General features: G+C 32.3%; 6 protein-coding genes across 7 annotated transcripts in view; 1 reads left to right on the plus strand and 5 right to left on the minus strand.

Annotated features, from left to right (window-relative positions):
• LOC122604186 overlaps nucleotides 1–241 on the minus strand; it is a 788-nt gene extending 547 nt beyond the window's left edge. Inside the window, exons 1-2 of the mRNA XM_043777083.1 lie at nucleotides 127–241; nucleotides 1–34 (exon numbers count right to left, since the gene is read on the minus strand). The exon at nucleotides 1–34 is cut by the window's left edge and continues 547 nt beyond it. Coding sequence (XP_043633018.1) covers nucleotides 1–34; nucleotides 127–241 — 149 coding nt within the window. The remainder of the gene's footprint in view (nucleotides 35–126) is intronic.
• Nucleotides 242–7459: 7218 nt separating this feature from the next.
• On the minus strand, nucleotides 7460–13779 carry LOC122604187 (disease resistance protein Roq1-like). Its single transcript, XM_043777084.1, has 4 exons — nucleotides 13370–13779; nucleotides 12035–13121; nucleotides 10681–11937; nucleotides 7460–8008 (listed from the first exon to the last, which is right to left on the minus strand). The coding sequence occupies exons 1-4, from the start codon at nucleotides 13777–13779 to the stop codon at nucleotides 7460–7462; spliced, it is 3303 nt and encodes a 1100-aa protein (XP_043633019.1).
• Nucleotides 13780–18138: 4359 nt separating this feature from the next.
• On the plus strand, nucleotides 18139–26460 carry LOC122603578. Of its 2 annotated transcripts, none has more exons than XM_043776316.1 (12): nucleotides 18139–18271; nucleotides 18391–18472; nucleotides 19735–19822; nucleotides 19952–20101; nucleotides 20494–20625; nucleotides 22333–22465; nucleotides 22834–22872; nucleotides 22954–23028; nucleotides 23578–23637; nucleotides 24969–25033; nucleotides 25360–25450; nucleotides 26258–26460. In XM_043776316.1, exons 1-12 carry the CDS (start codon nucleotides 18170–18172, stop codon nucleotides 26300–26302), a joined length of 1062 nt encoding a protein of 353 aa, XP_043632251.1. In that variant the 5' UTR covers nucleotides 18139–18169; the 3' UTR covers nucleotides 26303–26460. The 2 variants fall into 2 exon arrangements, with proteins under 2 accessions (XP_043632251.1, XP_043632252.1); XM_043776317.1 differs by having other exon boundaries at nucleotides 26281–26460.
• Nucleotides 26461–26934: 474 nt separating this feature from the next.
• On the minus strand, nucleotides 26935–28756 carry LOC122605456 (protein C2-DOMAIN ABA-RELATED 4-like). The gene is made up of 3 exons (XM_043778408.1): nucleotides 28526–28756; nucleotides 28142–28237; nucleotides 26935–27394 (listed from the first exon to the last, which is right to left on the minus strand). Exons 1-3 carry the CDS (start codon nucleotides 28634–28636, stop codon nucleotides 27107–27109), a joined length of 495 nt encoding a protein of 164 aa, XP_043634343.1. The 5' UTR covers nucleotides 28637–28756; the 3' UTR covers nucleotides 26935–27106.
• Nucleotides 28757–38953: 10197 nt separating this feature from the next.
• LOC122605819 (DNA polymerase epsilon subunit B) lies at nucleotides 38954–45284 on the minus strand. The gene is made up of 13 exons (XM_043778777.1): nucleotides 45095–45284; nucleotides 44446–44620; nucleotides 44087–44240; nucleotides 43500–43631; nucleotides 42510–42587; nucleotides 41630–41734; nucleotides 41441–41521; nucleotides 40986–41116; nucleotides 40790–40884; nucleotides 40616–40715; nucleotides 40322–40436; nucleotides 39756–39866; nucleotides 38954–39275 (listed from the first exon to the last, which is right to left on the minus strand). The coding sequence occupies exons 1-13, from the start codon at nucleotides 45246–45248 to the stop codon at nucleotides 39123–39125; spliced, it is 1584 nt and encodes a 527-aa protein (XP_043634712.1). The 5' UTR covers nucleotides 45249–45284; the 3' UTR covers nucleotides 38954–39122.
• Nucleotides 45285–48529: 3245 nt separating this feature from the next.
• Nucleotides 48530–59312, minus strand: LOC122605190 (glutamate decarboxylase 5-like). Its single transcript, XM_043778090.1, has 6 exons — nucleotides 59227–59312; nucleotides 51712–51916; nucleotides 51046–51246; nucleotides 49884–50352; nucleotides 49729–49781; nucleotides 48530–49164 (listed from the first exon to the last, which is right to left on the minus strand). Exons 1-6 carry the CDS (start codon nucleotides 59310–59312, stop codon nucleotides 48706–48708), a joined length of 1473 nt encoding a protein of 490 aa, XP_043634025.1. The 3' UTR covers nucleotides 48530–48705.
• Nucleotides 59313–62053: the final 2741 nt, after the last annotated feature.

A 62053-nucleotide genomic window follows, 5' to 3' on the forward strand; every position in this document is an offset into this window, starting at 1 on the left:
CCACAGTTACCGTCTCCTTTGACATTTTGTGCGCCTACAACGTATGGCCTTAAGTACGATGGTATCTCACCTAGTACCCAATCGTAATTTTTGGAAAGACTGGCGTTATACGGTTCCGCAACATACCCAACCCAACTGGCCGATGACTGTGCCTCTGACTCCAGATCTGAAACCTGTGCCTGCCTTGATTCATATATGGGTGCATTTCAAGATTTTGTAGGTGGTGGCCCGAAGATGTCATCTACTAAATTGGAATATGGTTGGTCATAGTTGACCCAATGGTCTTGGGACATATCGCCGAATCCATATAATTTTTGTGTCACATATGGTGTATCCCCGACCCCGTAAGATTGGGACGGGTCCCCAAAAGTATATATATCATCAAGACCTGGATACGGGTGCAGGTTTCCGAAAATGTCAGGATTATCTTTGACCCATTCTGATTCAGGGTGGGATTGATCGTCAAACAATCCTCGGTTCTCGGGATAACGACAGGACTGGGACGGCTCGTACGTACTGTGTCTGGCGGGCTGCGCAGGTGGGGGTTTGTTCAAATCTGGCACCTTGTATTCCCTCGGTCAACTGGACTTGGATTTTCGTAGCCCAGGTGGGTTGGTGTTGAGATCCGGCACCTGGACCATTAGTAAGAATCAATTTCCTTAACTGAGGTAGTTATATGTACTGTATTTATTGAATAAGACAAATATTTAATTAGATGTATTATGTATACCTTTGGCGGCTTTTGTTTCGAGCCGACTGGTCTTCCGCGTGTGGTCTTTTGAACAAGAGGGTCATTCACTTGTGTCTTACCAGGCTTAAACATGTCTTTAATTTTTAACAACCAATGCTTCTTTTGGGCCTTGGGTTGCTGTTCCAAGAAATTCGTAAGACCATCAACGACTTTATGGACATCGTCTTCTTCGTCTTTGTCTTCTACGCATGTCCACGGTATTAAGTCAAGCTTTTTCCAAAACGGGTCTATGACATGAGGCTGTATACGAGTCCCTGCATTTTTTTGATATAAATAATTGTACGAAATTATGTGCTTTTGATGAAAAAATACAAGTAATAAATCGTACTAACCGCGCTGCATGTACTCGGCAATCTTGCAGGCACATGGTAGCCTGCAACTGGACTGAACCTTGCACCCACATTTGTTAACATGTCTTTTAAGGACTTTGTCTAAGCGTACAATTTCATCAGCCATGATGTCCAAAGCTTTAAGTGAAACCTTTCCCAGCAGGTCCTTCATACAGTTGTAATTATGTTTCCCCTTCCGGGTCCCGTTGCTATACCCCAGTTGGCCCCTTATTTCTGCATCTTGACTGATCAGGACAGAATCAACACATTGGAGGATTCTAGTAAATGTGCATTTCCCCCTCAATTCTTCCTTCAGTAAATGGTGCTCGGCCTCCACTCTATTTGTGGTGTGGTTTTGGTAGTTGAGGTGTTCATCGACCCAACAGGACACAAACTGCTTTCGGTATGGGGACAACCAATTATCGGTCAAGTACTTGTAGACGCCTGGAAAACCCGCAATTTTTTCCTTTAACTCCTTCTCATTTGACTTAAACTCGTCAAAAGTCCGAGACTGATAGACTTTTTTCCACCATACGTTAAGCCTGTCAATGTTAACATCTTTCTTAATCCGCAATGTCGGTTCGCAGTGCTTGATTATGTTTTGCCATATATGGTACCTACACAGCAGTTGTTTCGCTTCCGGCATAATAACCTTCAAAGCTCTCATCAGGGCCAGCTCCCTATCAGTAAGAACGACACGAACGGCAAAGCTATCAGCAAGGGTGGACCGAAGACATCGTAAAACCCATTGATAATTTGCCTCCCGCTCGTTTACGATAAAAGCATACGCTAAACTGAAGGTCTTCCCCGTTGAAGTCACGCCGACGATCTCAACTAGCGGCATGTTGTAGATGTTAGTTTTGTACGTGGAGTCTATTTCAATAACCCAGGGAAATGCGCGCCATAGGGTCATTGATGTTGGATGAATGAAAAACAGGTTCTCCAAGCGTCCATTTTTGTTATTTGTGGTGAACTGGTAAAAGTACATTTTCTCTTGCAACAGTGAAAACATAACCTGCGTTTAGTGACCAAGATATAGTAATTAAGTCAATTCCAACAACGTAGTACAATAGAATATTTAATGTTTTTACCTGCATTGGAGTACGCCCTGCTTGGCCCGACCTTCTTCTCGCTTTTAGGAAGTTGGTAATGTCTCCTTTCCGAGTCAAGTTTCCTGGAAATTCAAGTTTGAGGTTTATCAGGATCTGATGTGGGTACAAACCGCGATCCGATTGGGTCCCCACAAATTCCTTTTCTTCATCCGTCATCCGTCTGGCGTATGCATTCCCGTGCAGATTAGTAGTTGGATCATGATTGTGTCTCCAATCCTTAACAGTTAACCTCCAACCACCATCACGCCCAGAGCGGCCTATTAAAGTGAAAGGACAACCTATCTTACTTGACCGTTTAGGTGGGCCAATTAACCTTGCATCGCGCGCTCCACCGTGGTGACATATAAGTGTCACTTTATTGACCACCTCTTTTGAGTTTTTGTTCGTCCGCCGTATAACTAGAACATAACCCAAATCCATTGTTGTTCTTTGAGCCCACTCCGTTAATTCTTCAAAGGAACCGAACACCTCATCAGTTTCAAAGTCCCCAGCTTTGCATTCATATTCACCGTCTGCATCAGGTTGCTCAAACACATTATCCGGCACTTCAATGCGTACGTTTTCTTGGTCTGCCCAAATATCCTCCAAACTATCCATCTGAAACAATTCAAGTAAACATCAACCTCATTAACTATTAATGATGTCCATACTATATATATATATATATATATATGTATCTATATTCATAATACATATATATATATATATAAACAATAAGCTTGAAAAGAAAAAGATACACAAAACCAGCAACTACAAATATGTAATGAAAATGATGACTCCTATATATGTATATATATATATTTACACATACGTATAATATGTATATCTATATTCATAATACATATATATATATAAACAATAAGATTGAAAAGGAAAAGATACACAATACCAGCAACTACAAATATGTAATGAAAACGATGATTCCTATGTACCCAAATTTTTTTTCGAAATAGACAAAGATTGAGTATGAAAACCACGACTTAATGGTATTATGTATCTTATTACATGAATATTGGTTTTCAAGTGTACGATAGATAATTAGACATTCCATATATATATATATATAGTCTAAAAGTATCGCATCGATAATTCCTATGCGCTACATCTGTTGATCTTATTGAAACAAATGTTGATCTTATTGAAACAAATACAATGAACCATTCCCGATATGTGAATTCCCGACATACACATACTGAACAGCGTTGCAGTCTAACGTGACCGCCTGACGTGGCAGTGCCACGTCAGCACCATTTGCGGCGACGTCGCCGCTGGCGACGTCGCCGCTAATACCCTGGTGGGTTTGACCGTTGACCTGGTGGTGTTACCCAACGCCTTGTTTAATGGCATATGACAGAAAGCCAAGATTTGGAAATCACAAAACTCTCTCAGAAATGTTTAGTTGTAAGTTCCTACCAACAGTAACATCAACAACCACTTTCAATCCTATGTCCTGATTCTATACCCTCCAGCATACCTTCCCCTATTTCCACCAATTTCCCGTTAAAAGTTCTCTTAATTCCTGACTATATATAATACATATATGTATCTATAAATTTGATTGTTATTTCAGGTTTATTTTAATTCTCATTTGAGGTATAATGGTGCAAAACGGCTGGGTTTTGTTCCGCGTGCTATTATCTCGCAAGACCAAGGTACATTCTAAAATTTTGGGCCTTTGTATGTATAATATTGTTTGATATTATTAGTTCTTTAATTAGGGTTCAAAGTTTATAGCTTTATACAATATTTAGTTAACCTTGTAGTTAGCAATTGTTTATACAATGTAGTAGTTAATTCTAGTCAATTCCTAAGATATATCCCAACAACAAAAATATTAAGGCACCGAATATGCAAATATGTACTATTCAACCGGCATGATGCCCGCAATGAGGCAGCCGTGAATAATTTCAGAGACTTTTTTTTGACTGTTTCAGGGGTTAATGGTTTGAAAAAATTTACATTAATAGGTTGACATTTTTGGTCTGCCTATACAGCGTATTACCCCCCTAGTTTGACTATACATCCGCCTCTCTTTGTATCTTTGTTACATTGTTGGATTAACAATCAGATGATCAACTATCAAGGGGAAACAAACGGAAGTTATTGATGAGCTTTATGTTGGGATTTTCATAATGTTTAGCTTAATTTTACGTATTTTTGTGTTTTAAACACGAACTTAATAGTAGCCTAGCTGTTACATTGTAAATGAGTTTAGTAGTGTATTAGCAAATAGATGATAGTTGAGGAGCGTAAAGTGTAAATGTAGTCCGTTTGTTACATAAACGTTACACAAGTGACTATAGCTGTTTGAACTAGTGCGTGTGCGTATGTAGATGTAATCCTTATCAAAGAGAAGCTGAGACAGCTTGATTTGATAAGTACTATCTTCTTCTTCTCTCAAATACATTTTCTCTCTTATTGATTGGTATTAGAGCCACCAATTCTCCAGTCAGCCTGATTTTCGATCAAATTTCCGCCGACACACTGAAGCAACGATGACAACCGATCTAATGGATGTTTATTTCTTTCAATTCAGGAGGAATTACAGAGTTAAAAGATAACATTCGAACACTAAGAGGCAAATCATGCAAGACTGGGAACACGACTTTTGAAGATGCAAGAATCTGTAGATGCAATTGAAGCGAATCAGAAACCAGAGTTTGGTTAAGAAGATCAAGAGTGAATCTCTAATAGCTACTAAGAACAAGGATCCTTCTGATTAATGGGTGGCCAAGGCAATGTGGAACAAATGATAAAAATGCGAGTAAAGTGGTCCTCTATGAAGATGCAGCCACGAAACGACTTCAAGAGTTCATAATGGTTCTTAGTGGCTGTAATTTAGTTATAAATGTGTATTCACCACATGCCATTCTGGAAAATACCGATTCTTGGTTGCTGCATCACATACTAACACCTGGTAAAGATCTTCCAGATGTTTCTGCAATTTTTATGCAGTTGAAGGATACTAACACCAAGAAGATATTTTCGATTAAAAGTTGGATTTATCACTTCATTCAAGGAAGTTTTTGGTTTTTCACATACTAGCTAGTGGGATGGTGGTGCATCGGGGTGTAATCTTGGTACTTAATCGGATCTTGACAAAACCGATGAGATCAAAAATCTTTGAAAAGGTTATGGCCCTTGAGATCGAATAGTTTGATCAAGAATACTACAACATTGGAACCCACCCTATGTTCAAGTTTTATTACTGAGAAACTAATGGTTTTGGTCAAAGATGTGAAAGCTTCTGAACTAATGCTTGATTTGAATCTTCACAGTACATGTTCTTAGTCATATTAGACAAGGTAGTAAACTGTTTTTGCTGCATTGAACACTATTGACCAGCAGTCTTTGTGTGTCGACACCGTTTGTCTCTGCACAATAGCATGAGCTTTCACTTGTTTTGGCCGCACACCCAAATGTTGATAGATTTGGGTATGGAGCTTGCTGTTAAACTGGACAATTAAGTTTTTCAAGTAAAGTTATCGGTTCAATACACTTGTATTGGCATGCAGACTAATCTTTCTGAAGTCAAGCGTCTCTACCAACAATGTGAGGCTTCTCTACAGTTTCTTCAAACACTTTGCCAACAAAGGTTCTTTCGGAGGTGCCTCATTCGGAATAGGGATCTATGTGAAGAAGGTGGCATTCCTTGGTTGGCTCATGATCTCATGAAATTGCCATTCTGTAAAGATTCTTATCTTATGGCTGTGGGTTCTAGGCTGAATTTAAAAGTTTTATCTATATTGTTGCATCTTTGTGAAGTAGAAAGCATCTCTTTCTTGGATGTGGTTGCCGGCACTACTAAAAGTTTTGAATTTAGCGAAGACTACAAAGGAGAAGAGTAGCTTTATTGAGAAGCTGCTGTTTTATGTACCTGCAACCGAATGAAGATTTATGTTGGAACTTTGTCTAAGCATAGTGGCTCAACAGTTGCTAGACTTGCTACAAATCCATGTAAGAAAGCTGTGCAGGAGCCATCTGATGCATGGAATGTTGGAGAAGAGTTGGGGAAACTTTTAAAAACTGATGTTACATTGTGATGATAATAATGTAATTTCCCACATTTCTATCCGAGGACAAAAACTCTTTAAAGAGGAGGATATTGTTACATTGTAATTGAGTTTAGTAGTGTACTGTATTAGCAAATAGGTGATTGTTGAAGAGTTTAAAGTGTAAATGAGTCAGTTTATTACATAGCCGTTGCACAAGTAGTTATAGCTGTTAGTAAGTAGTGAGCGGGAATATATAGATGTAATCCTAATCAATGAGAAGTTTAGAGTTGAGTTCATAACAATTATCTTCTTCTTCTTCTTCTCATATACATTTTCTTATCACTAGGTGACATGATGCTTCTTGGTACTTGGTAGATAGGATGTGGCAATAACAGCCCATTTAGTAATGAACCGGTTGATTTGGCTTGTGAAAAATATGAATTAAGACAAATAAAGGAATAAGCTAATTAGTGGTGGTCAATTAATTATGCTTAGAACCTGTTAAATCGTATTGTTCAAAGATTTTAGTATCACCGTAATATATAGAGTAATTGACAACGACTTGGATCTGATTGTGTAATTGACAACTTTAGTTACACACTGCTAACTTGGATCTGATTAGCGGATTGAGTCCTGTCATGTATATCAAACGGCAGTATGAGAAAGGCTTCAGGAAGTTGGAGTAGTTAGGCTCTAAACCTACATCACTCATAAGAACATCAACCAAAGTAATTTGTGAGAATATTTCAATCTTGCCTAATGAAATTTGACTTTTGAAGGAAAGAACTTGTCTACACTTGCTGTCACGAGTGTGGTAAATAGAGTTATTTCACAAAGAGTATAAGTCCCAATTTCTAGTAATAGTTAATTAGTACTGTGTGGGCCGCCATGCTCGAGTATTTTCAAGGTTATGTATTTTGTTTACTATTTTTCAAACTGTATTTGTTAATAATTAGGTACAGATCTTCATACTCATGATCATACCCTTTGAAACCTGTTCTGGTGATAAATTTAAAAGTAAAGGATAACTACAAGGAGGCTGGGGTTGGTGCTTGACAAACTTTGGCATTGTGTCAAGAGGTCTGTCCCATCTTGATTTTTAAATATCCATTCGGATTCCGAACTTAGAGGTCGCAATTTAACCATTATCATCAAGTGTACCCCGTGAGTTAAACAGCCATTGTTATTCAGTGTACCGGACTGGATAACTATTTACAAGTATATACTTAATTAAAGTGATACATAAAACTTGAATAAAAGAGAACTTAAACATTAAACCCAAGAACAATTGAATGAATTGGTGAACCCATCTTTGGTAAGCTTCCAGCTCCAATAAAAAGAAGAAATAGAGGGAATGGTTTGTTGGATGGATGTCACCTCTTCTTTGTACACAACTTTTGCCCCACACCTTACAATTTCCCCCGAATAATACTGTGATATTCTAAAGACAAGATTACCTTGGGTCATATGAAACCAATCTTCACCTTCAAAATCATTATCATTGTCACCATGGAACTGTTCGAACAAACTATATGGTATATAACCGGTCCACAAATACTTACCAGCTTGTACGGTTTCATTTATATTGTTAGCCTCTGACTTTGAAAACAACGCTTCATCATTTTCGAATCTCAAATTTATGCTAAGTTCTTGTATATTTATTGTTGAAACACAACACAAAGCAAACCCAATGATTTCAGTTTGCCATTTGGGAGGTAACTTCAGTCCTATCTTGCACCCATCCCGCTGTTCTATGAACCAACTTGGAATATGCCTCCCAGGAACCATGATACTCAAACAACCATCAACTGCAGCACACTTCTGTATCCAACAACCATAAGAACTTAGTAAGCTTGTAATTAAACTTCTGTATCCGACAACCTTAGGAACTTAGTAAGCTTTTAACATAATTAGAACAAAAACTTCTATGTTATTTTAGTTATAACAAATTTATTTTTTTTCATTATTAAAAGTGTTCAAAAAAATAATTACATATGTTCTTAAAGCGTGCTTCATTACACCAACCTGAAATCATCATCAAAGTTTACATTAAACTCATCCTATTTAGAATCATTTATTTACCAATAAACTAAAACAGGATTGTAGTATTTGTTGAACACACGCAGTGTATTCCTTAATCGACACGTGTATATTTTGATATATTAAATATATTTTAAGTTAATCTATAAATATCAAGTTTCCTATTTCGTATCGAATTCAACACGCGCATGACGTATTCCTTAATCGACACGTGTCTCTTTTTATTTATAAAATATTTTACTATTTTGAGTTAATCTATGTCTATCAAGTTTCTTACTTCATATCAAATACAACTTATTATATGCATTATCAATAAGCTAAAACAAGGTTAAGGTAATCTATATCTATCATAATGCGGTCGACGAGACAATCACATATGGATTGTTTATTTACTTTCCCCTTTAATTTTTGTGATTAACAATAAAGGTACTTTTCATCTCATATCTGTTTTTAATTACTTATTATTGTTCATATAATACATATGGATCCATTATGGTGATGTTTAGTTTATATCCTTACGTCTTATGTTTTACTTGATCTTATATTACATACATGTTTATATCTTATTATTGTCAATAATATATGTTTTTTTTTTAAATTTATAATCATTAACGGTTAGTCCACTTGGTCTCTTAGGATGTAAGTTAAAATATGAATCTAACTATGACATATGCTTATTGAAGATTATTTTGAGTAATATAGGTATTGGTATAAGTTCATTGTATACGTTATATATCTAATGTCAATCCGTACATCGTACGAGTATTAATACTAAATATATTATATACCAGTAACGCATCACTATATTTTATTTTATCAATTGCCAGTCGGATGCTAGCGTCATGCGATGACAATGGTGGCAACGACTGGTGGTGGGGTAGTGTAGGTAATTGATGTGAAGGTATAAAATAGATATTTTAAGAATTAAGGGATTATTGTTTAAATAATTAAGTGTATTTATAAATACATCAAGTGAATATTAGTAAATAAAGTTGCAGGTAAAGTCTAGTAAGAAAAATCTAGTAAATATACCTTTATTACTCTCTTTTCGACTTGGCTCCGTCTTGCCGTCGAGAATTTTTACAAGGGTTAAAACCCTAGGCCGGAGGTCCTTCGGAACCAGCCTCTCTACCTTTGTGTAGGTGTAAGGCTGTCTACATCTTACCATTCTCAAACCCGGCTGCTTTGCCGGATTGAGTACCGTTGTTGTTGTTGTATGTATAGACAAAAGTCACAAAACTAAAATCTAGTAAAATTAAAATCTTTTCTAAACACGTGAACTCATGTAAATGGGGTTTATATCTCTATATTTAATTTCTTTGGAAAAAATTCTAGTGAGAACCATTTGAATCAAAAGAACCATGAGAACTTGGTATTCATATATAAATGGTCGAATATGGATATATTCGTTCACATATGAACTATCAAGTTACATTTAAGATTACATATGTTCATATATGCATAGTTCTTACATGAACCTTACCTTAATTTCTTTACTTATTCAATATGTATGAAGTTTTGTTATGTGCAATTATTAACTTGGACAAAGTAGTAGTTTTATTATAAAAGTATGAGTTGAGTTTTATATGCAATTTATAATTTCTTAAAGGCTTTCATTGTTGTTGTTGAAGGTGAGATAATTTGGACATGCGTACCTATTTATACTATATATCTTTTATTACTAAATTATGTACACTACTCCCACCCATACATTAACTACCTACATTGTTTGGTGTCGCCGCCAACATGCCACCACTATGAGTCACTGGTGTCACCAAAGTATATTGCTACACCGCGCGGTTACTTTTTTTTTTTAATCTATAAATCTATAAACCCTTATAAAGGGTATTGGGATTAAGTTTTAAGCATTTTTTTTATTTCCATAATACCCTCCTTAATTACTTTATATTTTACATCTCCTCCTCATGCCGAAATGACCCCTAAGTTTAAACCCACAAAAAAAGAAACCGATATCAAAAAAAAAAAAAACCATATCACTTTTTCCAGCCGATCTCCCTATCAAAGAAAAGATACTTTTTGTTTTCTCTATAAACTTTTAAGTCGTTCAAAAACCTATTATACCCCTATATTTTCAAAAGTTTTATTTTATAATTAACCTATATACCTAAAATACTATTAATGCAATAATTTACTAAATCAATCCCTGAACTCTTAAAAACACTACACTACTATTTTATACATAGTTATTAGGATGTATGCAAGAGGTGCTGAGCAGCCTGGTAGCATTTCCGTCTCATATGAGCTGCCTACATGGTTGTATGAAAAAATAAAAGTTTTTATAATTATAGAAGTAGCAACATGCGCTAAATCACCCCTTTAAAATTAATTGATTTTATGAATTTTGATATTTTATGTCTATGCTATTAGAATTAAATTTATATGAAACAATTAATTCGATAAGTTTGAGATATAAGAGAATGAGAAATAGTAACCTTTAGGAAAGATTGATCAAACATTTTATCCAAGTTTCTTCCATCTTCTAGCAGTTGCGGGCAATATGAGATATGTATCTTGTTCAAATACTTAATCTCCTTTAACAGATCTTCAATTTCCAGTGCTGTGCAATAATTTAATGTCAATACTTGTATTCCTGGTGGGAGGCCATGTAAAGTTTGAAGTTCGCTAAACACTATCACGAGGTGTTTAAGACTAGAAAGATGGGAGATGCTTTCGGGTAACTGGATTAATTTATTGTTGCTCCATATATGTAGTTCTTCCAACAAGGAAAGTCCATGCAGATTTTTGGGGAAGTCCTTGTCTCCCAAATCACCACGAAGTTCTAACTTTCTCAAGTAACAAGAGTTTATCAAAGAATGAATGTGAATGGAGTCTATGTGAAGCTCTTTCGGACTTTGAAAATCATGTGGCAATTTCCCTACTATTTTACAATAAGAAAGGCCAAGGGTGTTGAGACACTTTAACTCCCAAATTGAGTTTGGAATGTTCTTAATTCCACAGAGATCTAGATTCAAGTAGCTTAGGTTGGCAAGATATGTTATGGACGATGGCACTTCTTCTACTTCCCGACAATTATAAATATTCAATTTAGATAGGTTGGTCATACTTGGCGAGAATTCTGGGATTCTTTTAAGAGACCAGCAGCTATGGAGAATGAGGGTCTCCAAGGATTCCATGTGGAGCATGGATGGGAGACACTTGAGTTCATAGCAATCAGTCATGTCCCAGTAAAGAAGCTTTTTCAAACTCCCAACAGACTCATCAACCTCCACCAGATTCCCACACTTTGACAAATCCAATCTCTCGATATTTGGTGCCCCTGATACATCTGGAAACCTTTTTAGGGATTCACACCATTGAAGGTTAATGAATTTCAAGTTTTGGTTTTTATACAAAGAAACTTCTGATGCTAGATAGTAGTTTGGTTTCAATGTACTATATACCTTTTCCCCCTTCCATAAATGCTTAATTTTGCCCTTCACCATTTCAAGCCCAACAAGCTTACTCATGTGTGTGACAGGCACAGAAGAGAATGGGTATTCTCTCCAACGAAACCATCGTAACTTATCAGGAAGAAAGGTAGGTTTACGAAAAGTGAATTTTCTGTAACAATCGAGTACCCGAAGATTCTTCATACTCTTAAAAGCATTAGCACTCAGACTCTGCTTCAAGTCAACATCACAGTTCCAATAACTCCATGGTATCACTATGCCCTCAACTAATTCTAGTTCCTGCGAGAAATGAACAGTGAAACTTAAATCAAGGTGTACTCATTTTGAAACTAAATTATTATATACATTAGCTAGTAAACGAAGAGAGGTTTGTTACCTTAGAGTTGATTAGATCGTGGATCTTTTTGAGTTCCCATAGCCTGCTATTCGGAGCACTTGTTTGAACTATTTTCCGACCCATTTCTTGTATGAGATCATGCATATTTAGTTTATTGTTTGATGAGACAGTTATAAGAGATTTTTCAACAAGAACGCTAATCCCTATAACCGGGTCAAAACCGAAGCTATCTAGTATTCTAGTAACATCATCTACATATTCCCCCTTGTAGAAACATGCAATGTCTAGGAATATTTGTTTCTCAAAAACTTTTAGATAATCAAAACTTAACTTCAGTGTGTCCAAAACCTCGCCACTTGGTGTTTTTGCTAGTGTATCCAAAGCACTTCCCCACACACTTGCCTCTCTTCCACATAAAAATGAGCCTAAAACTTTCAAGGCAAGAGGAAGACCATGTGTATAATTTATTGCACAATTTGTGAGTTCTATATAACCATCTGGAGGGCTACTCATCCTAAAAGCATGCCTGCTGAAGAGCTCAAGAGCTTGATCTCTATGTAAAAGAGGAGGTATGTACTTCTCGTCAGCATTAACATATGATAATAAATGCTGATCCCTGGTGGTTATAATGATTCTACTTCCCGGACCAAACCACTCACTGGTTGCAGCTAGGAACTCTAACTGCTTTACATCGTTAACGTCATCAAGAACAAGAAGGACCTTCTTTCTGCAACATCTTTCTTGGATTATTTGTGCTCCTTGATCATAATCGTCTATCTTGTATCCATGACCCTCCCCTAGAATATTACTTAATATCCTCTCTTGTAAGGTGCACATATCTTTTTTACTAGAGCTATTCTCTCTAACGTCAGTAACAAAACTACTACCCTGAAACTTATGAGCAATTCTGTTAAATAAGGCTCGGGCAATAGTTGTCTTCCCAAGCCCTCCCATTCCCCATATCCCCACAATGCGGACCTCTTCGGTTGCCTCCATTTTCAATAATGAAATTAAGGCATCAATACGAGGCCGTATATCAATTAGATGGTTTTCCCTACTACCAACTCGAGGTTGTCTATCGGCTAATATCTCTTCAACAATTTTGGTTATAAATGCTGATTCACCCCTGTATGTACATATATACATATAATAAGAGCATTAATTAATTGATTTATATTAGCAACATGATTGAAGAATATTAGAATACCTACTCAGTAGACCGTAGTATTTAAAAGAGATTTGTAAGTTTTAAATAAATAATAATGAAAAAGAGAGATTTACCCATTTTGCGGCAAGATATGTTGGCCAGATAATTTGGCAACTGCAATTAAAGCGTCCCTCCACTTGTTCACTTTATCCATCTCTCCTACATACCTGTCTTGATGCGTCTCAAATGCAGTTGCGAAATCTCTTTTTTGTCCCCGAACGTCGGAGGGATCGACATGGTAGAACACAGGTAACACCTTCTGGCCCAACTGATCCTGGCAATCCATGATGTTGGAAAGCTCTTCCAAACACCATGAAGAGTTGGCATAGTTTTTAGAGAAAACAACAATAGCCCACCTTGATTCTTTTATGGCTTTCACTAGCTCTTCGGAGATGGGTTGGCCTCCACCGAGCATCTTGTCGTCTTTGAAGGTGTGTATTCCTTTCTGATCTAGAGCAGCAAAAAGATGATCAACAAAGTTATAGCGAGTGTCTTCACCCCTGAAACTTAGAAAAACGTCATACGTCCATCCTCCTTTTCTTCCTATTACACTTGAAGACGACATTGAAGAAGACATTGAATTGAATTGAGTTGACATCTCCAAGGCTGGATCGATCTGTTGTTATTCTAATTTGTCAACGTTTAAGAAGTTTCACATGGGTTTCGTATAATGATATTTTAATGCCATGGTTATCAAAATTTACCTAATATTCTTTTTTATGAATATATTTGTAGCTTTCTTATACTTTTATACTAGATTATTGTCCCGCGTAATACGCGAGAAAACATATTTAATTAATAACAAATTTTTGTTTCATAATATCGTAAATTGACAAACATAATTAAAAGACTTTGAAAATGGATTAATTAGTATCATGATGCAAAAGATGTAATTAGTATCTTGCTAAAATAAGTGAATTTACAGATAAACAAAGTTTCATTGATGACTATTGCATTTACAATCAAAGTTAAATATGTCTTTATATAGAGAAAAAAACATAAAATTTAATGATTTTATGTTTTTATAAACAATTAGTAAACTTAAAATTAATAAATCAAGTGATATATTGAAATTCAAGATAATCAGTTTGGTTTAGCTGACTACTATAGTTAAGTCGTGTAACTATATTAATCATATATTACAATCTTTCACATAGTTAATTTAATGTTGGGTTTAGTGTGTCGGAATGAAACAAACTATGCCTAAAAAGTTATAGTGTACATGAACTAACATTTTTATTTATTGTATGCATAAACTTAGTAAAAAAGTTTAAATCATGCAATGTGTATACGTGGCAGCCCATATGAGCTGCCACGTGTAAAAAAAAAATTTGAACAAGCCACGTGTAAGGTTTTGATTGATCGGTTACAAAAAGTTACATGATATAAACATTTTTACTAAGTTTATGCATACAATAAACAAAAATGTTAGTTGGTGCACACTATAACTTTTTGGGCATAGTTAGTTGCATTCCGTCGCACTAAACCCTTTAATGTTTATATATATACACACATAAAGAAAAAATTAACAAAATAAAAAATAATCTTATAAAAAATATCAAAGCATCATAACAATATCTAAGCACTACACCTATATCTAATATTCATTTGATTACCACTCAAGCGAGCTTATAAATACTGTTTTTTTAACATATAAATGTCATTTTTTAAAGAGGTATTACACGTATATCAATTTGCCAATTAGAATTATAGATATTTTTCAACACAATTTAAGAATATAATTTTAAATTTCTTTTCTTAAGGTTAGCCGACATTCTCGCTTCTGCTTTGTCCACTACCACTCGCGCGGGTTAGCCTCAAAAAGTCTACTATTTGTGTTTATAGTATTATTTTTAAAATTTTATAAAAGAATTGTACATCAATATATTTAAACTTCTAGAAAAATTATTTATAGTTAACTTCTAAGAATTTTTGAATTGAAATAATATAAAAAACTATGTTGTTATCTTCTTTTAACATATCACATAATTATTAAAGATTTTATTTTGAGTTATACTAATAAATTTTTAAATGCATAAATATCAATAATTAAATACTGAATTTTTCTCAGACTATATTATTTTAATATCCATGAAGATGATATCTAATTATAATAGTAGGGATTATTACCTACGGATGTAACTAACTATGACAAAATGTCTATGTTATGTAAGGATCTTGTAAAATTTTATGTCATGTAATGAACTTTCAAATTCCGATTATTGGATGTATCTGACAAATCAAAAACTTATACGTGGCAGATTATATGATTGCCACATATACTCGAGTACATCTAATAACCAGGATTTGAAAGTTCATTACATTACATAGACATTTGACGAGATTTTTACATAACATAAACATTTTGTCATAGTTAGTTATATTATAAAAAGTTACATTTGGTAAACTAAAAGATGTTTAGGATTGCATTTTGTGAAAAGATTGTCTAATTATTGTGGTTGCGTAACACAAATAATGAATAAAAGTGTCTGGGGAAAAAAATTGATCATATGAATTTTTATATAGACAAAACATAATTAATTATATTATTATAAAATGTTACATTTGATGAATTAAAACAATGTTTAGGATTGCATATTTAAAAGATTATATGATTATTTTGTTTGCATGATACAAATAATGCAAAACAATGTTTGAAAAATTGTAGTTTTAGAAAAGCAAATTGGGGTATGCTTTTTCAAAACGTCGATACCAAACAGCCAGTAAATAACTATTACATATGTTATAACGAAAACTTAAGTTTATATCATGTATTAGGCTAGAAAGTTATTTTATAGTTAAAAAATAAAGCATTTTTATCATCTATATTTATTGAGATGATCCTATAATATAAAGAAGCAAGATTGTTATCAAATTGCAATGTATTAGAACGCCATAAGACAATTGTATATAATTTAGACAAATAAGGTTACATTTTGTCTAAATATATTAAGTAAGTATTGGAAAAGCATGTTGAGACATATTTTTTCAAAACACAATTTTTATTCACAAAATCATCAAGGCGAGCAAAGGAGCCTTGAGAGTGTGCAAGGAAAATGGCGGAAGATGCGCCACTCTATTCACGAGTTCGAGCACATCTATGCTCATTTGCACAATGTAGAAAACCCGAGGCGTGCCGAAGTTGCTTTAGAGGAGTATCGTATGACGTATCCTGATTTTCTCTACCTCCCGAAGTGGCGCTTGCTACGAGCAAGTGCAACATTTATGATGTGATTTTATCGAATATGTCTTAGTTTCATATCTATCTATGTTATTTGGTTTTATGTTTTATGTGTCTTTAAAAATAAATGTATGTTTTATGTGTGTTTAATCTATGTTTTATGTTTAATGTTTAAAATAAAATAAATGTGTGTTTAATGTATGTTTAATGTTTTATTTGTTTTTATTTGATTAAGTATGTCACCAATTAAACACCAAAAAAATTAAAACATTACATTTATTTTAAAAACACAACACACGAAATTAAAACATTACTTAACACAAATACATTAAATAAAAATTAAACATCAGGAGAGAGTGGCGGGTAACGCCAGCCATAAAGGGAATTGGTCGAGGAAATGTCACTGTCACCGTCATTACGGCGCTGGTATTCGTAGTGATAATCTTCCTCTTCCAAGGGAAAGTCATTGACGTATTTTTCACCAGGGTCGGTTTCGTATCCTTCAGGTCTCCCGTCATCGTGAATTCGGTTATGAGCACCATTTGGTCGTAGTTCTCCCCTTTCAAATCTAGCCATGGTATCAACATAAATCTCGTTGAATTCTTCATCAGTCATGTCGTTCGTTGGTTGCAAGTTTGGTCGGACAGAAATTTCCGCCGTCAGGGTGAATTGAAGGTGTCGTGGGTGTAACCCACGAGGTTCATGTTGAGACTGAATGGGTGTTTGAATGGGAACACGAATGGGTGATTGAACGGGCACACAACTTGATTTGCCTCGTGCTCTTCCCCTTCCTCTGCCTCGTGCTCTGCCCCTTCCTCTGCCTCGTGTAGGTTGCGGTTGTCCGACAGGACGAGTTGGTTCATTTCGCCCAAAGTTCATGGTTATAGGTGTGTGTGTGGTATCTGTTTTTTTTTGAAATTTTTAGTTGTGGTTTTGGAATGAGAATGTGGAAGTATTTATAGGTGAAAAACTAGCCGTTACTGTTCAATCTATCCGTTAATATTCAAATTTTGTATTTATTTTTATATTTATTATCATTATTTCAAAAAAGTTAGTAAAAAAAAAATTTTTTAAAAAGGGAATGCCCTTGGAGGGAATGCCTCCACTCCAAGGGAATGCCCCAAAAATATGGGAATGCCTCTAATGATTGTAAAAGGCCACATGTCATCTTGTGAGTGGTGGAAAGGCATTCCCAAAAATAAGAGAATGCCTCCGGTCCTAGTAGTCTTAGAAGCCAAAGAAACTTATATCCAAAATATCAAATTAAATGGACCAAACTTGCAAGTTATTTAGAAGCAAAGGAACAAAAATATCAAACTAAATGGACTAAACTTACAAGTTATTTAGAAGCCAAAAGAACTTATGTCCAATATACCAAACTAGAGGTTAGGGTTTATGTGGCTGTTAGACACTAAAGTTTGGGTGTAGAACCCCTTACATCTTGTTTTTTTAATCCATAAAACGCATGGGGGGCCAAACATTTATAGATTTATTACAAAATTAGTATGTGAGGGGTTCTATACCCAAGTTTGGATGTCTAACAGCCACTTACTACATTTTCTCATCAAACTAAATGGACCAAATTTGCAAATTATTTAGAAGCAAAGGAACCAAAATATCAAAGTAAATGGACTAAACTTACAAGTTATTTAGAAACCAAAGGAGCTTATATCCAAAATATCAAACTAAATGGACGAAACTTGCAAGTTTTTATAGAAGCAAAGGAACCAAAATATCAAACTAAATGGACTCAAAGCAAGGACTTGGACTTGACAAACTGTGAGAAATGTCTGTAACAGTAACGTTAACAACAACCACCACTTTCAATCCTGTCTCCTCCTTCTATACCCTGCAGCATACCCTTTTCCCTATTTCCACCAATTTCCCAGTAAACTTTCTCTTAATTCTTGATAACCTTTATATAATACATACATATGTATCTATCATTTCTCTTTTGTATCTATAATTTTGATACATAAAATGAAATGAGTGTTATTGTTATTTCAGGTTGTTTATAATTCTCCATTGAGATATAATGGTGCAAAACTTCTGGGTTTTGTTCCTCATGCTATTACCTCACAAGACCAAGGTACATTTTAATATTTGGGCCTTTATATATATTATATATATATATATATAATGTTGTTTGATATTAGTAATTCTTTAATTAGGGTTCAAAGTTTATAACCTTAGACAATATTTAGTTAACCCTTTAGTTAGCAATTGTTTATTACATGTAATAGTTAATTCTAGTTTATTACTAACCCAAGACATCACACCAACAACAAAAATAAGATATTAATGCACCAAATATGTACTATTCAACTGGCACGGTACCACGTAAAGAGGCAGTTGTGAATAGTTTCCGAGATTTTCTCTTGAATTTTTTGATGGTTTTCGGGTTTAATGGATTACGTAATAGGATAGATGGGAAATTAGATGTTAATGGGTTAATTTTAGGGATAAGTACCTAAGAATGTAATGAAGTATACATGAATGCTTATGTTGTGTAATGAACTACTTAGATGTTTATTGTATGCAATGAACTTTTATTGGATGTATCCGGGTATATGTGGCAACCATATAAGTTGCCACTTGTAAGTTTTTGATTGGTCGGATACATCCAATAACCTTGATTTAATAGTTCATTACATAAAATAAACATACAAGTAGTTCATTACACAACATAAACATTCGTGTATAGTTAGGTACTTATCCCTTAATTTTAATCTGTACGATTACCGTCCAATGTATTTCATACTTTAAATCTATATTATAGTACAGAGAATTTACCCTTTCTCCTCTTAAAAAGTAGTGATATTGTTGGAGATATGTCACCACCGCCACATTGCATGGGTACCAAGCATTTACCCCACGATTGTATGTTTTTGTGTCTCAGTTGGGGATGACGATAACATGTTATACTCATACCGTTCTTCAAGATTCAACATTAGTAATAGGAATGTGTTCTCTTCCCTTCCACTAACCACTCAAAACTATCTGTTGTTGCTGCACTGTGCCGGTATCTTACTAGTATATTATACTTTGTAGAACATTTAGCTCCCTCATTTAATAGCTGTTAGAACTTAGAAATTTCAATATAGGCCCTTCAATACTTATTTGATGATGCCCATGTAGTATAGGATGTCCACTGCTGTTATGATCACCATCTTAATGTATAAGGAAAGTGATGATACTGATTGTCAAATTTAAGCCGATTATTTAGGGAAATAGAGAAAAAAAAAAGTCGCATTATGATGCAAGATTGCGGGAAATGGTTTATAATCCACATCTAAATTAAGCAAATATACTAAGTGTTCATACATGAAGCGTTATTGATTTTAATTGCAGGAGTTTTGGATTCTGAACTACATTCTGTACTTCAATTAGCTACTGGCTCTGAACTATATGAGGTGGAAAGAATTCTTTTTGGCACAAGGTTTAATCTCTTCACTCATTATTTGTGACAATTATATATCAATCTAACCATACTAATGCTCATGACTTTACAGATTAGCATTTCTGTATATTGTGGAAGAATCCCTAATAATGATTATAATCCTTTCAGTTACTTTAGTCCATTGTTAAAGTCCATAGCAAAGCCATCCAATATCGATTATGTCATGATTGAGGAAGACCCCAAAGAGAGAGAAGAGTTTATTAGCATATTGGAATCAAGATTCTTCTACCTCGCAGCTGATGCTCGATCTTCATTGAGGTAAGTAAGTGATGTCATACAAGTATTATTGCCACCTACTTTGTAAGTTTGTAACACACGTATGAAGTCAATAAGTCATTGCTAGGAAAATATGTGAAAATAATCTTCTGCTTAAGGCTAGTTAGTTAATTTTACTTTTATATTGAATATCAGTTTTCTGAAAATAATCCTTATATACTTACATGAGTATCTCCATCTGATTATTTTGACTTAAGTGCTGAAACTGATAATCGACATTTAAGGGTGAAACCCTTTTACTCAAAATAGATAATCACCTGTCAGATGCGGTTAAACGCGTATGAAAATACCCTATCATGGCAGCTACTATTTTATGTTTTTGTTTTGGATTAACGCTAATGAAATGTCTTATTGATTCATCAATTTGGGAACAGGGGTTGGCGGCCAACATATAGGAGTGTTTTGCTTGGTGTGAGAAAAGAATTAAAAATACCTTGTTCAACAAAATTGTCAACCGAAGATTTGGAAATAGAGATTTTCCTTCATTTGTTGCAGGAATACTCTAGGTAAAGTAGAAGTATTCTCCTACAAACTCTTTTCAAGAATATGTCGTCGTTTATTTAATTTGTTTGAGGCTTTCGTCGATCATTCTAATGAGGTAGGATTTCCAAAAATAATTCGCATACTCTTAAAGAGACTAAGATCAAAATTTATAAGGCGTAATTTGGTAATACAGTATCAATAAGGGAGCTATAGGATATCTAGTCTGTAGCGTGCTACTCCATAGTTAAAATGACTTCATGCTGGTTATGTGGTACAAAACTAAGAAATAGAATTGGGATGTTGATAAGAATAGTAAGCAATGATTGGTTGAAAGTACCATTTGCATCATGTGGAGAAAAACTGAACATTTGTTTATTGTCTAGTTAGGAATCCACTTAAACTTTACTCAAAATTATATCACATTCAAACAATGCATTGTTGATCTGTATAACTTTGAATCTTTTTCTTCAATCTGGACGAGATATTGCATATGCTGTAAACATAATCAATGGTGCTAAGCCTCGTTGACCCACTGGTAATCCCAAGATACATGATTCTACCTATTCCCGGATTACGAAATTTTAGAATATTTTCCTTTACTTTCTTTCAAATCGCATGAAATGAAATATTTTTCAAAATAAGTTTAAACTTTAAACTAAGATAGGGATTTCAAAGTAAGATAGGAATCGCAAAATTTTGGATTTTAATATTTTTAGGAGCCTTTAAAAATTGTAACTAGCAAAGCTATCCAAGTAACCATTTCAGAAACGAGAAAACAATTTAGCTTAATGAAAGTTCTAATTGACTGAAAGTTGCCTTTTAATCTTGAAATTAGTCTTGAATGTAAGTGATGACACTTACATGTTGACATTAATCCAACTAATGGCATTCAGCTATATTGGAATCCTTGCTGTCAGTACATATTAGATATTACTAGTCCCTTTCTTTGATTTACCCTCCATGCAATATTATTAGTTTGTTAGAAGATAATTTATGGTAGTGCTTCTGAAAATAATTAATTCTCACTTACCTAGCCAAGATTTTCAAAAGGGTTAAAAAGTCAAATTACGTGAACTGAATCCTGAATTAGTTTAGGCTACCTTTAGGTATACTGCTTTAGCTAAAGTTACCCATCCAACGTTATTCACAAAAACCAAAAAAAGTTAGCTAATAAACACTTAGACTTGTAAAACTTTGTATCGGTGCAATTATTAAGTAGACGAGTTTCTGTAGAAAATGGAATACTGGGATATGGTAATAAAGTATATGCTAAATTTTATTCAGAAACGTATTATTTTTACAAAGAGAAGCCATTCCAGAAACATCTGCTGATAAGAGGTGGCCATTTTGACCTTGTTATTATTGGAAGGTTGATTTGGGTCATGTTCTATTCTTAGCAAGTCAATGTGTATAGATGAAAAAGCAAAATAGTACCCAAGTGTTTTGTAATGCAAAATACCATGTAATTCCATTTTTTTTTTATAAAACTAAGTAATTCAATATATGGTATTTTAAATCATGTGAAATACCCTTTTAATCTGTGAAGAATTAACGTTATTGGACAACTTTGTATTCTGGGTCAACCTATTCTGTTTCGACCAGCTCTAAACATGACCCATTTTGATGTCTTACCCAACCCAACCTTTTTGACGCCTTTACTTGATCCATGATATCTTTGAAATTCATGTATTTTATCATGTGACATTCTTCTTTCATAAAAATTGTTGCAGTGAAGGTTCGGGAAGCTTAAAACGTGCTTCTAATAGTCATGGCAGTCTAGAAGTTGGCTTAAGTTCATGGAAGTTACAAGCTTTTGCTGCTTTAGGACGTGGGGCAGAAGAGTTTTATGCAACAATTCTGAAGGTTTTGCTTAGTTTCAAATTTTTTTCATTAGCCCATTTCATCATCCATTGCATTTGTTTCTCTGCACATCAGCAACATGTTATAATTAAATACTTAAGAAAGTTACCGATTTGAGGAATGTGTCACAACTTTCTTAATATAGCTTAGGAATAACTATGAATACTTTAACCATCATGATGATTGATTTTAGATACATATGTTCTTATAATTGGATTTGGGATAATTAACTCGGGACTGTTTTATATCATTATTAATCGACTTGGGATACATGTGCTCACTATTGTTGAATCATGCCCAATGTTATTTGTAAAGTCTGTTTGGCCAAAAGATGTTTATATGAATGATTAATTGTAATGCTTGTCTTCTAGGGCGGAGGTATGCTTACTTTGGGAAGACTATACAATTTGGTAAGAGATTGCTCATAGATATATTTTCATTATTATCGATTCCCAAGTTGAAGAAGTGAGCATAATCCCATGCTGTGATAGATATCAAGAAAATTATCAGGAAAGGTTTTCTTGGAAGCAGCCAACTATCAAATAAAGAAGGAAGTTCTCAAGGAGGTAAAGCTTGACTGAACTATTAAATATGATACATGTTTTCTTATTCTATGGTCTCAAAATGCTATAATTGGTCATCTGGATTTTAAATTGAAATGGATCACTCACTACAATAAGAAGTAGAATCATAACTCAAAGAAAAAAATAAATCTTTATACTAATGAATAACGACAATCCTGGTATAACTGTTTAGATTTGAGTGTGTACAAACACAGATCATGTAAACTGTTTCTTTAGCATGGAAATTTTAGTGAATTGTGAAAGCCGGTATGGCAGTATCTAAGGCTAAACACATGTTATTCAAGTAGCCATTAGGTTTTAGAGACGTCATTCTTTCCCCTTTCTACTTGTTCTTGCTTAAAAAAATTTTAATACTTTTTTCTCAACCCTTGTTCAACTTGAATTACAGACAAATATTTGATCATTCGCGTTTGTCTATCAGAAAAAGTTCCTTTTTGAATCTTTATAAAGAAAGCTCATTGTGTTTTTACATGCTACAAATCTTTCTTTGCTTCACGTATATATCATATTTTATGCCATGATTGTTTTCAGGGTGGACGGCTGGCAGCTATTAACTTGGAATCAAGGGCAGCTTTACTTGCAGCAAAGCAGGTGAGCAAAATTTTCTGCATAACATATTACATACGCATCAGTCTTTTTGTAGGGACAATTGCATATATCCCTAAATACATTTTCAAAATTACAAATATCCCCAACTAAAAACTTAAATAACAAATATACCCATTGGCCATTATATCTATTTTATCTATTCAAAATTACAAATATCCCCATGGTCAAAGACCTTACCAATGGACCACCAACCCCATTGGCCATTATATCTATTTTATCTATTTTATCAAATAGATTTTATAACATGACCATTATACTCTTTTCTATTTATGAATTTCAACTCAATCATTCTCCCACTAAAGTCCATATGTATATAACAGAGCGAGACTCCAAATGTATTTATTTTTTTAAAAACCACAAATAAATAAAGTCAACAATAATGCAAATCAAAATCCATAACTTCTGAGGTTATTATTGACAAAACTTATTAGAAACCATGTGAATACTGTTGGAAATATCACTAAAAAATCACTAGTCTTTTCTTCCATTGCTTAATATACATATATCAAGTACTAATAAGATTGAATGAGATGCTATATAATATACATCACAATTAGTATTCTATCTAATAAAAATAATACTTTTTATGAATTTGATCATCTCACAACTGAAAAATAGATTACCGTCATAGTTAATACATGACAATGGACAAACCAACTTCTGGCATATAACTGGGATAATGTGAATAAGAAAGATGCATCTAACAAGATTTTTTCGCATAAAAACCTTTCTATTCCTCCTATGTTATTGCCATTTCTGTACATTCAGTGTACTATACGGATAGAGGAATACATAGAGTTGAACATAGTAAAAAAGAAATTTCTACAAAGATAATAATATTATAATGTTATTACCATAGATAAGTTCATTAGCAGATTTAGCTAAAAGATGCCAGCTATGCAGCATGCAATTCCATAGAACGTGAAGGGACAAAAGGTGAACCAATTAAAAAAAAAATCAATACACTGATATTTATGCTCCAACTTCAGGAGTTCTGTAATAGGTTTACTTTTTTAATATATGTAGAGCCCTTATATGTATCGTTTCTTAGGGACTAGGGTCTGTATCATATGATGGGTCATGTCCCATTTTTGTGATCTATATAGACGGCACGTTCACATTAATTTGCTGGTATAAAGTTTATAAAAGAATATCAATTTTCCACAAATGAAAAGCTGTCGTATTGGAGGGGCCAAATCTGAAGAATTTTACAAAGATCTATTTCGTTCATTCTCTTTATAACTGCATATTAATCATAAATTGATGAAGTTATGAAGATTTGCTGATAATTTCATTATGGTTACTGTAAACAGGGGCTAGCTGGTGCAGCATCCCGATATCTTGGCGTTAGGAGCATAATGGTGCTACTTGGTCCAATGTATGTGTATTCCTCCTATACACTAATAGTTTTTATTTCCTCTTTATTAGAAAACTATAACTTATAATTGATTGAAATAGTTTTGTACTTGAACTATCAGCTAATTTGATAATGTCAAGCAGGCCTTCTTGATATTTTATTAGAAAAAGCATATGATGAATTTTTGCCGAGTCTGTGTTTAATTATTCATTGTGGATTAATTGTTTAAAAGACATCCAAGTGTTTCTGTATTTGGAGCAGAATAGTCATGCATACTCTGAGCATAAATCAAGTTTTATTCTTTAACACCCAGTGGTTCTAAACCATGGTGAACTACATTTGCACAGGCTATGGGGAACGTTTCTGGCAGATGTTGTCATTCAAATGCTTGGAACAGATTATGCAAGAATCTTGCGTGCAATCTATGCATTTGCACAGGTACACATTCTTATCTTGCAAACAATCTTCTGATCCAGATACATGTGTGATCTGAAAAACATCACGGATATCACTTTTGAGTTCAGAAGTAGTTATTTTTACCAGAGATTTATATTGTTGAATGAAATTAGCATTGCCCAAATGACGTTAAGACTATATTTTAGGGGACATTTTACAAATTTGGTGCTGAAATTGTGGGAGTTGTCTTGACCTAAATGGGTCAATTGCCATAGGTAGCAATGTACTTTGATTTATAGTATTTTTTTGGTATAAGTCTTAGCTAAACTGTTGTACATATCATAACTTCTGGCGGTATACCTGTAAATGCTGACATGGTTGAGTGGTTGTACTCTGCTATTAAAATTTGAATGGTTTTTATAATGGTAATTGAGAATTGGATGGTATTTTTATAACGGTTTATGAACACTTGCATGGCTTTGTAATGATTATTGAAGTCCAGTGACCAAATTAACAACTGTATGAAACTACAGGGCTATTTCTTACTAGTTTATCAAACAAGAATCATGACTTTGTTAGATAAGATAGATAGTAATTATAATGGGTTTCATAAAACCACATTACTAAAATGATTTAGGCGACTTTTGGCCTGTTTAACATTTTCGACACTTCGATCCCTGTGATGCAGTTAAAGTTTACCTTTTCCTTTTCACTTTCTTTTTTACTTTGGATCTACTTGTTGGCCCCAAATCTGATGGTAAAATGTAAATCATATTGCTTATTTCCCTCACATGATGGTTTTAATTGATGCCTCAACTCTACTGAATAATGGTAATTTGCATACTTCAGATCAGAATCTCACGAACATACAGGTTCCCTTCTGATGGCAGCTGAGGATACTCACTTTCTTCAGTGGTACCGTGTTGTATCATTATGTGTACATAGTTACATACATTGTTGTAGTATGAGATGCGGATAGCTTAAACCAAAAAGTTCAGTTGTGTATTTTGACCCTTAAGATCGGCATGATCAATAGAATACTGTTTATTCCACATCATTTCAAGATCTTAAATTTTTTGCAACAAAATGCAGTGAATATCAATGGTTTTTGTCAGAGGTGGCAAACAAAGCGGGTTGGACAGGTTGGGTAATAAGTGAAACGGTATTCAGTCTGGGTTCAGTTTGACCGGAAAACATTTTTCATGTCAACTTTTAATTTGTATTTAAATAGTGTTGTGTTGTAAATCTATGAAGAGGTTTTCAGCAGATTATCACATCAAGTCTACATTGAATGTATTATGTTATTAATTAAAAGTGAATTTTAGATAAAGGTGTGATCAGTATGATGTTGGGGATCAAGGGAAGAGGGAGTGTGTTCAGTACGATAGCAGCGTAATGCTGACGTTATATTTTCTTTCAGTTTGATAGGATATGAGGGTTGAGTATCCTCTTATTCAACACCCAAGAATATCACATTCATTAGTTGACAAATGATTGCTATATATGTATGTATTATCGTTAGTTCATTACAAATATATATGTTTTTATTTTTCCATTTCTACCAATTCTACGCTGCAAAAATAACTTACAACAAGGTATAGAATATCGACGGGCATGGCTAAACCCGGCCCTTCTTAAATCGATCCGCAATTTTCTTACAGAAGAATATTCTAAGACATGAGAAGCAATGACGGATAATCACATTCCCGGAATGTCAATCCAATGCAATTCAAGTTCAATTTCTCCAGATTCAACATTCCGTAATGTAATAAGCATATGTTGAACAATCTTACCATCATTCCAAGTAATACAACTTTCTTGGGACAAACAGTTTGCATCTGAAGGCTTAATCTTGTTTAGAATAGCGCCATTTTGTACCGTGTCTGGATCTGGATTCATCTTTTGTGCATCAAGAAAAGGTTTAATGTCAATTGCTGCATCTCCCATCTCATCGTCCCTGGTAAATGTGTCATGATCGAACACCATCTGCAATCACATATTTAGAAATGAGAAATGTATCATCGAACTGGAAGTATGAATGTTGGCATTTGTTGCTGTTGTTCTAAGGCCTCCATTTTGAATAATGTAATGGAATGACTTAAGTGGTGGTCTGGTATCCTTGGACCGAATGTCACTTGGTAAAGTTATTTTAATTGGGCTTAGCTCAATTGGCATTAAGAGATCTTGTCTTTTATTCACAAGTCAAAAGAGTTAAAGAGGTCGTCTTTTATTTGGTAGGTCGACCTATAAATATACTTGCAATCAAAAAAAGATTTGCAAATACTTACTCTTTAACTATGTTTCGTAGAATCCTAAGTTATAAAGGTCAATTATAGTTTGTCATTTTACTTCTTTCTTGTTTTGATAAAGGTAGATCAATAGGAACCCATTAATTGTCGCATGTACCATGTTTTGATAAAGGTAGATCAATAAGAACCCATTAGTTGTCGCATGTACAACATTATTACCTACACATAACCCCTACAAGCCTTTGTAAAAAGTGTTTGTATGGACGCTAGTAAAAAGTTCAAGTATGATCTCATCCATGGCACCTTCTATAGATGTCAACTCAATAAAAGTTATACATACAATAATAATATATAAAAGTCGAATTCACACGAACATTTTGAAATTTTGACTAAAGTTGAATACAGTTAGAATCACTTGACCCAAACTTCAAATATAAGCATACTTATAGAGAAGGTTGATATTTAACGAATGATGGATACATACCAGATCAACAGGAAGATTAGGATTATCGATGGATAGAGTCAAGTCTTCTTCCCACACAGGGTTGAGGTCTCTATCAATTATGTGAGTCTTTAGTCTCTATATCAGATTATCAGAAACAAATATTAGGCCAAATTTCATGATAAATAAAAAGATAATCAAGTAACATACAAGCAAGTTTGAATATTAAGATGAAATAATGAACAAAATTGTGAATAACTTCCATTAGCAAGATATTCACCCAAATGGTAAACCAAACAAATCCATCACTAATTAACTAGCTAATTAATGATTGTAACATATCTTAACATTGTAATTATGCAGATGAGTAATAAATAAACGTAATTTTGTTAAGAGAAGGATAGTTAGGGAGGGATTGTAGATAACCTGTTCGCCCATTCTGATAACGCAATAAGGATCGCTAGAACGAAAATCACGAATGGCAAGATTTATACCTCTTTTCACCCTAATTCTAAGAAGACCCAACAAATTATCCATTAATAATTTAGGAACACAATTATGATTAGATCCCAAAAACCTATATGTTCTTGAAATCTCTCTTTACTAAAACCGCCCATGCATACAATTATTATATATATCCCAAACTCAATGTATATTCAAAAGAATATAATGACAACCCAAAAGATGCAAAATGATGATCACAAATTATGTAAAATCTTGTTATTCGAATATATTGAATGAAAAGTACATGCATATAGGGTTTGTGTTTTCAGGGAATAGTGTGTTGTTGATATTTGTTATATTATATCACACGTGTAGATGTTTGTTACCATCGGTTCCTATATATATGTTCGAAATTGAATTAATGAACCTTTTGTTAGATTTTAAGAGATATGGAATGTTATTTGTGTGATACATGTTTCTTTTTGAAAATACGACTAATAGAATATTTATGCCAAAGTAGGCGAATATAATTGTAACCATTCAATGGGTATACTCACAACACCATACATGCTTAAGGTTTTATACTCTATTTATATAAGTGGTTAAAGTAAATTAATGAAAGAAGCTAAATTATAATAAACATTAATGATAAATATAATAATATATGTTTGTTATATTTTAAGAAATCCATTAAAATCGGAACTTGTAGGCATAGTGAACGATGACAAATAGCCTTATGATTTCGGATCGTATACTCAAATTTTTTAAGTCTTCATGTTAATAAATTATTATAATTAATATAAGTAATAGGAGCTGAAGAATTGAAAAAGAAAAATAGACAATCTATTAATGAGAAAACGACCAATCAAATAAGGTTATAATATATTTTGTATTAATAAGTCAAGAGTTAGAGTTTGATTCTAAGTCTAATAAGAAAATAGAGTTTATATACAACTTAAAAAGCTAATTTAACAAAATAAATAAATAAAAAAGACACGTATCAATCAAGAATTACGCCACGTGTCATTTTAAGAATATGTCAGTCATGTTTTAGTTTATTGGTAGATATGAGAAAATGTTATAAATGGTCCATGTGGTTGTTCATTTAAACATTTTGCTCCCTGTCAAATTTTTTCGTTGCTAACCGTCCCTTGGTTTCCATTTTCATTGCTAAAGATCCCTAACACTAACATCTGTTAATTTTGTCTCGTTAGTGAGGGTATAATCGTCTATTTAAGTCTCTAACACTCATTCCTTCTTTTTCCATTTCTTTTTAGGGAAAATGTTGGGTAAAACATGCAGTACCTATCTTAGGTAAAGCAGGAGAGGATTATGTAAAATTCAGGAAGAGGTTATGTAAAATTAAGGGGGGGCTATGTATGTTTATCAAATTCAAAGGTTTAATTTGTAACTTTTTTTTTTAAATGGTAGTACCTAAGCTTAGATAAAGTCTATAATACGGATCATTTTCCTTTTTTTTTTCAGATCTAACAACAAAATCAAAATATTTCATACACATACCCAATCCCAAATCAATACCATATTAACACACACACACACACACACACACACACATATATATATATAGGGGGACAATCAAATAAGAACAGTTTTAAAATAACAATGGTGAGAACACTTAAAAAACATCATTTTGATGCATTAAAAGTCCATAAAATTTACATAGTGCATAACTAATTATCATTATTTAAGTGTTTAACAACACATTGATCTGTCAAAATCGAAAAAATCACGTTTTTTTGGTGGATGCATTATTTTGAACATCCAAGATGGATGCACAAAACAAAAAACATGGTTTTCTTGATTTTGACAGGCCAATGTGTTGTTATACATTTAAATAATGATAATTAGTTAAGCACTATGTTAGTTTTATGGACTTTTAATGCATCAAAATGATGTTTTTAAAGTGTTCTCACCGTTTTTATTTTAAAATTGTTCTCATTGGAGTGTTACCCTATATATATATATATATACATGCAAATTTATCATGCTTATTTATTTGAACTAGAATCAAAATTAAATCCACTTAAAAAAAAAGTCAAACCATAAAGATCTCATGAGTCCATAAAAGATCAATAGTGATTATATGTTACATCATAAAGGATCTCATGAGTCTCACGAGTCCACTGCGTATCTAAAATCTAATTCCTCACATATGGACATTTACGGCATGTTGGAATTATATGTAAAGTCTTCACATGCTCAATGTTGGAATCATATGTAAGCTTCAATATTATGATTATTTACGACATGTTTTTTATTTTATGTATGCATAACACATTAACTCATATAATGAAATCTACAGCTACATTGGAGCCCCAATCAGAGCAACAATAAGATTTAAGAATTCCAAAAAATGGCCTTAATTCAACATATTTTAAGAAAAATAATATTGATAAAACAATAAAATAAAATAATATAATATATATAAAACCAAGTAAAAGATTTAGAACAAGACTCAACTATACCCGAATGAACAAAAATTTCTTTTTTGTTAATTAAAAGTATGAAATTAACAAAACTGAAGAACAATATTATATACTAACGAAAACCCTAGAATCACCACCATCGTTGGTCAAGAAAGATTTTGGGGGTTTGAATTAAATCATTAACGTTAGGTTTTGACTTTTGAGTGATTAAACGAGTTGAGTTTTGTTGAGTGATTCAAGCTCCTGGCTTTTTTCTTTTAATAAAGAGAAAATATACGTATATAAAGATGTATTGGTTTCAGAATTATATACCTCTATTATTAAGAGGTGACAAATGATGAACACTAAAATTGATGAACAGTGCGCAGTACTAGCCTGCTTATTTATTACCTGCTTATTTATTACCGTTTTTTAGAAAAAACGTATATATTTAATATGTCAAAGGGTTTATCGTATTGGTTTTATCTACAGTTCTTTTATCTCTATTTTTCATTTGGCTTATCCATATTTTTTATAAATTTTGTTTTTTGTTTTATCCCGTATTACCTTTTGGATTTTACCACGTTACAACCCTTTTTGGTTTTTCTTACGCAACTGTGTCAGTCTGTTATTTTTTATTAAATAAAACATATGTGTCTAATATGCTAACTTTTAAGCTATTTATTTATGTTTGATACAACAAACATAGACTTATATTTATATTCTTTTTTATGTTTGGTATAACAAACATAGATATATATTTATATTATTTCTTATGTTTTTGGTTGTTTGTCAATACCATTATGTACCACTATTTTGTTTCAATCTCACTTTTCTTTTTTGTGGTTTTAACTAATATGTTGAAAACTTATATTCATTTATTTTTTATCATAGTTTCCTCCTTTGTAGTTTTAACTAATATATTGACAACTTACGTTCAAATTTTTTACTTTCATTTTTGATTTTTGATTTATTGCACATATAAATTTAACGTATACATTACTATACACTTTTAGAAACGTTTGTGGTATTGACTTTAGACAAATATGTATTTCATATGTCAAAGCTTTTACTAACATATATAACGACACATTATCAATAACAAAATCTAACCACAATAATTCATATCATGTAATGAACAAAAGTAACGTAATGTGGTTTTGTCCTTATATATATATACTTGAAACAGACCTATCAATAACATAATTTTTTTTTAATTAAAGGGTTGAAAACTCAACTTAATTACACTAAAATAATAGGTGTTTCGACTGGATAGTTGAAGGCCCGCGAAGCGGGGCCTAATCTTACTAGTTAGTTTTAATTAGATAAATCTACAATGGACCCGATGGATACTTGTTTAAAATTATTTTTGTCTACGTAATAATAAACAAATAAAAATCTCTAACGATAACAATAAACCTCATTAAAAATCCAAAGTGTCAAAAACTAAAAATGTCACATAGGAAAAAACATATCCCCTCTTAGTTATATAAAGAGATTATAAAATCCAAAATTGCACCTAAGTAACTCAAAAACAATAAAAAAATAATCACCATGTAAAGAATAATCAATGATTAAGCTTGATTTAAAAAAGTTTCTAAACCTTCATGTAATTTTTAAAGTTCCTAAAATAACTTTTTCACTCATTGTATAATACAGAGTATGTTGTAAAAATTGTATGTTTCGATAGATATTCTCAAAACAAAATTTTGCTCTTTAAAACTCAAGGCTAAACATATTTAGATCGTGGGGTCTTTTTTTGGGTGACGTGTCAAAGTAATATGTTTGGGAAGGTGTTGATACTCCAATACGGAGAGTCCACGTCTAATACGGAGAGTCCACGTGTATAACTATATAACAAACTAACTAATTGATAATTACACTTCAATTTTCTGTCTATTACATTCACCATTCAGACAATTTCATCTACTACAATCAATAAACTTCATCTCAACTTCTCTATCGTTATCTTTTTGCATTATATATGCATATTTTATGTGTGTGCGCGCGCGTGTTAATACTGGTAACTAATTGATACTCTGTTTTTATACTGATCAGTTATCGGCTTATCAAAGCGAGTTCAGTCTTCTCCTTTAAACTAACGGCCATATATTGCTACAGGTAAGAATGTATGTATATCTGTATGTATATATTAATTAGTTTGCTTAATTTAATATTCTTAATTGATGATTATATACTGTGGGATGCATGTATATTATGTGTTATTAATTGTTCGCACGATTTTATCGAGAAAAACTTTGGGGCCAGCCTTGTCATCCCCAACAGTGACGTATCCAGAAAAATACAATAGGGTATGCAAAGTTTAATACTATTTTAAAAATCGCATTTCTTTTTCGGTCTCATAAAAAGTAAAGGGTGTCTTATTTCTACTCATGACTTTCATTGCATTCTTGAGTTGGTTTTTGATTGGAAATGAAAGGAAAAGCAAAGGAAAAACAAAATGTTGAAAGACGAGTTATATTTAAAAAGAAAATAAATGGAAAAGAAAGAGAAAATAGTTATTTGTAATCCCAAAATTTTACTTTCAAATATGAAGGGATTACGGAGGAAAAACTATATGAGTTTGATCTTTTTCCCTATTAATTTTCTTTTATTTTATTTTCTTTGACTTAAAATAACATTTTTGGTTGTTTTTTTAACTTTATTTTTTTGGTACTTAAAATTCAAGAGTGTAGAAAGTTTTAATTTGAGTTGATTGGGAAGAATAACTTTATACAATTTCAACAAATTACTATCTTATTTGTGAACCTAATTACATTCACAATTATATATGAAGGATATAATTGTAAAACTATATTTTTTTCTTTTGTTTTCATTTCTTTCTAAGATGAGAATTTAATTAACCTTTTATTATTTCTTTTTTCCCCTTAAGTTTCTTGCCAGATCAAGAATGCTTTCAACTTTTAATATTTTTTTTTCCTTTCATTTCCTTTTCTTTCCTTTCATTTCCAATCTTTTTTTTTTATTTGTTTCATACTCGAGAATGCAGTTTAATATGCATCAATAATTTAGGATGTGCACTACAAATAATTTTGTACAAATTCCCTTTACATTAGATTTGACGTTTAATACAAAGAAAGGAAGCATAATACACAAAATGGTTGAAATACGAGTATTTGTTTCTAAAAAAAATTTAGGATTAACTATTAGGAATGTATGGTTTAATTAACAAGATAAAACCTTTTTTTCACTAGTAGTAGAATGGTTGAAATACGAGTATTTGTTTTTAAAAAAAGCGATATAGTAAAGATATACGAGTTTCCACCAGTAGTTGAAAAAAAAACACTTTGTCTCATAATAGAGTAGAGATATACGAGTTTCCACCAATAGTAGATGCCTCCATCAAAACACAATAATTCCTTATTCACAGAAAACAGATACTTCCACCAAGGAACTACTTCAAACTTATAATTTAATTTTATGGATCCAAACATTTCAGATGTCGAGAGATATGCCACAACACCAAGAACACTACTTTTAGATATCACGAGTATTTGTTAACATTTATTTTGTATTATTCTTTCTTAACGTTCCCTTTTTATATATATTTTTTAGTGATTCTGAGTCGGTTGTCACTTATGATCATGAGCTCCATGAAGTGCAACCGGAGCAAGATGACACATATAATGAGCCGGATTTGGAGGATTTGGAACCGGGGGATGGATCCGATGATGATTCGGAGACCGATGATTCATCAATAGGCGGGGATTCGGAATCAGAGGATATAGAGGAAGAGCCGTAGGAAGACGAAGGGCTACCGGACGCATTTTGACAATGAACCCGACATCTTTGATGACGAATTCACCAGTGCAGAAATTGAGGAGGGGGAAGAGAATGACGTACAACAGTAAGAACACAATATGGAGGAGTAACAACATAATGACGAACCACAGCAAGAACATAATATGGAGGAGGGGCAAGAGAATGACTAACAACAGCACGAAAACAATATGGAGGGGCAAATAAATGACGAACAACAGCAAGAAAACAATGACGGTGATTCGGATGAGGGTTCATAAGGAAAGAGCAACGGTGATTCGGATGAGGATTCAGAAGGAAAGGAGGAGGGCTATGACGGTGACTCGGATGCTACCAAGTCAAATCACAATGCTACCAACTCATTGTGTTTGAAACTTTTAAGCAAATCTCAGCAGTTGTTCATCATTCTTTGTGCCCTGATCATTGGCGGCAATTTGTTTGTAGCCAACTATCTCTGTCTTTCCAGTAACACTATTGAATGATCACGTGACAATTTAATTAACTTTTTATTATTTCTTTTTTCCCCTTAAGTTTCTTGTCAGATCAAGAATCCTTTCAACGTTTAATATTTTTTTTTATTTTCTTTCCTTTCATTTCCAACCCATTTTTTTATTTGTTTCATACTCGAGAATGCGGTGTAATATGCATCAATAATTTAGGATATGCACTACAAATAATTTTATTAGAAATTATCTATTCTACTTATTAAAGAAAATACCCCCATGTTGAAAGTTACATTAGATGAAATGTCTAAAGTGCTCTTCCATGTAATATTTTGATCTACCACCCTTAAAATATGTAATATTTTTACTTAGCACTAAAATATTTTTACTTACATTACCCCTTAACATTAATGATTAAGTTACACTATCAATTATTTATCTTTTAAAAATCTCTATTAACCCTTTATATCAATAATCTACACCAATCGACACCTCAACTACCACCAACAGTCGCACCTACCACCACATCGTCGCCGTCACGACCACCATCGCATTGCGCGAGTAACGTGCTAGTTATACGTAAAACATATTAACATTGATTTTTTCCCCGTAAGGTATGCAATTGCATACCCTCCCCTTTACATGGATACACTACTGATCCCCAACGTTACTCCCCTACCTCAGAGATATATATATATATATATATATATATATATATACACACTGTAGAATTCTGCTGGTGAGACTGTTGAAACAAGATGCTCCATATAACTTTTGCAGTCTAAATTAACAAGTGGAATTGAGTGATGAGGTGTGTCAAAGTTTAAATCCCGTGTCTAAATATTTATATAAAGTATGTACAATGAAATGTTTTTAGGTTTGTTGGTTTTGTAATGCAATTTCTTTCCTTTTTTCCATTGTTCAGCATGGAATGTAATCAGATGGATTATGTAGAAAAACAAAACGAAAGAGATGGAATTAAACCCACCCGTTAGGGCTTGACATTGATGGGCAACATATGCAGAGATTAATCTTCAACTAGAAATTTGGGAACCACCCCATCTTGAGCCGAGGAGGCCCCAACTTGGAGTTGATAATTGGAATCCCCTGTATGGCCTTCAATGTGCGATTTGGTAACCTGGGGGGTACAATTGAGGTGGATCGCCAAGCAAGTATGACAGAATTGAGACGAGCAATTTATCAACTAACAAAGGTTAGGGTTGCTTACAGTTTGTGGTTTCAGGCTGGTGTAGAATGGATGAGGTTAACATGGCCAGCAGATATGGAACGTTGTAAGACTTGCAGATATAAGATAGGGATAGATAGATACAAATATAAATATAAAATATTAAATATAAAGCGTTTATTATTACAAATAGTCCCTGTGATTGGTTAAAAGACGATTATACCCTCATGTGATATGCACGTGAGGGATTTAAACGTCAAAAATTAACAGACGTTAGTGTCAGAGACTATTTGCTACAAAAATGAAAAACCGATAGACGGTCGGAAAAAAAACCTACAAGGGGTGAAATGCAAATATGAGCAACCACATGAACCATTTGTGACATTTTCTCCTAAAATAATATAGAGTTCGTTTAATAGTACCAACCATAGTCCACCTCATATATAAGAAATAATCGTAGCAACTCTTCTAGTAAAGTTAAACATGCAACAGGGGTGGAGCTATGCTGGGGTTAAGGGTGGCCATGGCCAACCCCCATATCTCATATATATATATAATATATATATATATGTATATATATAGCACGGAAGAAACTGAGTCAAAAAAATAGATCGAAAGAGTACTGGAGGATGATGATGAAATGATGATAATAATACGAGTAGACATTGAAAGTATGCTTAACAATTTTAACTTTTTGATCTAAGAAGAAGGTTCGTTGTATGAAATGGCTATTCGTATGGGATGATAAAGCTTTTAGATCTCAGGGAAAGAGAGAGATAAAACAAAGTTATTTTATTTTTATGTATATTTTCATTTTCGACCCTCAACTATTTCTAAATATATCTTTTTACTATGCATATGTAGCTATATATAAATCTACCCCTGTCTTAAGTATTTTCATTTTAACCCATGCGTGAGAGACTACTGTAACTGTTTACCGTCATTAATTTTGACACACCCTAATCTAAATTCCTAGCTCCGCCACTGACATGCAATACTTAAATTTAAGACCTCTTTGTCTCCCAAAAGTCCCTTCAATAGATCCATAGTTTTTGCAAGTATGTGTTCTACTTGAGCAATGCTCAAAATCAATTCAAGGCCGGTTGCATTAAACTAGGTTCACTGACCAACGTTAAATCAAAAATTTTTTTAACAAGTATATATATAGGAAATTATAACTTGACACATGTTATTAAAGGATTCGGACATAGGTAAATTATAAGGTAAGCCTTTGGAAGCATTGGAGTAAATCAATTATAATTAGATATACATATTCTTTTGTCTATATCTGTTAGTTATAAAACAAAACAATTTTAAAAAACACATAGGCTCTTAATATAATCTTAATAGTTCATTAGTAGCATACCTCCAAACTCTAAAGTTTTAGTCACTCTCCTTTCATTCTAATTCAAAATCTCTAATAGTAAAAGTTGTACAATAATAAAATTATCTCTTCGTATTTAAGATAGTGGTCGAAATAGAAGTTGAGTTAATGATATGACAAGGTATACCTATGTAATCTTATGAGAATTCCGTTTAATTGTTAATAGATACTTTGTAAAAAAACTCGTTTTGCGAAAGAATTTCAATTTAATATATATGATGTTTTGTGAAGAACCGACCCGTTATTGAATACGAGGGGAAAAAAATTTGCGTAAATTAAATAAATTTGGACACACGTGATTTTCATTCCTAAATCCGCCACTGAATCAATTACTTAATGATGACTTCGGTGGTTGCGATAATTGTTTGCTGTAAAATTATTTAAACGTTTATGTATAATATGAGGGTTTATATTCACGCTTCAGTGCTTCACTAGCTTCACCATGGACTACCTTCGATAACGGAAAAGTAGATGTTCGAAAACGAAATTAAACAAAAAATGAGGACTAAAGTAAAATGAGTCAAGGAAAGAAAATATTGGGTACGGTAAATGTGTAACTTAAAAGGAAATAAAATTTAATAAAGGGTTACTGGGTTAAAAAAACTCGAAAAATTTAGAGAACTAAATTTTAGAAAGAGAAATTATATATAAAAAAAAAAAAAACAAAAGTACCCTTCATGAACTAGTAAACATGATTACAATGTATATCATGTCAATGTCAATAGTAAACATAATCCATTTTTACAAGCGGATATAATATGTCAGACACTTGATTTTGTTTGAGCCAAGCATCACCTTAAATCTCATACCCTAATTTGGTTAGGTTTGGTTTTAAACTTATCAAACTCGAACCTTTTAGAATTGCTACTTTAAGAAATAATCACTGTACATAGCTTGGGTACAGCAAAAATATATAGAGGGTTGATTGTGTTTATTGAAAATTATGAGGTAAAAAATAAAATCTATTTAATGATTTTTAGCCTTGCAATACATAATTTCTGTGCAGCCAATGCTTTCCCCTTCTTTTGTTTGCCATATATCAGTGTATTTGTTGGGCATGATGTTATCAGCTATCATATGTGTCAGAATAATCGAATTCGTTCTTCTGATTTAACCGTGTCTCGTGATTTTACTACTATTGATTGGCGAGAATCCCTGACTTTATACCAAGAGATCTGATATGTCATGGTCTGTTAGGCATTCTTTAAGCAATATATAGAGATTAAAGATAACATTTCTGTAAAAATCATAGAACCAAATCCAAACATAACAAAAATGCTTACTCTAAATTTATGTGAATCAAAACGAGATACTTGGTTTTTTTCTGTGATCATTGAGAAGCAAATGATTGATCATCGTTTCATTCTGGGTCTCCAAGGGCCGACAGTTCAACTTCTTGATTGCAAGGCCGGTATACCACAAAAGTGTTGTCAATTGAGAAAGAACCTGGATTGAAGCAAGTAGTACCCATATACGTGGTGGCCTTCTGTTCGCTTCTGTCAGCTAATACAATCTGTATGTAGGTCAAAACATGACAAGTATAACATCATATAGCAGCATTCAAGATAACGAACTGTAGAATCAACGCCAGACCATTTTCAGGCTACTTATATAATCATAATTAATTAATAATGAACAGATAAAGTAGAATAACTTAAAATTTTTCTCAGAAACAGAATGTTGCTATTTTATTGGAATAATCTGAAAGAGTAAGTCTCAAGGATTTAACTAAACACAGAAAAAGTTCTTTATTTTTTGCCCAAGAAGAGTTGTCATATGTTGATTCTCATTGCTTCTATATAATGTGTGATCAAAATGAATTACAAAGTATCTATTTAGTTTGGCTAAAAACATCCATTTTAAAAAAAGGTTCCTTCATCTGTCAAAAAAAGAACTGAAATTAAAGTGCACTGAGACTGAGTTTTTAGTAATTTTTGAGACATAAGACACAAAAAAGGTGATGTATATGACACAAGGAAATTAGAAGTTTTACCGTATGTGGAGTTGGGTAGAGGTGAAGACAGTGGTCATAATTCCAGATAATGGGCTGTACACTCAAAGGTAAAGGGCAGAGATGACTTTGATGTGTTATGGTAGCAACAAGCTGCATTAAAAAAATATTTTTTTTCATTAAAATATACTTCCATGTGCTGCAAGATCAATCACGACAAGTATTTGATATCGTGGTGGCAAATTGGGTGGTTAGGGCAGATTGGGTAATGGATCATTTTTGGAATGGCCGAAAGAGGCAAGGTCAGGTACACCTGAAACACTTTTTCTCCAAAATTGTTGAACTTCAAATAAATAATTTGTCATGTATGGTTACAAAAGTTAAGCTGTATCAGTAATAATCTTTTCTTTTTGAATACAGATTAGAATGTTTATCCAGTTAAAAGTTACTACTCTGTTAGACATTCGATTCCTTTCTTTTGTAGCTATACTTTTATCCTTAGCCGTTTGCCCCGTTCGAGATGAACACCACCCATATGGACCCATTCACAATAAAATGGGTCAAAGTTGCCACCGGTAATTTCTATCATATAAAAGAATGCAGCTCACATGCTCAAAAGGTTCACTGGTTTCTTCTGTTGAAGGAGGAATTAAACAAGACCTTCTCATTCTGTAAAGTAGATCCTGGCGGAAAAATACTATTTCTTGGGTAAAAAACTTTATTCTGAATCCAAATAACAGAAGCATGTTAGCAAGAATGTAAGACACCCCCTAGAAGACCATCACATTCACAAACTTTTAAACCGCATATCTTATTGATTAATATATTTTGCAGGAAAATAGAAGTCAGAGAAGGTTCTAAGAAATGCAACATCCATTAATAAGATAAAATTGCAGATTTACCTGCATGGATTGCTTGTAAATATAGCATTTGGGATGTGCTTCAAGAGCTCTTCGGTTATATATTTGGGTAAAGCACACCTAGGTAGAACCGTTGAAGGACCTAAAATGGTGAAGCAGAAACTATTAAATCCACAGAATATTATAAGCATGGCTAATGCAATCAGCATTCTTCACCTGCATCATCCGGCCCAGGAATGAAAAGAAATCTACTGTTTTCCATTAATCGCTGATGGTTTCCAATCATTTGCCCAAGTTTTCCGAAATTCGATCTGTATAGTATAGTCGCCTCCTTTTTCTTAAGTCAATTAAATATAATTAAAAAATATATATATAGCCCAAAAGTGGCAGAAGGATCACATCCGAATCTCACCTGATACTAGGGAAAGAATTATATGCAAGGTTAAATGGCTGGGAACAGAAATTTCCCATCAGCACGAAGAGAGAAGGCACAACAGGAACAGCTTCATAAGCATCTAGCATAATCTCCAGCTTTGCCATGGTCTTCTCTAATAAAAAAAGATAACTATGATATTAAAAGATGCATACAAACGACTCCTAACTAAGGGTGGCAATTTGGAACCATATAAATCCAGGTGGGTCGATTTGCTATTATAGTATTATTATGATATAGCCTTCCAAAGAAATTTAACACTTTAATTACTTAGTAGTTGTGTTGTACCATCCCGAAAAACTTATTACTTGTATTTAAAAAAAAAATTTAAGTAATTGTGGATCCACCCAACCAGTTCCAACCTGTTACCCAACCCGCCTCTGTTACCCAACCCGCCCCTTTTACCACCCCAACTACTATTACGACCTCAATACCTCCTCATTGTCCAGCCAAACATCAGAAAGTATGACAAATGTTTCATTCGTTGCCGCTGATTCCATCCGCGCAAGTTTTTCCTAAATACGCGATTAAGGAGACTTCCAAAACAATTCATCAGAAAATTAGTGTAGAAGTACAGATACTTGAAGTGACTCACCACATACTTAAGGTGATAAAAAGGATACAGTGTCCTCTTTCCCAAGTGTACCACTACCAAAATAATCAAGCCCTGTAAATAATGAGGCTGACTTCTCTCTGTCTTCTAATGGTGGGAATCCAAATGTTTGAACCTGCATAATAGTTAAGTACTAAAATGAGGCAATTGAAGTCCACCATTTTAGCATCTTACGTAATAACATGATTATCACTATTGACCAAGGGGCTTTGGCCAAATGATATTCAAGATGACCCAACAACCTAAAGATTATAAGTTATGGTTCCTTTAGGGGCAAACGAGTGAATAAATGGTTAGATGTGTAATACATGCCTCTCAGTAAAACAAATGAAAAATAAACAAAAATAACACTATTAATCACTTTCGGTTCAGAAATTGGCAATTACAGTTTAATCACGACGGGTCAAAACGAGAAACTCAAGGAAACTTGAACTATGTACAGCTGAATACAACAATACCAAGAGAAGGTGAACTATGATTAACCACGAAATCAAATTAATGATGCCTGTAAATCCGTAATTTCAAACATTTGCTTATAATTAAGTCCACTAGAGTTATATTTTTATGTCTAATGGTTTATATGTGTATAAAGAGTTGGCATCAAATGAAAACGAGTCAGATGAGTATACTAGGTCAAACAGGTCGAAAGTCCCCAAAAAGTTTGAATTCAGTGCGGAAAACCTCATACTTCATATAAATTTGAATTCTCATTGTAATAAAAAGGAGGATTATAAAGAGGAATAGTTAGGAGGCTATATTATTACTGTTTAAACTAAAAAGTTAACAGTTTACTAAAGGGTTTCAAGTCAACCCAAGCTACAGCAAAACTACCCACTTTGACCTAAAAACGCTCAACTGTTTCCTGATCCACCCCATTTAGCAAGACTGACCTGGAAAATACCATCTAAGAGCATCTCCCCTTGAGCTAAAACTATGGTGTTCTCAAGAAAATACCCTCCTGTTATCTTGTATATAACGTTAAGAAATACACTGTCGTCACTTTGTAAACATATTAATAATGTCAAGATGTCGTAAGCTAGAGAGCAGAATAAGAAATCTAGTCACTCTTTCATATATATATAGAGAGAGAGAGAGAGGAAAGTTATTTTTAGTACAAGGGTTTAAAAAAGTACAAGGTATTTCCTCCTTTTTCTTCCTTCTTCCTTCCATCTCCGACCACCACCATGATCATCTCCGACCACCACCATGATCCTCCGGCGACGGCGACCATCTCCGGCGAGAGTTACACATGTGTAACTAACTTACACATGTGTAAGTACAACTTTTTTTTTAGCATTTTAGGGTCTAAAATTTCTAGGTTTTTTCCTTCGCGAGACAATCACCACCAGCCACCATCATCTCCGACCACCCCAACCACGGCGTCGGCGCCGGCATCAAGGGCTTCGCCCGTACCGTAGCAAACCGTCACCATCTCTTGGATCGCCGCCCATCAAATCCATACGATTCCCATATGCGTCCCTTGACGGTCAGCTTAGAACGGATGAGGGCCTCTGGCCCGTACCGTATCCACCCGAAAACGAACCTGATTCTCGCCGGAAAGTTAACTTACACATGTGTAAGTTGTAGTTACACATGTGTAAGTCTCGCCGGAGATGGTCGCCGTCGCCGGAGAATCATGGTGGTGGTCGGAGATGATCATGGTGGTGGTGGTGGTGGTCGGAGATGGAAGGAACAAGCATGTGTAAGTTAACTTAGACATGTACTTTTTGTACTTTTTTAAATGTTTGTACAATAAATAACCCACCCCTATATATATATATATACACACACACATCTATGATTACCGATCTTGAAATACTAATTAACTTTAATGCGAGCAGTAAATAGCTATTTTCAACGGTAATAAAGTCAAAGGATATTGCATTTGCCAGGTTGATTTCCACAGCTGCTGTCAGATCTTCCAGGTAGAAATGGTCATCTTCCAATTGAGATATTACACCCATTACCCAGCTGATTCCAGTACGTCCAACCAGAGATTGAATTTGAGATATCTAAGAAGTCATGAATTAACAACACTTATAAAGCAAGTTTAGCATAAACACCATGTCCTCACATCAGATAAGTTATATGTTACGAGACTGGAGTGTTGTGCAGAACAAGTAGAGGTGGCAAAACAGTTGGGTTGGGCAATGTGCCAAAACAAGTAACAATTTAGTACAGGTCAAAACAACTTCGGTTGACCTGACACACTCTCTGCTTGTATTCTTTCAAAATAATCTAAATGTTTACATAAACAACTTAAAAGGTTATATGCATTATAAGAACAATACATATTCGACCCATTTGACCTGCTTCTTTATAAAATATATATTTTTACCTTACCCATTTGATCTATTATAAATAAAACATAAACAAACTTGACCCATTCTGCCATTCATGAGTCAATGTTTGGAATCACCACCTCTAGTGTACGTGTGTGTGAGAGATAGACAGAGAAAAGAATAACCTCACAACTCCCAAATTCGGATAATTCAGTATTAAATGAAGGCCTAGAAAACTGTGGTATCCGAGATAGTCTCTGAGACAACAAAAGAAACCTATCCCTGTATAGCCAACCTTTCGCAGCAGCATCACCATGAATTGGAAGTCTCCCTGTATGTCTGCATAAACATAAAAAATAGATAACACTTGTTTCGATATAAATTTGAGCTCAAAATGAACAATCATCATTCCGAACAATATTCAGGGAAATATATATGAGCCATTTCTATATTCTGTCAATAAAACCACAAAAGATACTATTATTATAGTCGAATAAAGCACAGACTATGTATGAAAAAATATATCTTCAAGCAAAAGACGTACTCGCAAAACATCTTTCGGATGGGATCATAACGGAACTTTGGAATGACAAAGGCATCAATTATACTGAAAGATGAAGAATTCATAGCTGAATTCTCTGTATCATCTTCAAGTATAGCTTCAAGTAACCGGCTTCCAACACGTTGTACAAGATCCTTATCCACAATCGACGACTTCACTGCCTCGTCATCAAATCAAATAATAAATTCATTACGACTACGTCTTTCTTTCTACATTTTCTGAAAGATGAAAATGTTTTTTTTTTACTTAATAAACTTAATAACTAAAGACTTAATTATTCAGTCAAATTTCATGTTTCTTTTTTAACTTAATAAACAAAAATAACCATCACTTACCTAAATTCTACTTAATACATACAGACGTTATTTATGAATTTAATCACTAATACATTAAGTCCCTTAATGACTAAAAACTATACATACATTTCTCTATATCTAACATCAGCTGCTATAATAAATAATCATAATATTAGAGTCTTAGAGGGTCGGAATTCAAAATTTTCATTTCAACCCTTTTATCACAAATTCATAAAAACCCTAATTTGACCCCCAAAAAAGCATAAAAAAGAACAAATATATAAATAAATAAAGTAGATGACATGAGATATATATAGATATAGATATATACATACAAGATTGCTGGATATGATCGAGAAGGATATCGAGGTGTTCGTCAGTATCAGTTGGAACGTTATCCAAGAAAGATAGGATCTCGGTTAGGGCTTCTACTTTTAGTGTAAATCCTCTTAATTTGCATTTCTTCATTACTTTGTTTCTCATACTCATTTTTTTTTATTTTTCTCTTTCAATTAATGATTTTGTTGCTCAGGATCAATGAAATCAAAGTGATGATGATGATGATGATAAAATAATTATTGGATTTTGCGGCTTTTGCGGTATAAAATGGCGGGAAAAGAGCTCATTTCTTCCCACCAATTCTTTTTGCCATGTTTTATATTCATTTCTTTTTCTCAACTTTTATAATAATGATAATAAAAATATAAATTATATTCCCTCCCGTAAATTATATAATGGTCAAAATAAATATAAAAAAAAAAAACATAAAAACTTTAAAACATTTACAATGGTAGCTGATAGCCTGATTCAAACACACATTTTCCATTTACCACTATTTGTTATTTGACGAGATTCCATGAAAATGTTTTATAAATTGTCATACAGGATAGACCTCTAAGAGAAATCTGATGAGTAATGGGAAATGTTAAAAAGTTGTGTAAAATTTTCACTTAATATCGTCTTTCAGGAGTTTTGGATTTCAATATCTCGGTGTATGGGGATGGTTGATAAGTAAACAGTCTTATTTATACCTATGTTAAAAGGCTGCTTTCAGGTTATATCTCTATCTCTGGATACGAGAGATAATGTCCGTACGTTACGGCGGTGAGATAGTAGGGTGATAGGTCAAGTCATAGAGTATGATAGTCAAATGCTTTAGTCGTATGGGCTCCGCACTCGGATTTAAAAATTCGTCGAAAGTATATCGAATAACATCTCTAATGAAAAAGTATGAAATTTTAAGAACACCCATATAATTTTTATAATTTATCGATATACGGTTTTTGAGATAAAAAATTTTGAATGAATTAGAAGAATAAAAATGATTTATAGATGAGATTGTTTCTTATAAGTATTCTTAGAAAGTTTTTAATATGGTAAATTCATATTTCATCCTAAAATTTTTTTTAATTAATTATGATGTCATATATAAAAAAAATAGAAATAATTCGTTATATGTTTAATAAAAATATTAATTATTTATTTAAAGAGTTAAAATTCTTATATAATATTACAAATAAAGGTTTTTTTTATTTAGTTAATTTATTAACTATATAATTATTGTGTTAGTTGAATTATTAGATTTATATTAAGTTATAATGTTTTAACAACAAGCATTACATAAATTTTTTAAGATATTTTATAATTTTAAAATTTTAATTAACATGTATGGGTTGAACCCGGGTTGATTAACTAGTCTGAATGATAAAAAAGTATTTCCAACCTTTATACGAGGTGAGAATTGAGCCCGTGATATTAACCATTTAATCCAACCATGTTACTTTAAACTTTAGGGGGTGTTTGGTTCGCAACTACATCAACAACTTTGATTTCTGACGTGAACGGCCGCTCAGGTTCAAGTTAAGCCTGAACAGCTTAGCCAGCTTCCACCCAGACAAAAAAAGTGGCTGACTTCGGCTGCAAAGACTTTCTCCTAATTTAAGGAATGGTAATGGAAAAGGCAAAGGTAATACTAAGGAATGCAATGGATACTCCATTTCTTTTGATGATGCTTGGTTAAATTGGAGTATTCAACAAAAATGTATTATGTGTATATCAATTTATTAGATAAGTGTAATAATATATATTGTAATTGTTTATTTAAATATTTTTCTAATTATAATTATATATTGTTTTTTTAGTTATATATTGTGTAAATATAATTATAACTATAGAGGTGAGATATTTTGAGACCACCTCTTATTTTAGGACCAACTAGGACCATTGATTTTTGTACACCATCATCATCTACTACGATATACAAGACTTTTTTGTAAAAACACTATGACTTTCCAGCGACGGGCCCACTAAAAAATCATGTGTAAGTGAATACGAAAATCAATGGTCCTTTTTTGGACTTTTTTTAGTTGGTCTCAAATTATCTTTCCCTTATAATTATATATATATATATAATTATATATATATATATATATATAATTATATTACATAATGTGTAAATTATAATTAAAATCAATGAAATTTTGTACAGTGAAAGTGAAGATTCCTTCTACTAACGATTAAGCATATGATTATAAGATACTAATGTGTTCATTGGATTTATAATACATTAATCTTATTATGATATATGAATTTAGGAAAACCTTTAATAATTAATATATATATAAAATATAGTATATTATTTGGCTTAGAATTGATATTGTATATACGGTTATAACTATTGCATTTAGAAAGCGAGAATCATGGAATATGTCGTAGTGGGGTGAGATTACGGATAAGCACGTATAACTCGGTAATGATAGTCATTATACCCAATTTATTAGGTAATGGGGTATTAACCAAAACCAAGTAATGATTAACTTCATTATATGATAACAAGCACCATCTATCATTATCTTTCCCATTCCTTACCAAGAATAACCCTCAACCAAGCATGCCCTCAGTCTCAATAAGGTTCATATAAAATCCATTCATGGTTTCTTTTTTACGAAAATCTAATTCATAATGTACAAAATAAAATGGCAGAACATGTAAAACATTAAAAAGGTATAATAGTCATGGCTGATGATATTTGTATTTTTTATTTTAATTAATTTATTAAAATTATGCATTAGACACCTGTACAGTATGTTATAAAACTTGTAGAGTTAATAGTCGTATTCAAAAAAGTTGTTGTAGATAACGTTTGTTGAGACTATGAAGGCTAGATCAAATGACTGTAATTATTCTTGGTTTTATCCCAGGTTATAGGTTCGATTCTCTAGAATGACATGTCTTGGGGTTTTTTTCCTTTGAATCACCTGTAACAGCTTATGGTCTATATCTTACAGTCTAAAGTACGTGCAGCGCTTTACTATTATCCCCTGATGTCAAATACCGACTGACTGTTAAAAAAAAATAACTTGTGAATATATGTTGAATATGATTTTGGAGTTCATAATGTAATTCGGGCAATTCGGTCGGAACAATCAAAATCTTCGCTAATTGGCCAGTGCAAAAGGTATAATCATCATATCCAAACTTAAATGCATCATTTCTATTGTTTGTTGTCATCTTTATATACGCATTACAAAAACTACATTAAAGTTATAAATTGACGGAACAAATTTATAAAAATTATTCCGTCGAATATAACTTTATATTTCTTCTTAAAAAGATCAAAATAATTATGAAAAATAACCATATTAGTTCTTAGGGAAACAAAGGATATAAACCTTAGGCAATTCTTAGGTAAACAAAGGAATGCTAGAGATGAGTTCTAAGGCGAATATATTCAAGACGAAAATTACTATGTAGACTCATTTTTGCTTTATAAAGGAGTATAGATTTAGATAAAACATCTTACGTATCGTCACAAGTAGATGACAACATAATGATGCAAAGAAAAGTTGAGGGCTAGGCAGCCTGGAAGCTAGGGAAGTGCTTAAAACTTCCTGTTAACTGCATTCTGTCAAACCATCATATCTAAAACGAAACACGAGTAAACTAGCTAGCATACACTGCTAGTTTTCTTATCATTCACAAACCTCCTCCAATATTTGGTTATTCCTCGTTGCATCTCCCTTACCCTGTGTTCACTAACCTCGCCGTCATTTACAATACTCGTGTTATGAGTTTGCTGAGCAGCTTCCAGCTCTTTAACCACTCTGACGATATCAACAATAAGTCTATCTGCTAGGCTGTGGCTGAAATCTTCACGAATCACAACTCTTAGAACGGAGATATGTTGTGCATCTGGTGGCATGGTGTATGCAGGAATGATCCATCCAAATCGACGCAAGGACTCTGATATATCAAACACAGTGTATCTTGAACTGTCTTTAAGTGAAAATGCAAGTAAAGGGACCCCAATGTCCTTGGAGATTATATTGAAACGCCCCGTCTTTTCTAACCCTTCTCTAAGCACCCTTGTGTTTTCTCTACAGTTCTCCATGATTTGCTTGTAACCCTAATGAATCAAAGAATAAGCATGGAAAAAGTGGTAGTGGCATATGATGTGCATTGTGCAGTGGAGGGTAGCATTTATTTCACGCCTTTGTTCCATACATTTTGAGAAATTGCTGCTTTATGATTTGTAAGTCACGTAACATTTATCACAGAACAGTAACTTTTCTGGTTGCTCCATATCAAGTTCTTGTTACCAGTTATAAAGTCCAACTCTTGTGTTTGTGTGGACGTGTATTAGAATGAATCAAACATTCTTTGATATGCAACAATAAAGCCAATTAATCAGCACTTCTGCTAAATTACCAATAAAAAGGTCATCTGTGGAGTTTGGCTGGCTAAAAAAGAAACGGAAAATGGTTTAGGGTTGGGTAAGTGTATTTTTAGTGCTAAGCAAGACCTCCAAAGTTAGTTTATTCACACCGTAAGATTTTTTATAACAATTACTACCAGTCTTTCAAAAAATTCACAAAAATTGACCCAACATGATCCATTTCGGCATGTAAAACCATTGGTTTTGACCCGTTACCCAACCCACCCATTCTACTAGTTCGAGTGTACGAATTACCTCAAAGCCAAGCCGTATGAACTGATAGTACTGCGCAATTATCTGGCTCGACCCTGCATCCATGATAATATAATTAGCAGAAGAAAGAGAAGTTAATACCCAAATGTGTTGATTATTGAGGAACGTATGTATATTGGAGGAAAAATTAATTTCACCTTTCGAGAAGTTGAGAGTAAAGGTAGGCTGATCAGATCCCAAATAGTTTATGTGAAACACAAGCTCAGCGGGCAAGTCCTCTTTATTCCTCCACACAACCCAACCAACTCCAGGATACACAAGCCCATACTTGTGACCGCTCACATTAATGCTCTTCACAAGTGGCAAACGGAAGTCCCATTCAAGATCCGGGTAAAGAAAAGGAGCAACAAACCCCCCACTTGCAGCATCGACGTGAATTGGGGTGTCCCATCCTGTTTTACTGTTTTTTTCCATTAAAAGCTCATTAAGTAGCTTAACATCTTCAAACTCTCCTGTCATTGTAGAACCAAGGATTGCAGCAACACAAATCGTGTTTTCATCAACCATTTCTACTGCTTTAGTGGGGTCCATCACATAGTATCCTTCTTTCAGTTTTACCTCTTTCAACTCAACCTCAAAGTACCTTGCAAACTTCTCCCAACAAACCTGTGAAACACATGTTGAGTTGGGACACCCACAAATCCTTTGAAGAAATTGATTGTAACGAAAAAAAAATCTACATTTTAAGTTTAATTGTTTTAGTACTATTAGGGAAATTCTTTATAGTTTTATCTCTTTTGATGCTGATTAATGGTGGCAAACTGGCAATTTTGCAACATTAGATAACGAATGGGCGGATACTGCGATGCTGGTGCCTTTTATCATACCTTTACGGAAGGGTCAAATAGAAAAGATTAGCCAAAACTAGAACATGTCTAATGGGTCGAACGGGTCAGAGTCATCCACAGTGAGTTTTAATGCATAAACCTCTGAATTGATTCTATCTAGAAAGTATATATTGTTAGTGATATAACTTCTGGAATTAATTAACTCTATAAACTGAGTATAAAATGTTTTTGGTCAACAAGGACAGTTGTAAACTGTCTAGATGAATACCTGTTTAGCCAGGACCCATTTTCACCTGACTAACCTACCCATTTTATCACATTTGGTGCACATAATAAGCAATAACTATACCATGTTTATAACTGTGCGCAGTACGACTAAAGTTTACAAGTTTCAGCGAGTCTCTAAGAAAAAAACTTGTACAAAGTTCAGTGTTGTAGTGACCCACATGAGAAACGAATTGATACATCTACTCAAAACATACAGTAGAGTGAATATAGAATGTAGCCAAACCTGTACGTTAGATCCAGTAACAATGTTAGGGTTATTACAAGGTTTTCCTTGAGATTTTCGTTTGGCTTGCCACTTCCTTTTGAAAGCGAGACCTGCAAGCATTATCGCCTCAGATGACCCCACTGTGCCCACACCAACAGCGGTATCGTCTTCTCCAATGGGAGCATGGAACAAATGTGCAATCATGTTTACGCAACGATTCTGAAATACCAAATAAAGCAGCTAAGTACTACCCAATGACCACCACATAATGAAACTCATAAATCACTAGTTAGAGGAAGCATATGGGTTGGGTTGGTTAATGTATCAAGTTAGAAACTTTTACACAAAAGTAGAAACGGGTGGAGTTGGGTTGACCTGCAAAAACCTTTTTAACATAATTTATAAACAGCTATTCCACGGAATATATTACCAACCTATTTTATACTTTTTTTTACTAAAAAGGTGATTTAAGAGGTCATATACATTAGAAAAATTACACTTCGGGCAACTTTCTATCTGTCCAACCCATTTGACCTGTTTATGTTTAGCTAAAGGTTTCTACGATTTACCCATTTCATCCACTAGAGATAAAACATAACTGAAGTATGACCAATTTGATTGTTTCAATTCACTTTTTGATAGCTCAAGACATTAATAAAAGTACAAATTATTGATGTGTGTGACCTGAAGTTCAGTAGTGATGGGATACTCATCCATGTCAACATAGTTCTTATTAAGGGAGGCCATGATTAGTTTATCACATTCGGGTTCCATCCAAGTCGTAACAAATGACGCCAAATTCAATCTTGGATTACCATCAAGCATTAGCTCATCATTGATTATTTGATATGCTGCATCCTTTGGTATAGGTTGGTCCGGCATCTTAAACCTACAAGTATATTGTACAAATCATTGCCCCACATTATCTATTCTACTAAGATCATCAGATAAATAAATTAAAATACTTCCCGAAACGATGCAAGCTAGCTAGTAGCTACACTATGGCTGTTGTGGTGACCCTAATGCGGTGATAACCGCGGTGTGAGGGCAGTTTGTTTTTTGTGTGTGTGTTTTTCAAATCTAAAGGATACTTTATCATAAAATTTTGTATGTGGCGGGTAAAAGGTTTATGTTATTCTCTTGTATTGCTTAGCTCATAAATCACTTGTCAACTAAGTGGTGGAACAGGATCGAATGTGACTTGTATCACAAATTTATTTCACTAGCCTCGCATCGACGTAAAGTAATAATGACGTCTAAATTTTTATGATTTTTAGCATTTTTCTAAGGATTTTTTTATCTATTTTTGACGGGTTTAAAGAGTTTTTTGCAATTTTGATCGTATTCATATCATAGTTATCTGTATAAATACATCTTTGTAAGTAAATCCTTTGAAAGTTTGAAGTTAGTTACATTGACCGATATCACATATTTACTTGACCGTAGAACCAATAAAAAACAAATCATTTTTTTAAAAAAAATATTATATTACAAAAATATAATGGACCCGTGGCCAATATTGGAAAACTCGGGACACGAAATCGGATCGGCGAACGAGGGAGTCATGAATTTTTAAAACTCGGATCAGAATCGAGGAAAATCGGATTGAGCTTATTCTATATAAATACTAAAATTTCTAAGTTATACGTACAAAAATATTTTATAAACATAAGAAAACATGAAAAGTGTTATTATATCTAGATAATGCATACTATACTTTTATATATATGGCTATTAATAAAATAAAAAAGTTAAATAAATGAGTAATAAAGAGTTTTATCCATTAGGCAAAGTATATACATTTAAAACTTCAAGGGCCAAATATGTAAAATATATGATAATATTCAAATACTACAAAACAAAGCCACAAAAAGTCGGTCAAAACAAAAAGTTGTCTTTTCTTCCGGCTTTCCTCTATCCCATGTAAGTATCTGTACATTTATATGTCGTATAACTTTCATCTTCTACCACCATCGATTCACTACTCTAAACACAAACGGTCTCTTTTTCTTTCCATATCTATTTCTTTTATCTTATTTTTATCTTCTGAGGCAAGATCCGACTAACTTTAGGCTTTTTTGAGTCGATGACCACCAACGACCGCCGTTGACCGTTGTTGACCGAGTTTTGGTCCGATCCGGCTGACTCGGGCTCGTCAGACCACCGATCCACGATCCGATTCCAAGAAATCGGCTAGAGCAGCCGAGTTTTACAACATTGCCCGTAGCCCGGGCTACCCTCTATTGTATGTAGTTCCGCCAATGAGTCTATAGAGTTCAAAAAAATAAGGCTAGAATAGCCGTTTTACACTTTTTAAAAGTGATAAACCTAACATGATTTCTAGTGAATTATTTTCATCTTCGCTAATAATCTTAATGGAATTTTTTCATCTCCGAGTTTTATTATGGTTTCTATCATTCAATTGGTATGTTTGTAGGTCTTTACAAAGTTTAGATTTCATATAATTTCCATTTGTACGTGTGTCTATTAGATGTTTCCATGAGAGTAATGTTTTCCATTATAATATTAATCTCATATCTTATAATTTTTTATGTTATCTTCTTTTGCTTCAATTATATTAGAAAATCTACTAGATACAGCCAATCTTGTCAAATAGTGACTGATCTTCTCTTTTATATAAATAAAAAAAATAAAAGAAGATCGTGATGACACAAGTATTTTTTTAAAATTGCTTATGTATCAATTCCACAAATCTGTATTTTTCATCTATTAAATTTCTTTTAATTTATTCATAACATCACTATTATAACAAAGACCTCCAACAAAATTTTACATAAGTTACTCATTAAAAAATTCAAAATTTTGATTTATGTTTATAATTTATTATTATTAATATGATATTTTATCGAATATCCACTAGATCAATGAAATAACACATTGAAATTTATAACGCATTATGTAACATTTTAATCAATTGAAATTTTCGTTATAGAAGGTCAAAAACTACGATTTCTTCTTTTTTCTAGTTTGACACATAATATTGTAACTCTCTTATTTCTACCAACCGCATTTGTTTCAACGTGCCTCCACAATTAAACAACTTTTATTTTTGTTTATGCATAATAATTTATCTTAATTCACCTAACATTATTTTCTTATATTTCAATATAACAATATATTTTAAAGCTACCCGTATATCATTCGCGTTGATTAGCTAGTTACATTTTTATTTGAAAATGTTAATTTAGGGGAAATTTTTTTTTGATAATAGTAATGTTTTATCTTGTAAATCAAGACTTCTCAATTTCATCTGTTTTAGGTAAGTTGGGTACTTGCATCATTGAATAAAAATAAAACTGTATAGTATCTTTTATATTAAAGCATTCTGAATGATGGGTATTTGATATCGCATAATATAAAGCATATGTAATAGAATATGGTTTATTTTGCTGATTAAAGAAATCATTTCTTTTAGAATTTTGTAATAAACTTAAAGTTTTATCGAAATTTTTGTCTTGAATATGATAGGATATTCTTGGGTAAATATCAAATATAAGTTTTTCATATTGTAAATTTCCTCTTAGTAATCCCAACATGTTTATTCTCTATTTTGGTTTCTATTATTCATAAACGTTAATTCTATAAGTGTATCTATACCTTCTTGGCTTCTTTAAAGTTGGATTTTATTATAGCTTGAATAACTCCAACATGTACCCATTCTAAAGTATTTCTTATTTTAGGTTTTATTTCTTGTAGTTTTTTCTAGATATCTTTTTTGAATAATAAAAGTATCATTACTTTGTTGGAGGTTATGTTAATGTCTAGAGCTCTTTCTTGGATATTTAACCAGTAATATTAATGATAGTTTTTAGGCCTTATTCTTATTTTTTTGTAGAGTGCTTAATTTGAAACATGAATACTTTGAGATATTGTATTCGTTCAAGTTTTTTCTTGTCTATTAAAATCTCTTGTTTGTATTCTCCTAATTGTTCACTTTGATAACCTACTAAATCATTCTCTGTTATACTACTTTTAATATCTAACTTATTCATCTTCAGATGAGGTGTATTCTATCTCTGTTAAGATAAATATACTTTTATCAGAGTCAATGTCATGAAAATCATTAATAGGTATAAAATCTACTTCATTTATCATTTTTTTTCTACATCTTCATCTACTTCAACTATTTTAAGATTTTTATTAAACTTTTTTGGACATTTGTTGGCATAATGGCTTTTTTCATGACAAAAATAACACTTACATTCTTTAGGACTTGGTTTTCTTTTATAAGTAGGTTTAAATGTCTTTTTATATCCTTTTTTCTTATAATATAATTTTTTTTAAGGTTTTTAAAATATCTTTTTCTATAATGAGTTATTTTCTTATAATTTCTTTTAATTTAATCTTTCTATAGTAATATGAATTATCACACTCTATCATTATTGGCATTTTTATATTACTACAACATAAATATATTTTTCTTTTTAATCCTTTGCTTAGTTTAGCTAGTATGGCATCTCCACACCATTCACTTGATTTGTAACTTACTTTGGTGATTCTCTTTCATAATACATCTGTCGTCGTTGGATAATAGGTCTTCATTAATTTTTGTCCCCAAGGGTCTCGTATTTTTGCAAAAAGTAATAATGTTAAATAACTACTCATATCTGGTACTTCATTATATATATGATGATAACAATCCTGAAAAACACACATATATCTTTCTATTTCACAAATATCGCATAATTGTAGACTTATCAAGGTTGTTGAGTATTTTTCTGTGTTTGTTGGGTCTTTTATTATACTTCCTTCACCACAAAACTCTAATCTAAATGCTTCTAGTTATTATGGTATTCATTTCACCATCTAGTTCAAATATTGTTCTTCTCGTGTTTGAAGGTAAATCATGTCAATATTTTAAAGCACTATTTAATAAAAGTTCTTTTTATAAACCTTTTCATGATTTCTATATCCATTTTATTAATAGATATTGTTATTATTAACGTTGTTTCCCATTTATCTATTGCTTCTTTTGTATTTACACAGTTCTATATCTAAATATATCCCTAAAAGATTAATTGGCTCTTTTTTCATAGTTTATCAAATTTATGGTTTTCTATTATGGGAAAGGGTATTGCTAATCAGTACCATCATAGGAATATTCTATATTTGTAAATTCATATCTATCAAAATTAAAATCTTCATCCGAAATATAACTTTCATCAAAATCATTGCCTGAGTCTATGAGTTGAATATAATCTTCTTTATGCATTATAAAAGTATTATTAATAAAATTTAAATTTAAGTATATTAAATTATTAAAATCAAACTGGGTTACATCAAATTCATCTACCAACGCCCCCTGCAAAGGAAATCTGTGTCGCTTTATAATTGAGAGTAAGACCAACAAAAATATATGTTCAATTTAAAATTATTAATTCAAGTTAGTGACTATCATAAAATTTAAGATTATATCGATATCAAAAATACTTACTACTTTCACAAAACACATTATTCTACCAAACTTATATAAAATTTTAAAAACTAATATAAATTAAGTAGTGACAACAACTTTATATAAACAAGTATATACTGTAACTTTGGTTGAAATTAATTAAGAAAAATATCCATGGATTTATATTATTTTGAAATATTTTGAAATTAAAAAGAACAAGGGTCCAACATGCTTCCGTACCTTTTTGCCGTTTTGACCAAGATACTGTCGAGTCACACCAGGAGCCTTTTTACTAGGTTATTTCAGACCAAACCTAAGTATCCTTGAGTAAGTCCTCCCTGGCTCCTTCAACAATATTCAGCACGACCAAGTTTTGTTCCCTACCTCTTGTGTAGGGTAAAAAGAGACATCTTGTAGTTGAAGATTTCTTCTTTTTAAAAGAAAAATCCTACTAAACATTTAGACCACTGAAATGTATTATAAGAAAATAGAAAAGTTTTATTTCATGATGGAAATATTACAATGGGAAGGTAAGGAAAAGTACATGTAATAAAAAATCTAGTTTGTTGTAATTATCATGTACTTTTCCTTACCTTCCCATTGTAACATTTTCATCCTCAAATAAAACTTTCCTATTTTCTTATAATACATTTAAGTGGTCTAAATGTTTAGAAGTATTTTTCTTTTAAAAAGAAGATATCTTCAACTACAAGATGTCTCTTTTTACCCTACACGAGAGGTAGGAAACAAAACTTGATTATGTTGAATATTGTTGAAGGAGCTAGAGAGGACTTACTTAAGGATACTTAGGTTTGGTCTGAAATAACCTAGTAAAAAGGCTGCTGGTGTGACTCGACGGTATCTTGGTCAAAACGGCAAAAAGGTACGGAAGCATGTTGGACCCTTGTTCTCTATAATTTCAAAATAATTCTAAATAATATAAATCCATGGGAATTATAAGGATATTTTTCTTAATCAATTTCAACCAAAGTTACAGTATAAACTTGTTTATATAAATGTTGTTGTCACTACTTAATTTATATTAGCTGTTAAAATTTTATATAAATTTGGTAGAATAATGTGTTTTGTGAAAATAATAAGTTTTACTGATATTGATAAAATCTTAAATTTATGATAGTCACTTACTTGAATTAATAATTTTAAATTGAACATATATTTTTGTTGGTCTTACTCTCAATGGTATAGAGCGACGCAGATTTCCTTTGCGGGGGGCGTTGGTAGATGAATTTGATGTAACTTAGTTTGATTTTAATAATTTAATATACTTAAATTTAAATTTTATTAATAATACTTTTATAATGCATAAAGAAGATTATATTCAATTCATAGACTCAGATAATGATTTTGATGAAAGTTATATTTCATATGAAGATTTTAATTTTGATAGATATGAATTACAAATACCGAATATTCCTATGATGATATTGATTAACAATACCCTTCCCCAAAATAGAAAACCATAAATTTGATAAATTATGAAAAAATTTGAAAAATGAGCCAATTAATCTTTTAGGGATATAATTAGATATAGATCTATATAAATATAAAAGAAGCAATAGATAAATGGGAAACAACGTTAAGAATAGCAGTATCTATTAATAAAATGGATATAGAAATCATGAAAGGGTTTTTAGAAAGAACTTTACTAAATAGTGCTTTAAAGTATTGACGGAATTTACCTTCAGACATGAGAAGAACAATATATGAAAGCATTTAAATTGGAGTTTTGTAGTGAAGGAAGTACAATAAAAGACCCAACAACCATAGAAAAATACTCAACAACCTTGATAAAATTACAATTATGTGATATTTGTGAAATAGAAAGATATATTTGTGTTTTTCACAATTATTTGCGATATTTGTGAAGTAGAAACCTAGTTATCTGTTGTAATTATCATGTACTTTTCTTTACCTTCCCATTGTAATATTTTCATCATGAAATAAAACTTTCTTATTTTCTTATAATACTTGTTAGTGGTCCAAAAGTTTATAAGTATTTTTCTTTTAAAAATAAAAAATCTTCAACTATAAGATGTCTCTTTTTACCCAACACCAGAGGTAGGAAACGAAACTCGATTCTGCTGAATACTGCTGGAGTCAAAGAGGAGTTACCTAAGGATACTTAGGTTAATTTGGCCTGAAATAACCTAGTAAAAAGACTCTTGGTGTGACTCGACAGTATCTTGGTCAAAACGGAAAAAAGGTACGAAGCATATTGGACCTTTATTCTTTTTAATTTCAAAATATTTCAAAATAATATATATCTATGGGTATTTTCCTTATTAATGATTAAAACTACTTAACTAAACATATATAGAAAACCACATACTTCTAAATCATATACTTGTAAATGAAAAATATATATTTAGGAAAATGATAAATTCTCTTAACCAAATAGCCTAATAATCTTCTTAATACATTAAAAATGTGACATTATCCACTAATTCTTTTTCCTAAGCTTGCCCCCTGATTTTTCCACATATCATCATCTCCTAATAACCAAATGTGTTTTTGTGTATTAAAGGAAATTTTGTCATAATTTGAATGTGTTTTTGTGTATAAAAAACATATATATGTTTTTTCGATCAAAGTCAAAAGTCACGTAAACAATTTTGAGATGTGACAGTAGTGACATGCAACTTACTATCTATATCGATCGACCTTTCAATTCATCTGATTATGAAGGGGTCGCTTTTTCGATCGAAAACTATGTACGTTATTATAATAATAATAAAAAAAAAGATGCCACTAGGGTACGTTACCTTGGCAGGGAAGCACGAACATATCGAGAGGCGAAAGTAGAATGCAAATTCTGATCATAATCCACGCTTGTACTGCTAATCGCCATTTATTAATTTATTATTATTATTATTATTAAATTTTCAACTTTGATACTCGTATTAACTTTTCTGGAGAAGAATTTTCAACTTTTAACTTGGTCTCTTCGCATAGTTCATTCATGCCATTTGATAATTTGCTTATTTATAAACCATCAAAGGTGACACGTAGAGTACGTCTACTGTAGTACTGTGCATTTAATTCCATACATATATTTTGGAATTTTAGAAGACACCGATTTTCACAAAAGGGTCTTGAGACCAATGTCACAAAAGTCCAGGTTTTAATTTGCATGTAGCCCACCTGTACCCCATCTTAACTACACGTACACGTCGTACATGTTTGACCGATTTTAAGTTTAAATTGGTTTTTTGTCTCGGGCGTTGCCCTAGGAGACATTACTTAACATGTACACATGTGAAAAATTATATAAAATGAAATTTTCGTGACAAAATTTAAAAAGTGAAAAGTTATGTGATAAAAAGTAAATAAATGAAACTTTGATGGCTGAAGTTGAAAAAATAAAAATATAAAAAGTAAATAAAACCAAACTTTTGTGTGGAAAGTAGAAGAAATGAAAGTAATGTGGCAAAAAGTAAAAGGATGAAAACTTTAGTAAATTTATGTGATAAGAAGTAAAAAGAATAAAACTTTTGTGACAAAAGTTAAAAAACAAAAGCTTAAAAAGTAAATAACACAAAAAATTCGTGCAAGAAGTAAAAGAAATAAAAGTTATGTGACAAAAAGTAAAAGTTTAAAAGTTTTTGTGATAAAAAGTAAAAAGAATTCAGTTCTGTGGCAAAAATTAGAAAAACAAAAGTTAAAAAACTAAATAAAACAAAACTTTCGTGCCAAAAGTAAATGAAGTTAAATTTATGTGACAAAAAGTAAAAAGTAAAAAGTTTCCGTCATAAAAAGTAAAGAGAATAAAACTTTCGTGGCAAAAGTTAGAAAAACATATGTTTAAAAACTAAATAAAACTAAACTTTCGTGTTGAAAGTAAAAAAGATTAAAGTTATGTGACAAAAGTTAAAAGGTTAAAGTTATGTGACAAAAATTTAAAAACCTAAAAATCTAAATAATCTAAGTTAGCTGATAGGGATCATTGTTGCAAACAAATTTAATGACAGGGACTATAATTGCAAAAAAAACTTAACGGTCGTTACTTATGGGACCATTGTTGCAACAAAGTTAATGACAAGGACTATAATTGCTGAAAAAGGTAGCCGCACGGAAATCGAGTAACGCTATTTATATATAGAGATAGAATTGGATTAAAGAGTTTGTCATAATATCCTTGTACAAATAACTAAGACGAACAAATCTTTACTTTTGCCGCATTTTCGATAGGACCAAGAGTGCCCGCTGAAAAACTTAATAGGCTACCGCGGCTCGCTTCGCATGATTGAATGTCTCATTTTCCTCTTTCTTATTTTTCGTCTTTGCCTACATCCGTATTCGAACTCCTCATATAACTTAATGTCGAATTGAACCACCAGTTTTTCATAGAGTTTAATTTCTTGCTTCATATTTCCATGAAAATATAATAGATGAATAGTCATTCGACAAACAAAATTTATTTGATATTTGAATATGCGGTTTTTTGCCAGAATAAACATATAAATACAAAATTAAAATTATTACTAGAATTATTAACTAATATAAAGAAGAGTGTGAGTATTGAAAAGAAAAAGATTAATTCTAACATACGAAAAAATTTTCGTTTAATCTCGTCTAATCTAATTTTCTAATAACTAATAATAAACATATTCATAAGAAAGAATAATTAATGACATTAATATTTATGTTGACATGATTTGAAATTTTGAATGACAAGGTAAAACTGCAAAAGTATATTATTATACAAAATAAGAAATTGTATAATAAGTATATTTACAAAAAGAAAATTTTGAGATAAAATGAGTATAATATGATAAGTAAAAAGGAATAAAATAAAATAGTTTTAGACTTTTAGTTGAAAATTCGAAACATCTCATATACTATATGTACTTAAGTTATGGGCTATAAAAATTATTGGGTTATATTTTTATCTTTATACATATATATCTTAATCTTAACATTAATATATAATATAAAACATTTAAACTAATAAATTATTGATCAATTATATTGTTCGATTTCATCAAATTGATTCCCGTTTATATCATCAATTAGTTTAATTATAAGTTATAATTTTTAATAATCATTATCTAAATATATTATTATATAAGTATTTAAATTAATATTCGTAAAAATAGTTTCACTTATTTACACTTTTTTGTTTTACATCAATAATTTATATTTTTAGCTCAAAATACTTAATATATTTATTACAATTTGTGACATCAACTTTAGAATTTTTGTAAATTTTTTTTTACCATTTAATTAATTAAAATATTTCAACACATAAAATATTGTTTACACAAAAGTATTTCAAACAAATTACAACCAATAACATATCCACCAATTATGATTTAATTAATATTACAATAATGTATAACAATTCTATTATTATCTTAATGGAAAAAATTATAACTATATTAATATTAATAATCTTTAATTGATTATACGTACGATGCATATTATGGTAAAGAAACTTTAGATTGTCTACAAGTGTAATATTATAAGCTTATCTATATTACAATTCATATTTTTTTTCAATTTGTCAAACTTAAAGTTCAACATCCACACTTACACAAACTCATTAACAATATGAACAACAATTCAAGAAATCTTAATGGAAACATAAAC

This window comes from Erigeron canadensis, chromosome 6 (genome assembly GCF_010389155.1).
Source record: "Erigeron canadensis isolate Cc75 chromosome 6, C_canadensis_v1, whole genome shotgun sequence".
Lineage (NCBI taxonomy): Eukaryota > Viridiplantae > Streptophyta > Magnoliopsida > Asterales > Asteraceae > Erigeron > Erigeron canadensis.

What these genes read in the sequence shown, in the direction of transcription:
- LOC122605456 (XM_043778408.1), bottom strand. Translation starts at nt 28,636, where the DNA reads ATGGATAATTTGTTGGGTCTTCTTAGAATTAGGGTGAAAAGAGGTATA. An exon ending in TTATCAGAATGGGCGAACAG is followed by an intron (nt 28,238 to 28,525) that starts GTTATCTACAAT and finishes AATCTGATATAG; the next exon opens with AGACTAAAGACTCACATAAT. An exon ending in CTAATCTTCCTGTTGATCTG is followed by an intron (nt 27,395 to 28,141) that starts GTATGTATCCAT and finishes ATGTGATTGCAG; the next exon opens with ATGGTGTTCGATCATGACAC.
- LOC122604187 (XM_043777084.1), bottom strand. Translation starts at nt 13,779, where the DNA reads ATGTCTTCTTCAATGTCGTCTTCAAGTGTAATAGGAAGAAAAGGAGGA. An exon ending in ACGATCTAATCAACTCTAAG is followed by an intron (nt 11,938 to 12,034) that starts GTAACAAACCTC and finishes CATTTCTCGCAG; the next exon opens with GAACTAGAATTAGTTGAGGG. An exon ending in TTGATCAATCTTTCCTAAAG is followed by an intron (nt 8,009 to 10,680) that starts GTTACTATTTCT and finishes TGTTGGATACAG; the next exon opens with AAGTGTGCTGCAGTTGATGG.
- LOC122603578 (XM_043776316.1), top strand. Translation starts at nt 18,170, where the DNA reads ATGTCTGTAACAGTAACGTTAACAACAACCACCACTTTCAATCCTGTC. An exon ending in CTATTTCCACCAATTTCCCA is followed by an intron (nt 18,272 to 18,390) that starts GTAAACTTTCTC and finishes TTGTTATTTCAG; the next exon opens with GTTGTTTATAATTCTCCATT. An exon ending in AGAAGGAAGTTCTCAAGGAG is followed by an intron (nt 23,029 to 23,577) that starts GTAAAGCTTGAC and finishes GATTGTTTTCAG; the next exon opens with GGTGGACGGCTGGCAGCTAT.
- LOC122605819 (XM_043778777.1), bottom strand. Translation starts at nt 45,248, where the DNA reads ATGAGTATGAGAAACAAAGTAATGAAGAAATGCAAATTAAGAGGATTT. An exon ending in ATCCGAAAGATGTTTTGCGA is followed by an intron (nt 44,241 to 44,445) that starts GTACGTCTTTTG and finishes ATGTTTATGCAG; the next exon opens with ACATACAGGGAGACTTCCAA. An exon ending in TTTGGCTGGACAATGAGGAG is followed by an intron (nt 41,117 to 41,440) that starts GTATTGAGGTCG and finishes TTATTAGAGAAG; the next exon opens with ACCATGGCAAAGCTGGAGAT.
- LOC122605190 (XM_043778090.1), bottom strand. Translation starts at nt 59,312, where the DNA reads ATGGCGATTAGCAGTACAAGCGTGGATTATGATCAGAATTTGCATTCT. An exon ending in GTTCGTGCTTCCCTGCCAAG is followed by an intron (nt 51,917 to 59,226) that starts GTAACGTACCCT and finishes ATATACTTGTAG; the next exon opens with GTTTAAGATGCCGGACCAAC. An exon ending in TACTCTCAACTTCTCGAAAG is followed by an intron (nt 49,782 to 49,883) that starts GTGAAATTAATT and finishes TCATGGATGCAG; the next exon opens with GGTCGAGCCAGATAATTGCG.